This window comes from Hemitrygon akajei, chromosome 6 (genome assembly GCF_048418815.1).
Source record: "Hemitrygon akajei chromosome 6, sHemAka1.3, whole genome shotgun sequence".
Lineage (NCBI taxonomy): Eukaryota > Metazoa > Chordata > Chondrichthyes > Myliobatiformes > Dasyatidae > Hemitrygon > Hemitrygon akajei.
Window position 1 is genome coordinate 121884598 of NC_133129.1, and position 72089 is coordinate 121956686.

The 72089-nt window shown below is 40.1% G+C and overlaps 1 protein-coding gene across 1 annotated transcript; it reads right to left on the reverse strand.

The window, feature by feature from the left end:
* Nucleotides 1-412: 412 nt before the first annotated feature.
* Nucleotides 413-32752, reverse strand: cat (catalase). Its single transcript, XM_073049157.1, has 13 exons — nt 32614-32752; nt 27640-27811; nt 24812-24922; nt 15998-16128; nt 14982-15086; nt 13102-13227; nt 11306-11497; nt 10497-10649; nt 9617-9755; nt 6110-6240; nt 5186-5293; nt 2578-2664; nt 413-1338 (listed from the first exon to the last, which is right to left on the reverse strand). Exons 1-13 carry the CDS (start codon nt 32677-32679, stop codon nt 1270-1272), a joined length of 1590 nt encoding a protein of 529 aa, XP_072905258.1. The 5' UTR covers nt 32680-32752; the 3' UTR covers nt 413-1269.
* Between the last annotated feature and the right edge of the window lie 39337 nt (nt 32753-72089).

Sequence of the window (72089 nt, forward strand, 5' to 3'; positions counted from 1 at the left end):
AATATTTCTCTCTGCCAAGTAAAACAGGATAATCTAGCAATGAAACTCATTACTACATATGAAATTTAATTTATCCAAAGCACCAAGGAGACTGCATTTAAATTTCACATTGAAGAGGCTGCTTTGGATTGTCACAAATACATGAAAGGTGTTACACCAATTGTAGATTTTGCTGGACAATGCTATCCAAACAGTTCACTACTTCAACTGTCACTTAAGTATTTTTAAAAAATCACAGGGACGACTGTGCTTTGAAATCAGCTATAAAAATTAAGATTACATGTGGGAAGCATAATGACTGCTATTAGTCATGCCTTTACAATAACTGAACACTTAATTAGCACTGGTCAAAACAAATAACTCTTACGGTGCATGAGCAATCTGGGCCAGCACACCACAAAGAAAACAAAAATTCAACATTAATCAATCAATTTAATTAGAAATTAAACAAAGTCAAAAGGAATCCAATTCAATTTAGTCTGGAACATTTAACACAAAGAATGAAACTGAAAGATCTTATGAAAATTGTGAACACCAAAAAGGAAAATTTTAAAGCCAATGTCAAGCTGACTTTACATCAAGTGAGATTAGAATGAGTGTTGTACAAAGCACCTAGAGCAGAAAATTATTCACTTGAGACTTAAACTCAACAGCTGACAGATTCAGCTTTCAATATTTTTTATAGTATTGCAAGCTTGATTATTAAGCACTTAAACTTCCATCCAGTATTCCACTTTCCATATTATGATCTTAATTCAATGACTGAGTTACATTTGTGGAGTATAATCACTTGCAGTGTTGCACAGCCGAATAAAGGCACAGAAGCTACTGCATTAAAGTTATGCTTAGCAGAACCCATAACCATATACAAGGAGACAATCTTCAATAATTACTGCATGAATTTAGTAGAACAATAGAAGAGTCAACTCAATAATGACTACTTGTTACAAAATTTTAATCCAACTTTATCCCAAATCAAGAAGCATTTAACTAAGTGTACAGTTTATGATAAGTCTCATCTTTGGAACTGTACACCTTTAATCTGGGACTAGTAATTAACGGTATGCAAATAGAGAAAATTGGAGAACAACAAACAAGAACAAACTCAATAGATTTAGTTACAAATAATGTAGAAGCAGTCATACAATTTCTTTTGAAACAAAAGATTACGCAAGAAAAATCAATTATGAAATTTGGAAGAGAGTAAATTATCAGAATAATCATATTGAGAATGCAGAAAAAGTGGCTTTGCACTTTCAATTCAACTTATTACAGGTTAGACTTCTCAGAAGCAACGGCACGGTCAGGAGAATAACGAGTGTAGGTTTTGATCACCGGCTGTAAAAAGAACATATTCAGTATTTTTAATACAGACAAATTAGTTAGAAAAAATGTTGAACATTTAGACAAATTCAAGATAATAGTCATTTTATACATCATGGCTTGAGTATGATGTTTTAAAACCTGAAATGCTGGAATTGCAGAGCCTAGAGTGGGAAACAAATTTCAGCTTGTTAACTTCTAGGACATGGGCACTACTGGTGAAGCAGAAGTCAATGCCAATTGAATGGCTTCTGAGGAAATTTCAGAATTGAGAGCTGGCCAAACTGCAAGGACAATAGACTTGTTTGCCTGAAGGACGACAAATTAGCTTTATGGGAATCTAGCAGTTAAATAATACCAGCTTTTAAAATCCCAGAATCGGACTCAATAAATTAATTTAAGTGCATCTACTGTCTTGGCCAGCTACAAATCTACATCTAGATCAATCCAGGATTCTAGTAATTCCAATAACTTGTTCACAGTGCTACTCTTTCTTGCAATTCCAAATGTCTTACTAATTTTAATGTGTTCTCCAAAATTATGCTGGTTTGTCAATTTATTGGTCAATGCTGGGAAGACTGAAGCCATTCGGTGCTCAGTAAACATTTTGACACAACTTCCATTCTCCTTCAATCACATTCTTTTTGAAAACTAATGATTAAAACCCAAGAACCAAGCCTATACAGATTTCACCTCATTCCACTCTTCCAAGTTACCGCACAAATCATTCTACTTGTTTAAAACAACTCTAGGCTCGGATTAAGTGAGGGATTGCTAGGTGGTGCAACTTGTAGGGCCAGAGGGCTTATTCCACACTGTATCTCAATAAAATAAGCTCATCTTGGGAAATGTCTCATTTTCTGGCTTGTATCTACTTGACATGCTTTGGGCAATGTTTTATCTCAAAATTACAAATACCATATTATAATGCTGCAAGCATCTCAACTTGGCCACTGTATAACTGTACCCCAGTAAGACCAAACTCTGCCAAACCTAAACATGGAAGAAATTGTGAGGAAGGGTGAAGTTATCCATAATCATAACTAAAACAATGTTAATAGGATACTGAAAATAGGATCAATTCCACTTCAGCAGCATTTAAGAGCATTTCCTTAATATTTTCCCTGATAATCTCAATCTGCAATCTTTTGATAATAATCAAACTGGAAGATTGTGATCAACCATGACTAAGTTCAAGACAGGTACACCAGGTTAACATCAGGGTGTGTAAAGAGAATAGAAAACGTTAAGTACCTTCTTAGGACAGGCAGCATTGTGCTTATCCAACAATGATGAGACTTGTGCACCATAGTCAGCATGCACTCTGGTCAACAGATCCACCTACAAAGATAATGTCTATATCAGAAATACTGCAACATTAGTATTCCATTAACATTAGCCCCCCCCCCCCCCCCCCCCCACATCACCATGAATTTCTCAGCACATCGTTTCATGTTAAAGACTTCAGGATCAAGTCAGATTTCTACTGGAACAGCAGAAATTTTCTATGGGCAGCACAATGATATAGCGGTTAGCACAATGCTTTACAGTGCTATCTAAGAATCTGCTTTGAATGTCTGTAAGGAGTTTGTATGTTCTCCTTTTGAATGCTTGGGTTTCCTTTGGGTGCTGCTTTCCTCCCACATGGTTAGGAGGAGTGAGTTGTAGCCATGCTATGTTGGTGTCAGAAGCATAGCGATACTGATGGGCTGCCCAGTCCAATTCTTGTTGATTGATGCCAATGATGTATGTTTCAATATACATGTGATAAAGATTATCTTTGATCTGAACCAGTATATAGTTCGAACTCTGATTACAGGTTGCCACTTCATCCACTCAATAGGATGTCAGTTCTGGAGATTGACCTAGAAACAATATTTAAACTAACGCTGGTGGTCTGTCAGATGGTATTTCTCAGTTTTACCAATCAAATTAAAAGTCATGAAGGATACTGTGAAAATAACCATATAACAATCACAGCACGGAAACAGGCCATTCCGGCCCTCCTAGTCCGTGCCGAACTCTTAATCTCACCTAGTCCCACCTACCCGCACTCAGCCCATAACCCTCCACTCCTTTCCTGTCCATATACCAATCCAATTTTACCTTAAATGACACAACTGAACTGGCCTCTACTACTTCTACAGGAAGCTCATTCCACACAGCTATCACTCTGAGTAAAGAAATACCCTCTCGTGTTTCCCTTAAACTTTTGCCCCCTAACTCTCAAATCATGTCCTCTCGTTTAAATCTCCCCTACTCTCAATGGAAACAGCCTATTCATGTCAACTCTATCTATCCCTCTCAACATTTTAAATACCTCGATCAAATCCCCCCTCAACCTTCTACGCTCCAATGAATAGAGACCTAACTTGTTCAACCTTTCTCTGTAACTTAAGTGCTGAAACCCAGGTAACATCCTAGTAAATCGTCTCTGCACTCTCTCTAATTTATTGATATCTTTCCTATAATTCGGTGACCAGAACTGTACACAATATTCCAAATTTGGCCTTACCAATGCCTTGTACAATTTTAACATTACATCCCAACTTCTGTACTCAATGCTCTGATTTATAAAGGCCAGCATTCCAAAAGCCTTCTTCACCACCCTATCTACATGAGACTCCACCTTCAGGGAACTATGCACTGTTATTCCTAGATCTCTCTGTTCCACTGCATTCCTCAATGCCCTACCATTTACCCTGTATGTTCTATTTGGATTATTCCTGCCAAAATGTAGAACCTCACACTTCTCAGCATTAAACTCCATCTGCCAACGTTCAGCCCATTCTTCTAACCGGCATAAATCTCCCTGCAAGCTTTGAAAACCCACCTCATTATCCACAACACCTCCTACCTTAGTATCATCAGCATACTTACTAATCCAATTTACCACCCCATCATCCAGATCCAAAATGGTTGAGAAAATGTTTAAGCTATCCATGAAATTAAGATGCTAAGTTGTAGCAATTATTTTAGTGTTCACATCCATCTCTCATTTCATTCAACATTCAAATTGGAATACTGGATTTTTAAAGTACAAACTTTAAAACTGAAATAACAGATTTTAAAGACACCTCAAATTTTCTGAAGGCTCATTAACCTCAAACTTAAGTTACTTTTTCTACAGATGTTGCTTGACCTGCTGAGTTTTTCCAGCTGGAGACAGGACTGCAGGTCTGATTTGTTTTGATTTTGTAAATATTGCTACTCATTCAGTCACTCCATAGAACTACGGATAATCATCAGAAAGCGACAAATTAGGCTTAATGACTAACTACTATCATAACAAAAAACAAAAAAGTTTCATATAGATGATCAAGGATGGCTCTACCGCTAAAAATTAGGAACGCAACTTGGGACAACAACTTTGTTCTACCTCCACTTCTGAAAATGATATTGCGTTCTGCATGAACACACAACTTTGGTTGTTAATGCTACGGTAGCAATAGCTAACTTGAGCTTACAGTGCATCATTACTTTGTGCCACATCTTCTCCCCATGATGGTGGTATTCCATAACTGCAGCTTTTCTACAGTAACAGAACTGAATTGGTGCCAGCACTGTCTATCTATATTTTAACATGTGTGGCACCCCATTATCAATACACTGAGAGTGCAGCTACCTTTCCTAATAGACTACAGATAAATCAAGATGAAAAATGTTTCCTGAAAAGGCAAGAAATTGAGAACAAATTTTGGATTTAAACTTTTTAACTTAACATTGGTCCCCTTGGAAAAAAAATCTCTAGACTGCAGGACTTGACATCATTTAATTACTAATTAAACATATGCATTTCCTCTAAAATTGACACAAGCCAAGGAAAACTACGAGAAAGCACCTTGTCCAACCTTCAACTCACCATTCTCTTCTGAATGAAAAGCTGAGCATCCTTGAGATGGTCTGCAATGTTCTCACATAGTCTCCGGCGCTCCTCCATATTTAGAACATTCACATAAAATGTAGTTACCTAATGCAGTAAGAAAAACTTAAAATCAAAAAAGTTCTCATAAAAACACATTAAATCACCATTTCCAGTTCCGCAGGAGTGTCCTGGTTTAATTGGGAAAGATATCTCAGCACTAGTACTGAACAGTTTCCGATGCTGCTGACTTTGATAACTAGTTTGCCACCAAGCATTTTCAAACTGAGATGTACTTAAAGTGTAGTCATCAAGATACACATATGCCCAGTGCTAGGTTAAGAGTACAAAACAACAAATTTCACACTTAACTAGCAATGTACTTGGGTACTATCATGTGAATCTGTTTTGTCAGCCATCAATTTGTAATCTTCCTTGCCCACAATAGTTGCAGAATGCTCAGGCTACTGACAGTAATGACAATACAGATTTGATTTTGCCATTATCTATATGATAATGGATTATCAGGCCGTTTTAGCAACCTCATGGACTTGCAAATGCATAACAAAGCTTCACATTTCCAACAATAAGCCTCAATTTAAAAAATCTCAGAGAATGGAAGTCAATACCACAATGCAATTTCAGAAATGCTTACAAAGGAGTCAACAGTCATAAATATTTAAAATAAAGATATCTTCACTGACAGAAGTTGCCGGGTTAAAATACTAATAAATTATAGGCATTAAATAACTGAGTATTGCTAGATTCAGATTCCAAAAGGAGTAATAAGTAAGATGCCAACCTATTAGACTCATTGCACCCAGTCTATAGGTGGCTTTAGTGCAAGAGGTGCATTTCTGCTGTGTGAAGAGTTAAGAGCAGCAAAACATCTAACCACAGAAGTCCAAGTTCAATTGTAGTCACCTGGGAAAAATTATCATCATCCGAGCTGTTGTACCGAGCAACATCACTTATTGTAGCCAGAGAGTGCTCAATGGAACAAGGCTGAACTTCAGGGGCACTAAAACTATTTGGATAATAATTTGGGGCTCCACCTGCGAAAGAAGAACAGAATACAATTTATCATTCAAATTTTCTTTTGGGAAAAAAACAGCATTGCTTATGAACAAGCAGAAGAGCTTCTCAGATATCCATCACCACACCCACCCTGCAACAGAAGATGCCAAACTCAATCTAGCCCTATGATTGAAGAGCAAGTCCAGCCCTGACTCAAACAACAGTGGTGAGAGTCAAACATTCCCCTGTATTCCAGGCAGATAGGATGCAAGAAAGAAAACAGGACTAATCTCTGTCAATGATTTCTGCTGGAAAGTGCAAACACAGCATTTTATAGGGAAGTATCAGGGCCAGCTTTGTTGCTTCATATGGTTAAGAAAGCAATTCATAATTGAAACTTGCATGCTTCTAGCAATTCCAAAATATATTAAAAATACATTCAGTGAACATCAGGTCACTGAGGTTGGGGATTGGTTAACAGATTCATAATTGAAAAGTGGCAGAACATTTAAATTGCCTGATTGAAATTACAAAACCATCCTAAAAATAGTTCTCTTATTCTACAAGTTATTACAAGTTTATACCATGCTGATGACAACATTGTTCTTTGGAATTTGTACTCTGCCAGATATATGGGATAGATACACAGGTAAACTGCATTTTCAAGAATGTAGTTTAAGTAGTGAAGTCTATGACTTCTTCACCTCCCTCCTGTACCTGCTACATTAGACAAGCTTCAAGTTAATTAACATATGATAATAGACAATCTCAACTTGAACATTGCAAACATGCAGTTTGTGTTATGGTTGTTATGGTCTTGAACAAAATTTACTACTGATTTCCATTGTAATTATCTTTTGATATTGTATTTTTCTATTTTATATTTGCAAATGCCTGCAGCAATGCTTCATTTTTGGTAAACAGAATTTTGTTTGTTAAGTTCATGGGCAGTTAGTGATAGGCAATAAACACCAAGTGTCTGCAAGGATCAACCACATATGGTTGAAAGCCTGGTTGCAGACCAGAACACTTTTGCATCCAAACTGCGATAATGGACGTGTGTGGTTTTTTTTTTTTTAAAACAATAAACTGTGTTATAGTAATTATGGAAATGTTAAATTCTAGATTTAAAGCAAATTGTATTCCACAGCAACCCTGATGGAATATGAAATCTGGTCACTGTCTGGACATGAACTCAAATCCAGCTCTCTGGATTACTCATTCCACCACCAATCTGATGTAACTACTGCTTCTGGAAACCAGCTCCTGTGTTTTTTAAAAAAAATTATGATAGGAATATCCAAAAAATAAGGGACAATTATCTGAACTACAGAGAAGGAATTTTGCTCTCATGTTGAACCATAGAATGCTACAGCACAGTACAGGCCCTTCAGCCCTCCATGTTGTGCAAACCCATATAATCCTTAAAAAGTACTAAACCCACACTACCCCATAACCCTCCATTTTTCTTTCATCCATGTGCCTGTCCAAGAGGCTCTTAAATATCCCTAATGTTTTAGCCTGCACCACCATCCCTGGCAAGTCATTCCAGGCACTCACAACCCTCTGTGTAAAAAAAACTTACCCCTGATGTCTCCCCTAAACTCCCCTCCCTTAATTTTGTACATATGCCCTCTGGTGTTTGCTATTGGTGCCCTGGGAAACAGGTACTGACTATCCACCCTATCTATGCCTCTCAATCTTGTAGGCCTCTATCAAGTCCCCTCTCATTCTTCTATGCTTCAAAGAGAAAAGTCCCAGCTCTGCTAACCTTGCTTCATATGACTTGTTCTCCAAACCAGGCAACATCCTGGTAAATCTCCTCTGTACCCTCTCCATAGCTTCCACATCCTTCCTATAATGAGGTGACCAGAATTGAACACAATACTCTAAGTGTGGTCTCACCAGAGATTTCTAGAGTTGCAACATGACCTCTCTACTCTTGAACTCAATCCCCCTGTTAATAAAGCCTAGCATCCCATAGGCCTTCTTAACTACCCTATCAACCTGTGCAGCGACCTTGAGGGATGTATGGATTTGAACCCCAAGGTCCCTTTGTTCATCCACACTCTTAAGTAACTGACCATTAATCCTGTACTCAGTCTTCTGGTTTGTCCTTCCAAAATGCATCACCTCACTTGTCTGGATTGAACTCCATCTGCCATTTTTCTGCCCAACGCTGCAGCCTGTCTATATCCTCTTGTAACCTTCGACCACCTATAGCTCCATCCACAACTCCTCCAATCTTTGTGTCATCCGCAAACTTACTCACCCATCCTTCTACCTCTATATCCAGATCATTTAAAAAAAAAATCACAAATAGCAGGGGTTCCAGGACAGATCCCTGCGGCATTCCACTAGTCACCGACCTCCAGGGAGAATATTTTCCTTCCACAACTACCCTCTGCTTTCTTCCTTTAAGCCAATTTTTTATCCAAACAGCCAAAGTTCCACTTAACCCATGCCTCGTGACTTTCTTGATGAGTCTCTCATGAGGGACCTTGCCAAATGCTTTGCTAAAGTCCATGCAGACCACATCCACTACCGTACCCTCATCAATTTCTTTTGTTACCTCTCCAAAAAACTCAATCAGGCTCGCGAGGCACGATCTTCCCTTCACAAAGCCATGTTGACTATCCATGAGTAGACTGTACTTCTCCAAATGCTCACAGATCCTATCCTTAAGAATCCTTTCCAGCAGTTTGCAGGCCACCGACATAAGACTCACCGGTCTATAGTTCCCAGGTTTCTCACTATTACCTTTTTTAAACAAGGGAACTACATTTGCCATTCTCCAGTCCTCCGGCACTTCCCCTGCAGCCAAAGAGGATTCAAAGATCATAGCTAATGCTCTTGCAATCTCTTCTCTCAATTCTCACAACAACCTTGGGGTGTATCATATCCAGCCCTGGGGATTTATCAATCTTAATGCTTTTAAGAAGATCCAGCACTTCTTCCTTAATCTCCACATTGTCCAGTGCACAGGCCCACTCTACTTCGACCTCATCCTGATCAAGATCCTCTTCACTTGTGAATACTGAAGCAAAGTATTCATTTAGGACCTCCCCAACCTCCTCCGCTTCCAGGCATGTTGCCCTCTTTATCCTTTAGCGGTCCCACCTTCGTTCTCGTCATCCTCCTATTCTTCACATATGCATAGAACGCCTTGGGGTTCCCCTTAATCCTATATGCCAAGGCCTTCTCATGCCCCCTTCGAGCCCTCCTAAATCCTTCCTTTAGCTCCTTCCTGGCTACCCTATATTTCTCATAAGCCCCTCCTAGTACTAGTACAATCAACGTGGCTGCATAAGGCATGATTTATGATTAATGCTGCTGCCCTATAAGATCAATCACAAAACCAGAATCAAAGCACTATGAACATTAATCCAACAGGAGGATAATTCAAATACTTACCCTGGTTATCAGTGGAGCACATAGGTCCATCCCTCTGATAGTTTGTCACACGACACTTAAATGGGCAGTTGACAGGCAGCTGAAGATAGTTAGCACCCAAGCGGTGCCTGTGAGTATCAGGGTAAGAAAACAAGCGGCCCTAAACAAAATTAGGAGAAGATTACAGAAAGGTGCTACATGACCATTTAGGTTAACAGTGAATTAATGAAGCTAATTTTACAATTAAATCAGTTTAAACTTTGTTGAAAAAAGGGAAAATTCCCTGTAAGGAATGAATTTTGAACATTCTGGTCAAGCTATCTCAGCATGAGTATCCACCCACATTAACAGTTACATCAGCCTAAAAGGAGGTACCAAAACTCTAAACACAGGAGACCAGCAAGCACCATCAATTCTTTCCTTTCTTTCCCCATTTCTCCCAAAGCCCTTTCTTCCCAATAAACTACAGTTGAGATTATGTAAAGGAAACAAAGAAAACCTTGAACTATTTGTACCCCTTTGGATTCTAAAATCCTTTCTAACAATGTAATTCAGGATCTAGTGGAATATAGAAAAATGACAAGTAATGACTGGATGTTTTGAACTCAAACTAATGACATACTAATGATACAGCTTGCCCAGTCATTAGGGAAGATCTAAAGCCCAATCACATTTCACAAAAATGCAAAATTTTTATTTGATAAATAGTACTGTTAAATTATTTAAATATACTAATTCACAAGGTTCTTATTAAGAATTCTTTAAATACAAATCAGCCCTTTTCAGTTCAGAGAATTTCCCCATAGCACTTGTCACATTTCTTCTATGCCAGGAGAGACTGGAAGGGATAGGAAAATAAGTTTCACCCTCTGAATATGAAGCCAATGTTTTTCCAACATACCTGAAGCATCTTATCAGGACTAGGCTCAATGCCTGGGGGCATGTTACTGGGGTCAAAGGCTATTTGTTCCACATCTGCAAAATAGTTGACAGGGTTCTTGTTGAGGACAAGCTGTCCCACAGGGATCAGTGGGAACTCCTTGTGAGGCCAAACCTGGAACAAACTAGGAGTTACTTATAATCATAGAACAGCAAAATCAATTAGATGTCCATCCTCCCCCTCTCCAAGATCTTCCATCAGGATCCTGTGTGATGCAAAAGCATCAAACCCCTACTTGTATAAACATCTACTGGAGATTTAAAGGATAAAATTCCAGTTTCTTTCTCAAAGAGCAGTTTTTGATTTACTCAACAGTACAGGTTAGTAACATTCAGCAGAATTCAATCACAAGCCAACATTAGCTAGTACAAGGGCTACCTCTCCCCAGTCCAGAGCTACATCCATTTTTAAACTTGGAACTGGAATGCAAATTATTAACCACAACAATGATTTAAATCCTTGCTCTATGAAAGAGTCCACTTCAGCTCTACTTTATACAAGTTCCCAACAATAGATTCCATTGATTATGGAATCTCATCTCCCTTCCCTCTCATCCTTGCTCACAAATAATAGACAAACTTCAAAGTTCACACAAAATTTATAATTAAAGTAGTTAAGGATGTTCAATGTGTCCTGCAACTGAATGCACAGTCCTTAGAATGGGGTACTTGCCCAGTAAGATTAAATGCTCTTTTTAAAAGAAACAGACATCTTGCAAAGAAGACATTTTTTTAAAAAAGTTCTTACTATTTGCAAAATTGAGGACTGACCTTAGTTACATCAAAGGGATTCCATCGATGTACTCTTGCCTCTTGAAAGCTCATGACTTGGATATACAGAGTCCAGGATGGGTAATTCCCAGAAGAAATGGCATTGTAGAGATCGCGAAGAGAGTAGTCAGGGTCCTCAGCAGCCAGACATTTAGCTGCCTCCACAGAAAGATTCTGGATGCCTTGGTTTGTCTGTGAAAAACAAAGTGAATTAAGTCAAATGAGATATGGAACCTTAAATCATATACCTTTATTTCTCAGCTACAATTAGCTGCCCCAAAACAAACCAGTTAAAGTGTATATTCCCATTTAAGAGCTGCAGCTGTCATCATCCAAAGGAGACTCCATGGAACAGTTCTCAAACTGTGCTGGCACATTCACTCCTACCAGTTTAAATATTTAGGAACTCAACACTATATAATACCCACATGCCAAGCTTCTGATTTTGGGGATGCAAATCATGTTCTGTGCTAGAATGCCACATCCTCAGGGTTCCACTGCTAACTTGACTCCTTGTCACCATATTTGCTGTGATGATCCATTAGAGCAGTTGGTCAGAAAACTCACATCACATACTGAAACCCTTTACAAATGTTGAAAAAACAGCTGTTTATGGGAAAGATGAGAATTAGTTGATGTGGAAAAGAGGTCAAAAACCTGGGACTGAATCAAACATTTCTTTGCAATAATCGGAAGAAATTGATTATAGGTGCTCTTGTGGCTGCTGTACTTGGTACAGGTGTGGAAGTCCACATACTTGGAAATCACTCCAGTTGTCTTACAGTTCATATATGGGGATCCAAGTAGTGGATTTAGGGCACCACAGTAGTGTAGTGTGACACAATCACAGCATGGAGCATTCCAGAATTCATTTCCAGCGGTGTCTGTAAGGAGTCTGTATATTCTCCCTGGGTTTCCACTGGGTGCTCTAGCTTCCTTCCACAGTCCAAAGACACACTGGTTACTAGGTTAACTGGTTGTTGTAACTTGTCCTGTATGATTAGGAGAGTGTTAAATGGGTGGGGTTGCTGGGTGGTGTTGCTTGTTGGACCATAGGGGCCTGTTTCACACTATCTCTAAACAAACAAGTCAGAAGGGTGATGATGCACTAGTCACAGGACATGTTCCTAACATTGCCCTCATCCTCATAACCGCTATGTGGTGACTGCTTCAAGCTGTGCATGGAAAAAAAATTCGCAGGGTATCAAGAGTTGCTATGCACTGCAGTTCTATTTCACTGCATCCAGTCCCCAGAATGTACTGACCAAATGAAACTAAATGTAAAGAGCTTTGCAGTGTTTATTCAAAAGTACACTTAGTGCACAGGCAGACAAGAGAGGGGCAGAGTCAGATGATGTTATAAAGGTGCAAGTTGGCACTCTTAAGACAGTTACATGATCTGAAATTTTAAAAAAGGAGAACAATTCTGAAATTAGTCAAATTATGTTGGAGAAGCACTAAGCCACCAACGGCAGCTGCAGGGATGCATGTTGAACTACCAGGCACAAAATCGCATAAAACCAGGCATAAAAGTTTTATAATGTAATAGCGACAGGTACATATCAGTAAAATACAAGCTATGATTCTTTTAATCCTTTCTGTAAATTCTCTGTATTGCAGCCATTTCCTGTTCTTGGCAGCTGGATGTGAATGTTAGTGCTACAGCCCTATGTTATGAAGAGTTAATTTAAAAGGTGACTCTAGTTTGCAAACATACTTAAAGACTTAAATTTGACTACTTCTTGGCTCTCCATCTAAAATTACAGTCACAAGTCAATTAACAAACTTTACTGTACCTTGAAATGGAATTTGCAATAAACAGCCTCTTGCTTGTCATTGACCAGTTTAAATGTGTGCGACCCATACCCATTCATATGACGAAATCCATCAGGAATTCCACGATCACTATACAGAATACTGACCTAGGATAAGTAAGTTCTACAGTTAAAAAAGGTATACAGTGCATGCCACAGTATATTGTGCAAGTAGCTCAAGTCCAAGCTGACATTAATCCAAATGATTCTGTACACAGTGCAGACCATGGTCCAAGGACCAATATCATACAGGAAATGTTTAAAAAATAAACATATTACCATACAACTAAAACTCACTCTGATTACAGGCTTGATGAAATTAAAGCATATTAAGATTTCATTCAAGACAACCACTACTCTTTAATTGTTTCTGGGGATTAAATTCCACTTTCATCTGAAAGATGTTAATGCAAAAATTTAAAAAAAAACCTTAGCTTTGTTCACTACTGTCTCAGTGCATTCCCCAATAAAACACTCAACCTTACATGCAAATCCAACTCCTTAAGTGAGTTTTGTTCTTTGTTTCTTGCCAAGATTCTTGATTTCAATTCATTTTTTTGCCTGCTTTAAAAGTAACCAGTGTTCCATCATATATAGTTTTGCAGATTCTCGCTGTCTCAGAATCTTTTACAGTTCTCCAATCCCTTTAAGTATTAAGGTTAATTTGTGACACAGCAACACAAATTGTTAGACAAACTCAGGTCAGGAGGGAAATGTAAAGTCAGCGTCTTGGATCAAAACCCTTCATCAAAACTGGGAAGAAAGAAGGCATAAGTCTGAATAAGAAGGGGAAAGAGAGCATCACAAGCTGGCAAATGAAAGAATTCCAGTTGAAAGGGAAGAAGGGGTGGATGGGGGAGGGGTAGATGAAAGGGTATGGTGTGAGAAACTAAGGGATGACAGGTGGAAGAGGCAAAGAGCTGAAGGAGGAAATCTGATAGCAAAACAATAGAACACAGTATAAAAAGGAGTGGAGAACCAAAGGGCTGTGATGGGCTGGTCAGGAGATACATGGAGGGTAAGAGGAGAGTCGGCACAGTAATGAGGAAAAAGTAAGAGGGAGGGAGGGAAAGAATGGAAAAAAACCAGGGGAGTGGTTACCAGAAGTTAGGAGAAATTGATGTTGATGCCAGGTTTGTGATATAGTGTCTCCCACATCATTGTTACTTCTCAATAACATTTTGCTCCTTTAAGTTTCCCATTTTACGTTCAAAGCATTTATAAACTGAATTCACTTTAAAAAGTAAAAGACACCTGTGTATCACTTAAAGGCCAATGTAATACCAACAAGGCCGCCTTGATGAATGTAGTTTTAAGAACGATTTTTTAAATTACAGCCATCAAGATCATTGAACAAGAAAAATAAACTCATCCGTAAATAATTTTCGAGACCTGAAAAAAATTGGCTCAGTATCAGTTCTTATTCCAAGGAAGAGAGGTGTCTTCACAGAGATATACAAGTTGATAAGAGGTATAAATTGAGTGGACAGTCAGCACCATTTATCCAGGGCAGCAATGGCTATGAGAGGGCATAATTTTAAGATGGAGGATAGTGGGGCAATTGTCAGTAGGTTTTTAATTATGTAAACAGAACATAGAACACTGCCAAAATGGTAGTAGAGGTAGATACTTAAGGGACTCTTATAGATAGGCACACAGATGAAAGAAAAATAGAGGACTATGTGGGAGGGAAGGAGTAGATTGATTTTGTAGTAGGCTACAACATTGGCACAACTGTGGGCTGAAGGACCTGTACTGTGCTGTACTGTTCTATGTTCCATGCCTACATGGTAATTTAAACATAACAATGTCTCAGCCAACTCAAATACACCTCAAATCTAATAATAGATTCTCTTATTCACCTGATGAAGACTTTCTGGGCGAAGTGAGAAAAAGTCCCAGACCATATCAGCATCTTTGAGGTGAGTCTGGGGGTTCCTCTTCTGGGTATGAATGAATGATGGAAACTGACAAGATAGAAATACATAATATAATAAAATGTATATTTACACAAATTCTATCACTAACTTTTTCCATTACAGGGTTATGTCCATACATAAACATAGCATGCTAATCCAAATTAGTTAGCCAATTGTCAAAATACTTTTAAGTTCATCTCTATTCCCCTCCTCACCATAACATGATATTTCTAAAATTCAAGTCTTAACCCAAGTAATTTGCCTGCAACAAGGACAAATAGAACCATGGATTTTACAGTATTCTGTAATCTTTAATGATTAAAAGATCTAGAGATGCAATCAATATTTTTGAGAGCCACAGAATTTGCTGAATTGAATTAATTTTCCAGTCTCAGAAAGGTTCAGGTCCCCAGAATTAACTTTCTGTAATTTCTATGCAAATATTGCATAGCTCATACTGAAAGCTTTAGGATAATTTCAGTGATTATGCGCAGCTAAAAAGTGCTCTAATCACATGTCTATTGAAGCATTTGTATAGTACCTAGTACATGTCACAATCAGAAAAAAGATGAAAAACTTATCCAGGTAAGCTTGCAGCACTGCTTATTAATGAAAAGTGTAAGTGACAACCACACACAACTATGTTCTACAAATATGTATAGTCTTGTGGATTAAATTTTAAAACCTGTGCAAAATTAAACGTGTTCAATTCATAATTTTGCGAGGAACCTTTACATAAAAATGAAGACATCCAGAAATTTACTTTTCCCATACAAAATATTTGAAGGACCTGGAGGAACAGGTTTCTCCAGTCCACTGTCAGCCTCACAAATGTCTATCCACACTTGCTCCTACTCAGCCCATCTACTTCCTCTCTTTACAAGTTTAGTGAGTGTACTTTTTCAAATTTTCATTAATCTTTATTTTTAAAAATATTTTTATCAGCAGCTGTTACTAACCAAAAATGGGTCCCGGATGAAGAATATAGGTGTGTTGTTACCAGTTAAATCCCAAATTCCATCTTCAGTGTAAAACTTGCAAGCAAATCCTCGAGGGTCACGAACTGTGTCTGCAGAGCCAGATTCACCCCCTAGAATTCAATCAAAGTAGTGACAGTAGATTACTCTAGATAACCAGAGGGGGAAGGAAAGTCACTATGGCTCAAAGTACACAGCTTTATATGGTAGATAGAAGAAAAGCAAAAAGGTAGATGCTGAACACAGAAAATAAGAACAGTGCTGAAGATACTCAGGGCAGGCTGCATCTATGCAGTGACTAAATTAACTGAACAGGTCAATGATTATTTGTAGCATTAACATACACATTGAAGATAACAATCTCTACTTCTTGCAGATGAGTAGCTCCATACAATGGATACCAATTAAGGTCTCTGCCAATAACATTTTGATGCCAGCAGCAGAGTTTAGAGTTAATGAAACATCGTGGGATCTAGTTATTGTTTGTTAAATACCCAAAGTTAATTTAGTTCATTTGGCAAGAAATGCCTGAGAATGGGGCAGAAGAGAGAGGGAGGAGAAAGAACAGCTGTAGACAGCACTGGTGTATCTTATACTAACACTAAAAACTGTTCTAAAAGAGGTGCACAATTGATTCTATAGAGAAAAAAATCAATTTAAAGGATTAGTTAAAAAACTACATTGCAACAGTTCGTCCCCCAATATGTCAACTTTTGCCCAAGGAGAGATACCCAATTATCCAAATTCTTGCTGCATATATTACTGCATTGTGTGCATACCTTCAACTAAAAGGGAATACATTAAAGAAAACTACCTCTACCTTGTAAAAGAGAAGACAAACAGTTGCCAACTCCTTCAGGGTTGATACTGAACATTTCTTGAAGAGTGATAGTGACTGGTATTTAATACACTATGTTACAGTTCTACATTACATCTACAATTCTGCATCTCAGCACACTTACACTAAAGTGAAACATCAACTGCTGATGATGTTATCAAGACTCAAAAGGCAAATACAATATGTTGTCAAGAAAAACAAAATTGTAACAATCCTTTGAGTTAATTGGTCATTGAACTGTGGTACATACTGAAAAATAGGTAATCTATATCACAGTGGTCCCCAACCACCAGGCCGCGGACCAGTACCAGGCTGCAAAACATGTGCTACCGGGCCACGAGGAAATTATATGATTTGGCAATATGAAACTATACGAGTCAGCTGCACCTTTCCTCATTCCCTGTCAAGCCCACCGTTGAACTTGAACGCACGTGAGGTCATCAGTTGGTCATTAACCTACAACTACTCGAGTAAAAAACAAACATCATTTGAGAGTTTCTTTGGAAGAGGTGGTAGAGGACATAAAAGGCCTAACGATGAGGATAACGCAGAGACAGCTGAGGCCGAGACTGCAAAAAAAAAGCTTCCTTCAACAGAAAATACGACGAGTTGTACATAAAATATGGCTCTAATGCGACCGGTGACTCGCACACTCCAAGCCCCCTGTGTGAGATATGTGGAGACAAGCTGTCTAATGAGGCAATGAAGCCCTCAAAGCTGCTTCAGCACCTTGAGTCCAAGCACCCTGCACTTAAAGACAAACCCGTTGAGTTTTTTGAGCGGAAGAAACATGAGCAAGCGGGACAGAAGCAAGTGCTGAAAGCCACCACCTCCACAAATGCTGCTGCTCTGAGAGCGTCGTACTTAGTGGCTAGCCGTATTGCTAAGGCTAAGAAGCCTTTCACTGTTGGTGAAGAATTGATTCTGCCTGCTGCCAAGGACATGTGCCGTGAACTGTTGGGAAAAGCTGCAGCTAACAAGATGGCCCAGGTTTCTCTTTCAGCTACCACAGTTTCAAGGAGAATCGATGACATAGCAGAGGACATTGAGGCACAGCTGCTGGAACAGCTTAACGAGCCACCATGGTATGCTATCCAGGTCGACGAGTGGACAGGGGCATATTTGACATGTTCCCACATTAGCTGGGATTTTGGGAGAGACTGAGGCTGCACTGTCCTTCTCACAGCTGGTGCACAATCACCTATCTTCACTGTCGACAGAATTCGAGCATTACTTCCCAACCACAAATGACCCAAGACGACCCCATTTATGAATGCCGCTGGTGAATCATCCATGTCAGCGCCAGAAGATCAACTCCTTGAGCTTGCAAATGACAGTAGGCTGAAAATTATGTTTAACATAACATCTCTGCCGGCATTCTGGATCTAAATCAAGGCTGAATATCCTGAGATAGCCACAAAAGCACGGAAAATGTTGCTTCCATTTCCAACATCATACCTCTGCAAAGCGGGGTTTTCTGCAATGAATGCAATGAAAACTAAATTGCAGAATAGACTGGACATAAGGAACCCCCTTTCAAGTATCGTTGTCTCCCATCACCCCTCGATGGGACCGTCTTGCCCAGGGCTCCCGCTGATTCGGCAATATTGGTGTGTTGCAATGATTTTATATGTTCATGCGAGGAAAATATGCGCTGTGTGTTTAATATTAAATTCGTTAAACCCTTTTAAAAAAAAATTGAGTGTATTAGCCACTTATAAGTGACTTATAGTTGACTTATCACCTATATTCCGATTGTGATTAACACCCCCCACCCCCATCAGCCAGTCCTTAAGAATACTGTCAATATTAAACCAGTCCGCAGTGCAAAAAAGGTTGATGATCCCTGATCTATGATACACAAGCTTTACTTTCAAACTACTCAAGTGATTGGAACATTTCTTTGCATGATTCCTTACATGTATAAACCAGCTTGTCCACTTCAGAAGGCAGGTAGGTGTCAACCACTTTGCTCTAGGATTGAGGCATTTTGCTCTAGGATTCAAACCAGTTTAGGCATAGACAACTTGTCTCCTACATAAAGCAATATTGGCAATTCAAACTGAAAACCTTGTTGGGAACATTCATCTGATCAGGCAGCACCTAAGCAGACACTTTTTTTGTAGTAACTCTGCTGATACAGTCCAAGTAGTTTTGCACATCAAATACCTTTAATCATTTTGCTTTTAGTTTGGCAAGCCCAATCACACATTTATGAACACACTAGCTTCAACATTATGTGCCCTTTTAATTTCCAATTTTATCTTTTGAACCAAAGAAATTCAAGCTGAAGTGGCAGAACCAAGTTTATAGAACAGTAATATCATTATTCCATTAGTTTTTTTTAAATTTCAAAACCAGCTTTCACAAGAAAACTCATGTCAAAGAGCAATTGCATTCAGTGAAAAGGGAAAAATATTTGAAGATGTGACAAAAAGGCAGGAGGAAGGAATAAGAGTAGGGATAGGTGATGGTTAAAAATTTCAAAGTTCAAAGTATATTTATTGTCAAAGTATATGTACAATATATCACCATACACAACCCTGAGATTCACTTTCTTGTGGGCATACTGAATAAATCCAATAATTATAATAGAATCAATGAAAGACCACACCAACCTGGCAGACAACCAGTGGGCAAAAGACAACACTGTGCAAATATAAAATAATTATATCAGAAACATGAGATGAAGAGTCCTTGAAAGGTTATGGGAGCAGTTCAGTAATGGAACAAGTGAAGTTACCCCTTTTGGTTCAAGAGCCTGATGGTTGAGGGATAGTTTTCCTGAACTTTGTGGTGCAATATGATGGCAGAACATAGCATTAATGTAAGACTCTTGGCAGTGTGGAAGATCAGAGGGATCTTGGAGTCCAAGTCCATAGGACATTCAAAGCTGCTACGCAGGTTGACATACGTTAAGACATACGGTGTATTGGCCTTCATCAAATGTGGTATTGAGTTTAAAAGCCGAGAGGTAATGTTACAGCTATATAGGACCCTGGTCAGACCCCACGGAGTACTGTGCTCAGTTCTGGTCACCTCACTACAGAAAGGATGTGGAAACCATAGAAAGGGTGCAGAGATTTACAGGGATGTTGCCTGGATTGGGGAGCATGCCTTATGAGAATAGGTTGAGTGAACTTGGCCTTTTCTCCTTGGAGAGGCGGAGGATGAGAGGTGACCTAATAGATGCATATAAGATGATGAGAGGCATTGATCGTGTGGACAGTCAGAGGCTTTTCCCCCCAGGGCTGAAAAGGCTAAGATGAGAGGACACAGTTTTAAGGTGCTTGGAAGTACGTACAAGGAAATGTCAAGGGTTAGTTGTTTTTTTTTTTAAAAAACGCAGTGAGTGGTGAATGTGTGGAATGGGCTGCTGGCAACGGTGGAGGAGGCAGATGCAATAGGGTCTTTTAAGAAACTTCTGGATAGGTACATGGAGCTTAGAAAAAAGAGAGGGCTATGTGCAACCCCAGGTTATTTCTAAAGTACGTACATGTTTGGCACAGCATTGTGGGCTAAAGGGCCTGTATTGTGCTGTAGGTTTTCTATGTTTCTACGCAAGTCCTTTGGCTCCTGTACCACTTTCCTGATGACAGCATATCCTGGGTATTGGGGGTTCCTGAAGATGGTGTTGCCTTTCTGCATCAATGCTTCGAGTGGATGTGCTCAATCATAAGAAGGGCTTTAACTGTGATAGACGGGGCCATATCCCCTACTTTTTGTAGGACTTTCCATACAAGGACATTGGTGTTTCCATGCCAGGCTGTGATGCAGCTAGTTAATATACTCTCTACCACACTTCTATAAAAGTTTGTCAAAGTTTAGATGTCATGCTGAACATGTGCAAATATCTAACGAAGTAGTGGCACTGCCATGCTTTCTTCGTAATGGCACTTACATGCTGGACCCAGGATAGATCCTCTGAAATGATAACACCAAATAATTTAAAGTTACTAACCCTCTCCATCTCTGATCCCCTAATGAGGCCTGGTTCATGGACCTCTGGTTTCCTCCTCTTGAAGTCAATAATCAGCTTCTTCGTCTTGCAGACATTAAGTGGTTTCTGTGGTACCATTCAGCCAGATTATCAGTCTCCCTCCTATATGCTGATTCGTCAACGCCTTTGATTCAGCCTACAACAGGGGTGTAATCAGCAAACTAAAAAAAATATGGTACAGGAACTGTGCTTAGCCACACAGTTATAATTGTAAAATGGGTAGAGCAGGGGGCTAAGCACATAGCCTGGTGGTGCACTTGTGCTGATGGAGATTGCGTTGGAGATGTCATTGCTAATCCAAAATGACTGCAGAAAATGCATGAGTATTGAGACCAAGTCTTGAAACCTATAAATTAGTTTTGAAGAGACGATAGTATTGAATGCTGAGCTGTAGTCAACAAAGAGCATCCTGAGCATCCCAATACCCAGGATATGCTGTCCAAATATTCCAGGGTTGAGTGAAGAGCCAATGAAATAGCATCTGCTGTGGACCTATTGTGCCAGTAGGAAAATTAGAGTGGATCCAAGTCACTTCTCAGGCAGGAGTTCGTATGTTTCATCATCAACCTCTCAAAACACTTCATTCAATGCCTAGCATATAGTAGAGGTGTCAGAGGTAGTTTTTCACTTCTTTAATTACAGTATTCTGTACCTAGAATGCACTATCAAGGGCGGTGATAGAGGCTGATCCAAAAGAGACATTTAAGAGACTCTTTGATAGGCACATAGCAGTAAGAGAAAAGGAGAGTTACAGGTTATGAAGGAGGGAAGGGTTATATTAATTGTGAAGTAGATTTACATATATTTCGGGATGTAGCGAGGGATAACCCTTCCAGCCACACCACCTAGCAAGCCCCAACAACCCCATTTTTACCCCAACCTAATCTCAGGACGACATTGACTAATTAACCTACCCACTATATCATTTCACTGCAGAAGGAAAACAGAGCACTCAAAGAAAATGCCTGTACGCCACGGGGAGGACACAGACTCCTTACAGAGGATGCCAGAATTGAACCCGACGCCCTGAGCTGTAAATTGTGTCACACTAACATTATGGTTGTGGGCCAAATGGCCTGAACTGCGCAAAATGTTCAAAGTGCAAAGAACATGTCCACTTTTTTGTAACTCAAATTAGAACAGGTATCCAATTTTCAGATTTTAAAAAAAATGGTCTTCGAGATGAGATAAAACAACCAACAGATCATCATGTAAAAAATACAAAATTTTCTGTGCAAGTTTTCCCAGCAAGTTCTTTTAATGTTGGAAAAGGATAGACTTTCACAAAGACTAAAATATTACAAAGTCGAAAATTTTATAAAGCAACATTTTCTTAAGGTGGACAAAAAAATTAATCAGTTGACTAACATCCTTCAAAGAAATTCCTACAACAAATGCCATAAGACAAAGGAGCAGAATTACACCATTTAGTCCATGGAGTCTGCTCTGCAATTTAAATCATGACTGATTTATTTTTCCCTCTCAACTCTATTTGCCAGCCTTTTCCCTATAACCTTTGACACCCTCATCAATCAAGGACCTATCAACCTCCACTTTAAATATTCCTAATCACTTGGTCTCCACAGCTGTCTGCAGCAAAGAATTCCAAAAATTCACCCTCTGGTTTTAAAAAAATCCTCTTCTCTGAAGGAACATTCTTGCATTCTGGTGCTGTGCAGACTAGTCCTAGACTATGCCATTATTAGAAACATCATCTCCATGCTCACTACATCTCAGTCTTTCAATGTTTAGTAGGTTTCAATGAGAACTACCTCCACCCCGCAACCCCGCCACCACCCCCAGCCATTCTTCTAAACTCCAACAATTTAAGCCAAGAACTAGAGCCTTCAAATGCTCCTCATATTAACCCTTTCATCTGTGGGATCTTTCTTAAAACTCTTCTGGACTCTCTCCAGTGCCACCACATCCCATCTTACCCAAACCTGTTCACAGAACTCCTAATATAGTCAGACAAATTTATTATAAAATTGCCATAACAACCTTGCTTTTATATTCTAGTCATCTCAAAATGAATGCTAACATTATATTTGCCTTCCTTATTGCCAACTCAACCTGCAAGTTAACCTTAAAGGAACCCTGCACTAGGACTCCCAAGTCCCTTTGCACCTCTGATTTTCAAATTTGCTCTGTTTAAAGAAGTCTACCCCTTTATTCCTTCAACCAAAGTACATGGTCATCATACGCACTTCTCTACAATGTATTCCATCTGTCACTTCTTTGCCGATTCTCCTAATCTACCCAAGCCCTTCTACAGACTCTCTGCTTCCTCAATGCTACCTGCCCCTCCACCATCTTTGTATTGCTGGGAAACTTGGCCACAAAGTCATTAATGTTGTCATCCAGATCATTAACATACAACATGATAGTAGCAGACCCAACACTGACAGCTAACTACAAGCGTTTGTAAAAAGGTTCTCTTTATTTCCACTCTCTTCATGCCAATCTTTTCTGCTCTTGTTCAACAGCCTCATGTGTTAAAAGCCTTCAGAAGATCCAAATAAACTTCACCTACTGACAATCTTTTGTTGATCTTTGTCTTAGTGATTAAAGCAGACAAATGAGTGACAATCTTCACACAAATCCATGAAGTTGTGCCAAACCCTGAGGTCTCAAGTATTATCTGCAAAATGGAATCTTTATTTTGGTCAAATCAATTATAAAGCAAAGAGCATCAGTAAATCCTCAGTTCTTTTCTGCAGTGTTTCCTATTTAACATCATTCCTAAGCCCACATGCACACAAATGGGGCTAGCTTGCATGGGCATCTTGGTCACTATGGGCAAACTGGGCTGAAAGGCCTTCTTGGCGCTGTCTGACTCTACAACACATCATGCTGGGCTAAACCAGTTTTGCAGGGAACTCCCATGAGGAGTGCTTTCTTTGGGGTTTGGGTTAACTTCACAGGGATTCTGATGTAGACATGAGATCATTTCTCATTTCAAAGACACCATCTGACATTTTCTGCTTTTATTTCAGATTTCTAGCATTTGTAATTTATTTGATTTTCACTCAGACTGATATGATAGCTTAGCAGTTAGCACAACACCAACTGTAAGATTAGGCTTGAATTCCTGCCACTGTCTGTCAGGAGTTTGTACAGTATCCCCGACTGTGTGGGTTTCCTCCGAGTGCTCTAGGTTCCTCCCACATTCCAAAGGCAGATAGTTAGGGTGACTGAGTTGTGGGCATACTACATTGGCACCACAAGCATGGCAACATCTGTGGGTGGCCCAGCACAATCTTCACCAATTTGATGTGACACAAGCAATCCACTTCATTGCCTGTTTTGCTTTACATATAATAAAGCTTTAATAAATAACAGCTAGCAATCTAGAACACTAAACTGATGCAAGAAAGTATTGTTTCCTTTACTTCTCAGCTCAAGGAAAAAAAAGACTAGAACTTTCCACAATGAGCAAAATTATGTCCCTTAAACACAATTTTAGTGTTTTGATTCTAGATTCCACCCCACTAAGTATAGTGTCCATTGCCCAATTTCTTGAACTTTTCCAATACTGAAGGAACACTCAATTATTAGAATAAAATTGAACCAAGTCTAGAAGAGAATGGAGTCTTTCAAATACACTGATAATACTTGAAAATTCTACAGCGTGTACTTGAACTAAAGATCTCCTTCTTCATCTCTACCCCCACCCCAGGTTGCCCATAGGCTGAGGGCAACTTGCTTCCATTCCCATTGAGGACTGCAAGACACACTCATGTCAATTATTTGACAAGGAGTTGACATTGCATACTAGCTACTATACAAGCTTGATAGAGTAAGGTCTGGTGAAACAGCAAAGCAGTCAGAGAGAACTGGAGGACAAGATCACACACAAACATACACACACACTCACACTAAGCACACCCAAATACACACTACAGCAAGGCTTGCATGTGGTGGTGCAATGATCACATGAATTTCAGATCACTCTTACCAACAGTTGAGAAGCGGACAGATACGGATGTTCTTTTTCCAATATTCTGAAATACTTTGGCCTTACAGTATCTTGTGATGTCATGGGTCACCTCAAAAAAACCAAAGGCACCTGGAAGAAATTAAACTATGTTAATTCCTAAACCTTGAGTTTAGGATTCAATTAAAAGTTTGAACCTTCTTAAAATAATAACCTCAACAGTCAATCAACTTGCTCTTCATTATATATATTCATGATGAGTGATATTCAAATTTAAATGAATTACTCAAAACATGGCATTTTCTGGAAATTTTTTGTAACAATTATTGGACACCATTGTGTTTTTAAATGTATGAATACCTGTACAGGGTCTACAGTTCAAGGGTTGAATCGATATAGCTCCTTGAAGATTGAGGGAAAGGGAAAATCAGCAGCAAAAAAATTGGCAAGTGGAAATAGCAGAGAAGAGCCTTAACTTCAGAAAGTAGCAGATATTGCTACAGGTAAACACTGAAAGACTGCTTCCACGCATGGGCAAACAAAATGCTGGAAACACAGGTCAGATAGAGTCTGTAGAAAGTGAAAAGGTCAATATTGATTCTTCCACAACAACTTGCAGATAGGAAGCTAAAAGATGAAATACTTTACAATACAATTTACTTGAAGGAATATTGATCCTACCTTTTTGTATCCCTCACAGCTTGCCAACAGTTATTAGGGTTGAATTTCAATCAACAATTCAGAGTTCTTGCCATAAATCATTGGATATTTCACAGCAAGGCTACCTTCTAAATACTTCAGGTGCTTGCCAGTTTTTTACTTCTGCTTGAATAGGCTACAGGAGTAGACTATTGCTTTGCATTAAGCTACACATGCAGACAGATCCAAAAGGTATTACTTTATGGTGTAATAAGGCCAAATAATGAGCTTTCCAATCAAAAACAACTGAAATTCAGCCATGATGGGATCGAACCTTGACTATGTCCTGTAGCATGATGGATCAAGTAATCACACAAGAGATAACTGTAGCTTTCCTTGTGAATCAAACACTAGTAATGAGAAATATTCAGTTCCATAGTCTACTGCAGTGACAGAAGTGTAATAATGAAAGCTTTCTAATCTTAAAACTGCCACAGTGAACAGAAATCCTCCTGGCAAATATGAATGACCATTTCATATGGTAGATGTATGGATTAATGTAATAACAGGCTAGATACCAGAGATTCTCTATACTGAAACATTTTTCCCTTCATTTGCATGGATGAGTTAAATATCACATTAGGATGATATTAGACTTAGAACTTAATACCTCAATTGGATTACAGCAAAAGAATGAAAACTAGATTTTGTAATCTGGATACATTATTCCCTATGATTTTACACTTTCACATCACCAACCACCCCAACATATTGGTGGCTTTGACAAGGTCATATATATTGACCATCCCTAACCTCTATGTTGAGATGGCTGCTTCTTTTGATATCGTTTTGCTCCCTTCAAAATTCAACAGATAAATGTTTGCAATGATCTGTACAGTTAGTAATATTTTGCCATTCCACTACTAGAACCTTTTCGTAGTTAATCCTTTTTAAATTTCGCAAGTCACCAAGGAGAACTTGGAACTCAAAGCCAGTACCATTACCACACCCAATCACCCAATTAAGTCAATTAAATAATAATTGGAATCCATTTGAAATCATGCCAGTTACATTACCAAGTACACAAAAAGACTTGGCATGAACCACTACTTTGCCATTTTACTTTGAAATGCCATCTTCAGAAAACCCAAATCTTTAATACATCTACTTCTCTAATTAAAAAAGGTAATGAAGCAGCTTGTTTTAAAACCCATCCTGGAGTACATCATGTGCTGCAGCATTTTTTGAGAGACGATACGGTTAACTTCTCCGAATATAAACAATAGATGGAACCTGTTGATTTCCCCCCATTGGAAATAATTATCCACCAGCCTCTAATACATTTGCTGCTTAGTTACTACCATTTTGCACAAGTACAATTCCAGTTCATTTAGGCGATGTCAACTGTATGAGAACAGTAACTGCTTCCTGAAGAAACGTGATGGTGCGGTGGCTGATGCCAATAAAAATCAGTGCAAGTTATCCATCTTTTACATATGTAGCTGGCCCTCATCATCAGCTACTTTTCTCAAAATAATGGGGCAGAGAGAATACAAAAAAAGACAGCTTTTAAACCAACATATTAAGATTCTGCAGCTACCACTTAAGGTGATGTCACAATAAACAGACTCAAGTAACTCCAGGTGAAGTAGATGCAGAAACAAAACAAGGCAAATGGGCAGGGAGGATGATTATGATCTAGACAATATATGAGCTCTTGTAGTGTTTAGTGCACTGATAATTATTTTAGCTAGAAAACACAAGCCAAATTTTGAATCATGGTCTAACCAAATTGATGTGATCAGTTAATATACTGTGCATTTTCTGTTTATCCTATTAAGGACAAAATTGGAAACAATTTACTTTCACAGGAAAATCATTCAGTTAGAAGCTTGCTGAAAGAATAAGTGAAACTCAGAAACAAGGAAATTGAAGCAACTTACTGAATTCAAAACCACTAATCTTAATCACAAATTCCCAACCAACACAGTGCATGTTTACAAGAAAACAAGAATGATTTTTCTTTAAACTGGCTTGTCTATGAATATATGCTAGCCACACAGAAATTTATACAAGTAGCAACTCCCAAATACCTTTTTCACATTTTTAAGGATGCTCTACAGAAGACTGGAATCAATCGTTGCTTTGAATTATATTCACCAATTTACTAATTCCCACTTTTTCAGGTGGATAAAAATATATAAACTCACCTGCCCCCTTTGCATGTACAACACGCTCAGGGATCCTTTCCCGATCAAAGTGTGCCATTTCATCAAAAAACACAACATCCTGTACAAGCAATGGCCCTCTAGGTCCAGCAGTAATGACATTCAACTTGTCTCCAACAGGGTGACCTGCTCCGGTGGTCAAACCATCTACAGGCTAAAAGAATGAACATTGCAAATCTCAAATTATTGTGTGCTATGTATTAAATGACTAAAGTGGCATAGAAAAATAAAGCATGTAATCATGCAATTCTCTTCCTGCAGTCAAAATTCAGGAAAAAAATTACCAGACCTCCTACTTCAGACATATAGATGGAAAACTCTCAATATGGCCTATGCCATTCCACCTTTCTAATTTCACATTCTCATGTGGTCTAACAAGTGCTTTGACCATGCAGCCACTAAAAGTAAACATGGTTTTAAAAATCTTTTGATTAGACAGCATTTGTAGTATTCAAGCTTCATCTTTCCTGTTTATTTTTATGTTCAGTGTAGTGATCTTCAAGTGCTAGAATATATTAGGGCTCCTGTAATCCTATTATCTTTTCTAAATCTCCATCTTCTACTGCTTTCAACTGGCAACTGTTACACCTTCCTCAGACATCCAGTGTCTGTGGGCTACGTCTTTGTCATCAGAGAACAAGCAGAAAATGTGTATTTCAATCAGTGTTTTTCCCCACACACATTTCTGTGTTAATTTTTATTCCAGGACTCTATTCCTCGAGTCTTCACCATTTAAAATCAATGCTGAAAGTGCCTGTTTCAAAAAAATTAACTCCCTTTCTTCCATTAACTCTGATCAAAATATATTCCACTAAAGATGTTACAATTTTGCTTTCTACACAATCTTAACCCCCAACTAATAAAGGGTCTTAAACCAAAGGGGATAACTTCACTCAACTTCAGTTGCCCCAACATTGAAAAGTTCCTACTACCTATGGATTCACTTTCAAGGACTCTTCATCTCACATTCTTGACATTCATTGTTTATTTATTTATTATTTCTTTCTTTTTGTATTGCACAGCATGTTATCATTTGCAAACTGGTTCTCCACCCTGTTGATGCAGTCTTTCATTGATTCTATTATAGTCATTATTCTATTATGGATTTATTGAGTATATCTGCAAGAAAATGTATCTCCTCGTCTTTAATTTAGGTGCTTTTTTGTTAAATTCTCTTCGTTTGTAGCATATTGTTATTGTATGCTTAATCTTGCACTGTATTAATGCTCCCCACTGGGATTTGGGGTTTTTAATTTTGTAAAATGTTTTGAAAACTAATTTAAAAAAATAAGAAAATGTATCTCAGGGTTGCACATGGTGACAATAAATTTACTTTGAATTTAAAACCAATGGTGGGTCCAACGTGTCAATTATAGAAAGCACTGGAAAAGCATGTCAGGAGTTCTGTACACAGAAAAATACAGAAAGTCCATTTATACAAAAACATAGCTTCTTATTTTTACAAGAATGTTTATATTTATTCTTTTTCATCACTACAATCTCAAATTGAGACATTTTCTCCACAACTACACAAACTTTTTTGCACTAATACCTAGCATTATCTCATGCTTTGTATCTGGTTTCACTCAGGTCCCTCGATCTGAACTTTGTTAGCATGTTGGGGGGGGGGGGGGGGGGAACTATCAATATTCAAATCTTGATCACTTCATCTGCTGTTCAAAGACCAATTCCACAACCTATGGACTCACTTTCATAGACTCTACTATTCAAGTTCTCAATATTATTTAATATTGTTTTTGTGCTTGCACAGTAAGTTTTCTTTTGTACATTGGTTGTTTGCCCATCTGTGGAGTTTTCCTATCGATTCTATTGTGTTTTTTTGTACCTACACTGAATGCCCACAAGAAAATGAATCTCCAGGTAATACGTGGTGACACAGTTTAATAGTAAATTTACTTTGAACTTTTAATATTATGCACCTGATTTCATAAGAGCCAACCATTTATTGGTTAAAATTCCTGTTTAAGTAAAAAAAAGAAAATGGTCAAAGTAATGGCAAAATGGTCACTACATTGATAGCCAGATGTTTCAAACTCCTCCAGATTTGACTCTAGGTAGCCACTTGCATCACTGCACAACTACAAGAGACTCGATGAGAATGTGTAAATACATAAATGTGATTAATGTCAAGATTAGTGTAAATGGATACTTGATAATTGGCAAGAACTCAGTGGGTCAAAGGGCTTGCTCTATCACATTATGATGCTAAACAAGGAAAATAAACAAGATTCCAGCTCTAACTATATGCCACTAATTGAAAGAAAACTAAACAGACAAAAATGGGGGAGAAAGACAATTTGGCTGTAATTACAAGTTTTAACTTCCTCCTTGAAAAGCAAACTCAAGTTTTTTTTTAAATATACAAAAGCCCTTAACTTAGAAGGAGTTCCTTAAAGTTGTTATAGCTGGGGTGTTAGTAGGGATAAGCGCCAACTACCTATTAAATGCTTCCAATGGTGTGTGCCTCAAATAATCTCTGACAACCAAGTCCAGCTCCTGGCCATCACACGTGGCTTAGCTACTCAGGTGCGTTACTGGCATCTTAAAACCAGTCACTTCAGGCAGATGGGGTTCGTCAGTCATGGTTGGCAGCTCATTGAGGGGAAGGAAAACTGATCACAAACCGTCACTGCCTTGCAGCTATTACCACTCTAGAGGGAGGCTTTGGGAGTAAACCCTAAGGAAAAATCCAGAGCCGGAGTCCCCAAGGCAGTCCTACATCAAGTTCAATGCCGAATGGCAACTCCTGTGACACCACTGATGCCAAACTGTATCTGTCTTTGCTGTTCCTTTGGATTAATCAACTACGTGGATAGAGAAAACCTGCTAAATGGGCAACCACTTGCTCTTTATATTATACTGCCCTGGCTTGCATATCACAAACTGTCACCCGCAGCTTATGCAGGTCAAAGATGACCTGGGACTCCGGTCAGGTCAGCTGGAGTTTACAAGATTCCCTGTCAAGGTAGAGCAGTGTGTATCAGCAAGACAGGATGCATGGTGGAAACCTGCAAATAGGAGCAGAGGAGGTGCATCTTTTTGGGCAACCTGGAAAAATAGGTGGTAGCAGAACATTACATTCACAGTGGCCATAGGATTGACTTTGATGGCACAAAACTACTGTGGCATGCCAATGGCTTTTGGGACTGCCAGGTAAACAAAACCATTGAAATAAAATAAGAGGAAAATAATTTTTAAAAAGATGAAGGACTTGCTCTAAGTAGAACTGGAATTTGATAGTAAACAAAGTGGGAGGAGGAAAATCTTGCTGGATGAGGACTGACCAATTAGAAGGGACGGACTACTGGGGTATAAATACCACCAGACTAGACATGCCTGGGCATCATTCCCGATAAAGATGGTGGAGTTTGTCAATGAAACGTCAGTTTTAATCGCTACCTGTACCTGGCTGGAAGCCCGAGTTTATTCATCATATACACTGGGAAAGCACTAGATCCTGTAACATTAATATTTCCCTTTTAAAGCCTATAGTTAAATAGCAAATCATCCACAGACTAATAATACTGTATAATATGGCTAAAGAACAATTTGAATTTGAGAAGGCAGGGAGCTAATGCAAATTTCCTACATCAAATTCTGTTTTGCAATCTTTTACCTTCTGAATAAAACTGGGCAGAAGTTCAAGACTCCTGAGCAAAAACAGAAGTCCTGATCTTCTGTTCAGCTGATTGACCATTTGTGGAAACAAATGTCATTATTAATAACTTGCCATTAAGATTCCATAGATGTTCCCAGCACTTGCATTGCAATTCCTTCCTGCTGAAATCAACATTCCCATAAGGTTCATTCATTATAAAATAAAAAACTATAAACAAATGCAAGATTTTAAATAGAGTTTTTTATTCATTCCTAGTACATTAAGATTCCAATGTAATAAAACTGTTTATTTGTCTAAAAGTTTTGAGTATTTGCAAATGACGCATTTTGACCCATTCCAGCTTTGATGGGAGTAAATAAACAAAATGCTTCTCAATTTGATAAAGGAATTATTGCTTTTACAAATGGAGCTGGTAAGGCCACGCCTGGTACATGGCTTTAGAATAAAGGGGCACCCATTTAAGACTGAAATGAGGAAGAACTTCTTGCCTCCAGATCAGTGTCTTTGAAATGGTCACAGAGAGCTGTAGGGGTAGAGTTCCTCCTGTACATTGATCCCCTAGATAAATCCCCAATCAGCAAGGTTATCAAGAGTTACAGAGAAAGAGCAAGAAGACAGGCTTGAAAAATATCAAGTCAGGCATGATCTTTTTAAATAGCAGAGCAGGCTTGATGGGCTGAATTTCCCATTTCTACTTACGCTTTCACGATGTACAGTTATGCACCTTCTTATCAAGTACAGATTCGCTAGAGGAGGTGTTGCAAAGATTCACCATACTTGTCGTCAGATGAGGACAAATTAAAAACACCAAAGCTGTTATTCAGAGTTGAGATAAACAAGAGGTGACTGCGTTAAAATATACAAGGTAATTAGAGAGCTTGTACATGCTGCCTATCCCAAGAGGTCGCGGTCTCAAAGAAAGTAGTTTACCATTTAAGACCAAAGTGGAACAGGACGTTTTACTTGGAATTCTCTCGCATATAGACTGAATAGCTTATTTTGGAAAATTAAAAAGGAATCAGGGGCTAAAGAGAACAGGCCGGAAAAGTAACGGTGGCAGAACATTAACTACAGTTTATTTGATGCCTCAAAGTCAGAACAACCGACTGTCGTCCCTTATGCAGCATGTTCTCCTCAGATTTTGTTCTTAAACCTGGCCTCCGGTTATACGCCGCCTCGGCTATACAGAGGAGAAATGATCTCCATCCCGAGCAAAGAAAGACCTTTGCCTCCAGGTAAATAACCCAAAAGCTCAAAGTGACTTCAATCGCCCGAATCACGCGGGCCCCATCTTCTGAGGCCACCGCCACACTCACCACCTCAGCCCTCGAGCTTTTCCAGCACCTCAGCTGTTCGCTAGCTTGATCCCGGGAACCCTCCATCTTGTCACCGTCCAACAGTCGAAGGCGCGTCGCCCCCTTCGCCCCCTAATATAAGGCGCAAGCGGCACACACAGTCCCGCCCCCCTCCGGCCGAACCCCATTGGAAGGCACAAGTGGCAGTCAAACCCGCCCCGCCCATTGGTTGGAACTGCTTCCTTCCCGGTGCTGGATGCCAAATCTGAGCCGTTTGCCGGAGTTTTAACTCTGGTGCAAAGTTCTTTAGGGTTTAGAACCGACTGCAGCAGCGTGAGGATCATGTCTCATCGGCCATAGGTGATTTAAAAAAAAACCTGCAAAGGTGCTGGAAATCTACAATAAAAATAGAAAGTTTGGAAGGCAGCATCTATGGAGAGGGAAACAGGGTAATGTTACTGGTCTGAGAAAGTTCTGACCAAGAGTCTAAGATCTGAAAAGTTAACTAGTTCTCTTTGCACTAATGAAGTCTGACCTGCAAAGCATTTCCAGCAATTTCTGTGTTTATTTCACTTCAAAATCCAAGTCCTGTTTTCTCTCCAAATCCTTGATCCCTTTGACATTATGAAACACATCTCCTTCCTTTTTGAAAATAACGGTTATTTGGTAGTTATGGTTATGAGAAAGAATTCACTATCCTTTAATTGAAGTAACTTATGATGACGTCCCTGATTCTGGACTTCACAATCATCTGTAACATCTTCCCTATATCTAATCTGGCCAGATTAATCTTATAAGTATTTCTTAAGTTCCTATGAAAGACATTCTCAACTTTCTATATGACAGTGAACAATGACCTATCCAACCTAATCTTTCCTCATAAATTAGTCCCCTTAAGTCAGGAATAAATCCAGTAAATCTTCATTGTAAACTGTCTGTAGCAATAACATACTCCCCAAAAGGAGACCAAACGTTAACACAAAACTCCAAATGGGACCCAAAACCCTGTATAGCTGCTCTGGGACATCCTTGCCCCTGTACCCGCAATTTCCTGCCACATTCCAAAGTTCTGGTAGGTCACTATATGGTTTTCCACTGAGGCTAGGGAAGTAAAAAACCAGAGGACATGGGTTTCATGACTGAAGGGGGAAAAGTTTAAAGGGAACATTGGGAGGGGGCTTCTTCACACAGAGAGTGATGGGAGTGTGGAATGAGCTGCCAGATGAACTGGTAAATGCGGGCTCACTTTTAACATTTAAGAAAAACTTGAACAGGTACATGGATGAGAGGTGTATGGAGGGATATGGGCCGGGTGCAGGTCAGTGGGTCTAGGCAGAAAAATGGTTGGGCACAGCCAAGAAGGGCCAAAAGGCCTGTTTCTGTGCTGTAATGTTCTGTGGTATAAACTGTCCTGTGATTAGGCTAGGATTAAGTTGAGGGATTGCTGAGCGGCGTGATTCAAAGGGCTGGAAGGGCCTATACTGCGCTGTATCACAACACAATGCAATACATCTCTGCTCAACTGTTTGCTGCACCTGAGCACTTGCTTTCAGCAGCAGCACTCAGCCAATTCATCTAAATCCTCTTAGAACATCCTTGCATCCTCTTCACACTGCATCATCTCCACCCCGCTCTTCAACACGTTATGTGATGTTGCACCCCTCATTTATATTGTGAACAGCTGGAGCACCAGCACTTATCCCTGCACTTTCTAGCTACTCACTACCTACCAAAGACAGGAGATTTGTGGATATTAAGGGAATCAAGATATAGTAAATGGAGAAGAGTGATCTCTATTTCTTATAAGACCACAAGATATAGGAGCAGAATTAGGCTACTTGGCCAACAAGTCTGCTTCATCATGACTAATCCGTTTTCCCTCTCAGACCCAATTCCTCCCCCTCCCCATATGCCTTCACAGCATGACTAATCAAGAATCTATCAACCTCTGTTTTAAATCTACCCAGTGACCTGGCCTCTAGAACTGCCTGTGGCAACGAATTCCACAGATTCAGGGGAGTGCCCTGGACAAAGAAAATGTTTCTCAGGTGGCTTTTAAAACCCCCGTAAACTTTTTGTGCATTCCAATCAGACCACCTGCTGAATTTGCAAGTGTAGACCTGGCATTAATTTATGAAAAGGATATCAAGTTTACCTTTTGCATAGATTTCTTTCAGGGTGCAACTAGTTGAATAAAAATAAGTTTTTGGATTTTCATAAGGATTTCAATATTGTTCTACCCAGGAGATTGCCGAACAATGTTAGAGTACAAAGAACTGGAAGTGATATACTCACATGCTTCAGACTTGGCAGTCTATGAAAGTTTTTTTTTGAAATACACAATTATAGAACTCAAGAGGGTAGGTATGGGAGGACGTTTCCCTGTCTGAAAGTATAGTATCTGGGGTGGGGGGAGGTGGTTGAGTTTCAAATTCTCAAAATAAGGAGTATGCCATTCTGGACTGGAAAATAATGTCTTCTTTCAACAATATATGAGTCTTCAAAACCCTCTACCGTGGAGGTCTTTGGAGGCAGAATGATTGATTTCATTCAAAGCTGAGCTTCAGACATGTCTGCATAGGAGAAGATGGCAACTGGGAATAGGATCATATTGCCTTATCTTCACCCCCTTGAGCTAGAAGATAAACTATGAATTTGTTGAAGAGCATGCTTGAAGGGTTGACTGGTCCACACGTACCTTCATTCCTTACATTCTTTCTATGTCCTGTACAGCACAGAAACAGACTTCAGTAAACTCCTAACTAATCTCTTCTGCTGCACAAAAATCCATATCTCTCCATTCTCTGCATATTCATGTACCTATCTAATAGACTCTTAATTACCTCTATCATATTCACCCCCGCAGTGGATTCCTACCACACACCACTCTAAAAAATCTTGCCCTGCATATCTCCTTTGAACCAACCACTCCTCCCCCCAACCTTGAATGTATACCCTCTAACATGAGACATTTTGATCCTGGGGCAAAGATACTCGCCATCTCCTCTATATATTTTTCTCGTAATTTATAAACTTTGAGCAGGTCTCCCCATAGTCTCCACACTACTCCAGAGAAAACAACCCAAATTTGTTGAACCTCTCCTCATTGCACATGCCCTTTAAACCGGGGACATCCTGGTAAGCCTCTCCTGCACCCTCTCCAAAGCCTCCACAGCCTTCCTACAATGAGGTGACCAGAATTGAATGCAGTACTCCAGATACAGCCTGATGAGTTTTATAAAGCTGCAACAGAACTTCACAACTCTTGAACTCAGTGCCTTGACTAATAAAGACAAGCATGGCATGCACCTTCTTTACCACCCTAACAACCTGTACAGCCACTTCCAGGGAGCTATGGACTTGCAACCTAAGATCCCTCTGTACATCAATACTGTTAAGGGTCTTGCTCAACAGTGTACTGTACCTTTACATTTGACCTCCCAAAATGTAACACCTTATATAAACTCCATCTGCTTTTTCTCCACCCACGTCTTCAATGTTTAAGTGCCAGCCATTTTACTTACCAACAGAGTTCTCTTCCGTAATCCTGACTGCAGTTTACATACCACCAAAGGCCAATGTTAAGCAGGCACTCAAGGTATTTAATGCCCTGATCAGCAAACAAGAAACAACCTATTAAATCATTGTTGGGGACTTCAGTCGGGCTTATTTGAAGAAATCAGCCCAATCATCGTCAACATATTACCTGCAACACAAGAAGTCCCAATACTACAATAAGGAATGTCTACATTTCCATCCCTTGACCACATTTTGGGAAATCTGATCATCTGGCGGTCTTCCTCCTACCTGTTGATCATCTTACCTACTAAAGAGTAAAATGATCTCAGAAGGCATAGGAGCGGCTATGGGATTGTTAAGAGTGGGTGGTGTAGAGCGTATTCAAGGACTAATCAGAGGATCTGAACGAATAGCCATGGTTACCACAGACTTTATAAAAACAGTTGTGGATGAGTGTGTCCCCATAAAATCATTCAGAGCCTTCCCCAAAGAGAAGCCCTGGATGAACCATGAGATCACAGTCTGATGAGAGCCAGATCAGTAGCATTCAGGTCTGGAAACCAACTAAAGCACAAGAGGTCCAGGTATAACTTCCAGAAAGCAATCTCACATGTGAAGTTACAATTTTGAACTAAACTGAAAGGATGCTCGACAACTGTGGCAAGGCTTGAATGCTATCACCTCTTATAAAGTTAAATTAAGTGATATAGACAACAACAGGGCTTTGCTTCCAGATGTGCTCAATGCCTTCTATGCTCTTTGACTGACAAACCATGGAGGAAACATCACAAACTCCCACAGCCCCAGATAACACGAGGGGGAACTTCTTTACTCAGAGATTGGTAGCTGTGTGGAACGAGCTTCCAGTAGAAGTGGTAGAGGCAGGTTCGATATTGTCATTTAAAAAAAATTGGATAGGTATATGGACATGAAAGGAATGGCGGCTTTTGGGCTGAGTGTAGGTCGGTGGGGCTAGATGAGAGTAAGCATTCAGCACGGACTAGAAGGGCCGAGATGACCTGTTTCTGTGCTGTAATTGTTATATGGTTATATATGATTCTGTGATTTCAGTCTCTGAGGCTGATGTGTGACCAGTCTTCAGAAGGGTGAACCCACAGAAAGCATCTGGGCCAGATAGGGTACCTGGCCAAGTACTGGAGATCTGTGTTGATCAGCTGGCTGGAGTGTTCACTGAGACAGCTTTGGCTGTCTGAGGTACCCACCTGCTTCAAGCAGGCTTCAATTATGCTGGTGCCAAAGAAGAAGGTGGTAACCTGGCTCAATGTCTATCATCTAGTAGCACTTACATCCACAGTGACGGAATGTTTTGAGAGGTTTGTGATGAAACATATCAACTCTTTCCTGAGAAGTGACTTGAAGCCACTTCAATTTGCCTACTTGTTCAACAGATCCGCAGTAGATGCTATCTCATTGGCCCTTCACTCAGTGCTTGAATATCTAGACAGCAAAGATGCATATATCAGGATGCTCTTTATCGATTACAGATCGGCATTCAATATTATCACTCCCTCAAAACTAATCAATAAGCTCCAAGGCCTAGATCTCAATACCTCCTTGTGTAGTTGCATCATCGATTTGCTCACTGCCGACTTGGTCAGTTCAGATTGGTCATAACATCTCCTCCACAATCTCCATCAGCACAGGTGCACCACAAGGCTTTGTGCTTAGCCCCCTGCTCCACTCGCCTGGTACTTATGACTGTGAGGCTAAGCACAACTCCAATGCCATATTTAAGTTTGCTGACAACAACGCTGTCATAGGTCGAATCAAAGTTGGTGACGAGTCAGCATAGAGGAGGGAAAATGAAAATCTGACTGAGTGATGCCACAACCTCTCACTCAATATCAGCAAGACCAAAAAGCTGACTATTGAGTTCAGGTGGGGGAAACCAGTCCTCATCAGGGGATCAGAGGTGGAGAGGGTTAGCAACTTTAAATTAGTTGGTGTTATCATTTCAGAGGATCTGTCCTGGATGTAACAACGAACAAAACAAAACCATTACAAACAAAACACTGCAGTACCTCTACTTCCTGAGAAGTTTGTGTAGATTCCACGTGTCATCCAAAACTTTAGCACATTTCTGTAGATGTGTTGTGGAGAGTATTAAGGCCTGGTATGGAAATACCAATGCCCTTGAACAGAAAAGCCTACAAAAAGTAGTGGATACGGCACAGCCCATCACAAGGTAAAGCTCTCTCCACCAATGAGCACATCTACATGGAGCGCTGTCACGGGAAAGCAGCATCCATCTTTAGGAACCCCCGCCATCCAGGCCGTGCTCTCTTCTCATTGCTGCCATCAGGAAGGAGGTACAGGAGCCTCAGGACCCACACCACCAGGTTCAGGAACAGTTATTACCCCCTCAGCTATTGGGCTCTTGTACCAGAGGGGATAACTTCAGTCACCTCAACACTGAACTGTTCCCATAACCAATGGACTCATTTTCAAGGACTCTTCGTCTCATGTTCTCGATTTTTATTGCCTACTTGTTCTTTTTGTATATTCACAGTCTGTTGTCTTTTGCACATTGGTTGTTTGTCCATCTTGTTGTGTGTGATCTTTCATTTATTCTGTTTTGTTTCTTTGTATTTACTGTGAATGCCTGTAAGAAAATGAATCTCAGGATTGTATGTGGTGACATATACTTTGATAATAAATTTACTTTGTACTTTGATCATGCAAAAGTCTTAGGCACATACAGAATGTATACAGCTAGGGTGGCTAAGACTTTTGCAGAGTACTGTATTTATCAACGTGGAATGGAGAGCAAGTTAGTAAATCTGACGGGAGCACACAATGTCGGAATGATGAGGGTAGAGCATCGCGGGAGGGGTGTGGGGTAGTTGAGAGAGAAGGAATGTCGGGGGGGGGGGTGGTGTGGATGCAGACACACACAGCTCTGAGACACCAGGCAAGGTCATTTGATCATTACAGACTGTCCCTGATGCTTCCTGCTCCCTTCCCCTTTTCCCAACCATGAGTCTCCTCTTCCCGTCCCCTTCCCACTCTCTGTCCACAATAGAGACCCATATCAGAACCAGGTTTATTATTACTCACATATATCATGAAATTTGTTTTTTTTGTGGCAGCAGCACCATGCAATACATAAAATTACTCCAGAGACATATCTGTGCCTAAGACTTTTGCACAGTACTATATATGCCACTTTATTCTTTTGCAATCTTCTACACCATCCAGAACACCATCAATCTTTGATCTGTGAGCTTACGAACCCACCTTTCCACATTTTCCTGTAGGCCATTTACATACGTTTCAAAGGGTAGAGGTCCCAGTACAGATCACTATTTACAGACCTCTAGCTAGAATATGCACCATAGAGCACCACACTCTGTCCTTCATGGGCAAGCCAAATTCTGAATTAATGAGCAAACACCAGGAAATCTACAGATGCTGGAAATTCAAACAACACACACACAAAGTGCTGGTGGAACACAGCAGGTCAGGTAGCATGTGGCCTGACGAAGGGTCTCGGCCCGAAACGTCGACAGTGCTTCTCCCTATAGATGCTGCCTGGCCTGCTGTGTTCCACCAGCATTTTGTGTGTGTTGTTCTGAATTAATGAATGTTCTTTTCTTGCTTGTAGATAATCCTCAAGGGCTTTGTTTGATTTTAGCTTCCTAAACCTTCCTATGCTTCCTTTATCTTGACTAAATTCACCACTCTCTTTCATCCTTGCGCTTTCTTCTTACTGGAGTTTACCTGCCTTGTACTCTGGATCTTTAAACACCCTCCATGTCAGATGTGAACTTGCCAAAAAAACAGCTGTTCCCAATTAACTTCCTAATTCCTGCTGAACATTCTAGGAATTTGCCCTACTCCAACATAATACTCTCCCCTAGGTCCACCCATTCATCTGCACTATCTTTCTATTTCTGCCCTAATTAGCACATGACACTGTGAGTACAATAACACAAATAACTTTTCAATAACTTTTCAAAGGCCTAATTTTCAGCCTCTTTCCTAACTCCCAAGACTCACTGAGCAAGGCCTCCTACCAACTATGTCACTGGTGCCAATGTGCATCATGATCTCCAGCTGCTCACCCTCCCTCCCCCCAAGAATGTTCTGCAGCTGCTTCAAGATGGCCTCCAACTTTGGCACTTAGGAGGTAACATGCCATCATGGCATCTCTTTTGTAGCCACAGAGTCTCCTGTCTGTTCCTCCCCCTCCCCCCAAGCCTGCAAGCCTGACTATCAAATCCGCCATCACTTTTGCTAGGCCTGACTTTACCATCTTCTACTGAGTCCCTGAGCCACTCACAGTACCACGAACGTGGCTGCTGCTGCTGTGCCTTGATAGGTCATCTCTTCCCAGTATTATCCAAAGGGAAATACTTGTTGCTGAAAGGAATGGCCACAGGAAAATCTCCATTGAAACCTGCTTGCTCTGGTGGTCACTGGCAATGTCTCTGATCTCCCACATCCTGCAGGAGGAGTGTGCTAATGGCCCTGACCGCCTTCCTAGCTACTCTAATAACCATTTACAATATTGACTATTCTGATATATAGGCTTCAGAGGAAAGCCTTACTTGCACCTACCTGTTTCTGCTGCTCAGCCTCAAAGCCTCACCACTGTCAGCTTAAACATAACCACTTAAAACAAAACTCACTCTGGGTATATCCTGCTTCCCTCTTATAGAGTAGGCCAAACACAGGCAAACGAGGCTAGCTCAGGCAGGCATCGTGGTCAGCAAAGACAAACTGGACCAAAAGGCTTTCTTCTACGCTGTGTAACTCAGTCTGATAAAAAAAATATTTTAAATGCTGCTGTCTCTTGCCCTCTGTTGGGCTACTGGGACTGAAAGCACCTTGGCTTAATTTCTTCCTTTAATGCAATGTCCAATCCTCCAGTTCCAACGATCAATCTGGTTAACATCACATCATTGTAAATGTAATCCTACCTTTCGCATGGTGATCGGACCTCTGTATGTAATTTCAGATGCTGTCCCACCAGCGCCCTCTGTATCTGCAGTAAGATTCTTTACTTTGGTGTTGAAGTATTTCTGCAGTGAAGGCCAATGTATCTAGCTGCTTGTTGTACTACATATTAGCATACTATTATTTGTGTGCTAGGACACTCAGCTCCCTCTGAATATAATGCCATTCAATCTTCCACAAATCTTTCACTTTTTATTATCAGAAGTGGTGGCCTCACGTTATAGTAATACTGCATAGATATTCATAGGCAATTATAGTATATGTGCCGTGAACTCTCCCACTCACATTGCCTGACTGCCTACCTGAAGCTTTCTGTATCGTCACAACTCCCACTGCCACTCCGCACTGTAAGCACCCAGTCACCTCATTCCCTACTACCTGCTTTATAAGTGTATAGTGGTTTAATATTTTAATCTTCATTTTAGATACACCGTTATTATTTTCAGTGACTGAATGATATTTTTGAACTGATTTAAGATTTCTCAAGAACTCTGCCAGCTTATAATTTTTCAAACTTAAGGGTTCCTCAGCACAATATGGCTCAATGTTTCTAAGTTGCTTTGAAGCACAATTGCAGTTGTTAGTTGCTTAGGTTTGTTCATCCAGAATTAGAAGGTTTTAATTAAATATTGATACGAGCGATATTTTCACCATCAACCTCTACTATACGAAGGGCAAATAATAATGTAAAGAACAAAGAAAGAATGAAAGGTCCATGAACCCATGAAAATTACCTCATTATTCCTTCATGGCTACAGCTTCAGCTTCAGTACTGTAACTCCAAGCAAACTCATATCCAAACTCCTACAGCTGGGACTCAATGCCTCCCTTTGCAACTGAATCCTTGACTTCCTGGCCAGCAGACCTCAGTAAGGATACACCTCTGCCGTGATTACTCTCAACACTAGTGTCCCATGAGGATGGATCTTCAGGTCCCTACACTACTCCCTGTACACTTACAACTACATGGCCAGGTTCTGGTCTAACTCCGTCTACAAGTTTGCAGATGACAGTAGTGGACTGTATCTCAAATAGTGAAGAGTCAAAGTACAGGAATGAGAAAGAGCCTAGTGTGGTGTGGCGTTATGATTACAACCTTCCTCTCAACGTCAGCAAGACAAAAGAGCTGGTTATTGACTTCAGGAGGGATGGTACTCATTCTACTGTTTATATCAGCAGTATCAGCAGGTTGAGAGGATTGATATTTTTCAAATTCCTATGAGTGAACATCACCTATAGTGTAGGTTTTCGTAAATAAAATAGCAGAGGCATTTTATGTTTAAGGGGAACAACTCCTTCATTGTTAGCCAAACACAGAACATAAAGCACAGTAAAAAACTTCACGTCATTACATCATCATGTCAGGCCAGCCTCTTAAAATGAACCCAACTCAATGTTGGTGGCTGTATGTTTCCACCCCTTACATTGCCCTACAATAGGCTGTTCTGGCCCAGCCACATTGATGACATGCCCAAGAAAGCTCACCGGTGCCTCTACTTCCTCAGGAGGCTAAATAAATCTGGAGTGTCCCCTTCGACCCTCACCAATTTTTATCAGTGCACCGTGGAAAGTGTCCTATCCAGATACATCACAACTTTGTGTGTCAACTGCTCTTCCCATCACTACAAGAAACAGCAGAGAGTTGAGGACTCTGTACAGGAAACAAGCCTGCCATCCATGGACTGTCTACACTTCTCGCTGTCCTGGTAAAGCAGCCACCATAAAGATCCCACCCACCCCAATATTTTCACTTGTCTTCCCCTCCACCCCATCAGGTAGAAGGTATGAAAGCATGTTACATCAAGCTCAAGGACAGTTTATATCCAGGCTATTAAGTCTTTCCCTGGTATGATAAGATTGGCTCTTGACCTCACTGTCTACATCATTGTGATCTTGCATCTTATCTGCACTGCACTTTCTCTGCAGCACTTCATTCTGTTTTCTGTTATTGTTTCTAATTCAATGCACCATAGTAATGACACACACAAAATGCTGGTGGAACACAGCAGGCTAGGCAGCATCTATAGGGAGAAGCGATGTCGACATTTCGGGCCGAGACCCTTCGTCAGGACTAACTGAAAGGAAAGATAGTAAGAGATTTGAAAGTAGAGGGGGGAGGGGGAAATGCGAAATGATAGGAGAAGACCGGAGGGGTGGGATGAAGCTAAGAGCTGGAAAGGTGATTGGCGAAAGTGATACAGAGCTGGAGAAGGGAAAGGATCATGGGGCGGGAGGCCTCAGGAGAAAGAAAGGGGTGGGGGAGCACCAGAGGGAGATGGAGAACAGGCAAACAACTAAATATGTCAGGGATGGGGTAAGAAGGGGAGGAGGGGCATTAACGGAAGTTAGAGAAGTCAATGTTCATGCCATCAGGTTGGAGGCTTAACAGGTTGGAGATGCGTTTTGTGAATTTTGTAAGGGTGATTTTCATGGGGTTGCCTGCAGTTTGTTTAGTAAAGGTAAAATTCACTCTTGAAGAATTACACATTCAGCACCTCATTACTGCAGAGAGCTGCGGAAGTTAAGTCAATGGGTGATTAAAGCAGAGGTTAATAGGTTCTTGATTAGTGAGGGTGTCAAAGGAAACTACAGAGGGAAATAAATCAGTCATGATCAAATGGCGTTGAAGACCCTCATTCTATGAATTCTGTAATAGAATTCTACTTCTGTCTTGCAGTCCTGTCTCTAAGTATTTTGTTTTAATTGGATTACAACTGAATGTTACTGTCTTTTTGCCTGCAATTTTAAATAAATACTGCTTGAAATGAATTTGAACATTCAGTAAAACATGCTTTAATAAAATTAGTATTGTTACACTTGTTGGAAATTTGAAAATAAAGCAGAAAATGTTGGACAAGTCTAGAAGTTAGGGCAACATCTAAAGGGAGAGAAAATTCTGATGAAAAGCTATCAACATGAAATGAAAGACTTAATTTCTCACCTCACAATGCTGTTTGACCTGCTGTGTGATGGTATTGGGTTTGCTATCCTTGAAGTTCTGAACTCAAACGAAGACCTTAAGCCCTATCTGATATAGATAGCTATGGGTACTGTCACTAAAGGGAGGTTAAACTGTAGCCATCTACTCTTCAAGAGCTTCCCTGTTTATCCACCATAACAAGTTTAGCTGCCACTATCTGGGTGGCAGGTCCCTTCTCACCACGAAGGAGAAGACACTTCTATCTAGTGAAGTAGTATAAATACAGTTCATTTATTTTTAGTGATACGTGTCAAAATTTAGCTTAAATTCTTAAAACCCATTTAAAACTCAAAGAGGATTTCTATCTTATAAAATATTTCTAAAACACAAAGGATTTACAAATCACAGGTAAAATTCCTATAAGCAGAAAAGTTATAGCAACAAGTTGCAGATGACCAAATCATCCGTCATTGAAGGCACCTGTATAACCATTACATCTTTCTGCCATTCTCTTGCTGTCTCTTGACCATTTCGAATGAGCCTGACTGCTCTCTAATATTAATACTGTTTTTTTTCACACACGGTCAAAAAGGCAACAGAGATCCCAAATACCTCCTATTAATGCTGTAAGGGGTGATTCTCTGAGTACACAAATCTCCCAACCATTGATAGAGTAGATATTTAATATGCTAGATGATAGTATTAATCTAGTCTGCAAACTTTCTTTAACTAAATAATTTAGCCAATGTTGTCTGGTTTAATGCAGGCCAATTAATATAACCCCATTGTCTTACACTACATCTCTTGGACAGTCAGCCCCATGCTGTGGGCCAGCAGTCTGTGCTCCATAGATAGTGCTGTTTGCTTGCAAAGTTGTCTTTTTAACTTCAGACTGGTTATTGCTCACAATTTACATTAATAACAGAAGACTGACTCCTGTTTACAACAAGAAACTGAACACAGAATACTGGTTGGAAGTTCACTTACTTGAAAACAACTCTTTGATCTCTACAAGTGTCCGCTGCTGTGTTAGAAAGCTGAGCTTGGCAAAAAGGCCCTCTGGGCTCAAGATGGTGAATATCCATCACAGCTGAGTATTCCTAGTTCTCTGTGATAGGCAATTTACCTATTGGCACAATAGGTCAACGGCAGACACAATCTCAATGGCTCTCCACATGACTTTAGACCACTTGACAACACAAACACCTATGTCAGGATGCTGTTCATCAACTATAGCTCAGCATTTAATACCATCATTCCCACAATCCTATTGAGAAGTTGCAGAAACTGGGCTTCTGTACCTCCCTCTACAACTGGACCCTTGGTTTCCTAACCAGAAGACCACAATCTGTGCAGATTGGTGATAATATCTCCTCCTTGCTGACGATCAGCACTGGTGCACCTCAGGGGGTACGTGCTTAGCCTACTGCTCTACTCTCTATATACACATGACTGTGTGGCTAGGCAGAGCTCAAATACCATCTATAAATTTGCTGACGATACAACTATTGTTGGTAGAATCTCAAGTAGCACCAAGAGGGCGTACAGGAGTGAGATATGCCAAGTAGTGGAGTGGTGACGCAGCAACAACCTGGCACTCAACGTCAGTAAGACGAAAGAGCTGATTGTGAACTTCAGCGAGGGTAAGACGAAGGAACACATACCAATCCTCATAGAGGGATCAGAAGTGGAGAGAGTGTGCAGCTGCAAGTTCCTGGGTGTCAAGATCTCTGAGGATATAACCTGGTCCCAACATTGATGTACAAACTTTGTAGTTATAAAGAAGGCAAGATAGCGGCTATACTTTATCAGGAGTTTGAAGAGATTTGGGATGTCAACAAATACATTCAAAAACATCTATAGTTGTACCATGGAGAGCATTCTGACAGGCTGCATCACTGTCTGGTATGGAGGGGCTACTGCAAAGGGCCGAAAGAAGCTGCAGAGGGTTGTAAATCTAGTCAGCTCCATCTTGGGTACTAGCCTACAAAGTACCCAGGACATCTTTAGGGAGCAGTGTCTCAGAAAGGCAGCGTCCATTATTATGGACCTCCAGCACCCAGGGCATGCCCTTTTCACATTGTTACCATCAGGTAGGAGGTACAGAAGCCTGAAGGCACACACTCAGTGATTCAGGAACAGCTTCTTCCCCTCTGCCATCTGATTCCTAAGTGGACATTGAACCCTTGGACACTACCTCACTTTTTTTAATATACAGTATTTCTGTTTTTTGCCCTTATTTAATCTATTCAATATACATATACTGTAATTGATTTACTTATTTATTATTATCAATGTTTTTATTTTATTTATTATTCTCTTCCAGATTATGTATTGCATTGAACTGCTGCTGCTAAGTTAACAAATTTCACATCACATGCCGATGATAATAAAGCTGATTTCGATTCTGATTCTGATTCTGATTTTAGATAATCACAGCCTAATTTCTATTCCTGATTGACATTTTGCTTTAATAAGGAGAATAGAAATGTAGAATATTAATAAATGATGAGAGACTCCAAAATGTTATTGTCAGAGGAAATCAGGTTCACCTCTGTGCTTCAAATAAATCAAATCTACTTCTGACAGTTGGGGCTGTTGTTCTTCTATATTACATTTCTGCTAGTTGTGTGATTAATAATCATGACACAACATTAAATGAGGAGTTAGAAAAGGAATAATTAAAACTTCAATATTTTAACTACTGTATCTTTAAAGATTTTGTTAAAGATATCTTTAACAATATCTTTAACTGATCTTTAATCTGTTCTGAAAGAATTTCTGAATTTAAAAATCTTACAATGTTTGCTCCATTTTTTTCCCTTTCTCTTTATATTAAGTTATTCTTTCTATCATTCTCTCTGTACTGAATTTGACACTAAGAAAGAGTGAGGAAAAAAATGTAACTACAAACCAGTTAGCCTGACATCAGTGGTTAGCAAAATTCTAGACTCCAATAATATGCTATCCAAACCTTTGGAAAACACGATGGTCCAGTAAATAATTCACTAGGTAATATTGCCAAGCTCCCTTCCATCTTGCCAAGACCCAGGTCCTTGTGCTACCTTCCAACCCACCAAGGTCCCCAGTCCAGTAATTCTTTCCACTCCAGTTTACACATTACCTTTCCTGACACTCCAGTCCTGGTCCCCATATGCCCTCTAAATGCCATGGGTCTCCATTTCCCTTGTTCTCTTTCCAAGTTCAGCTTCATGTTTATTTTTGTCTTAGGTATACATGCATATGGTATATAAGGCCACGACAATGATCTTTTTGCAGCACAAGTGACACCTGGTGCAAGAGTGAGAGAGAGAGGAAGTATATGAGGTAGCATTATGGTTTCATGGGTCAGTTCAAGAAGCTGATGCCACTGGGAAGTAGGCTGTTGTTGAACACACGCGTGTGGGTTTTGAGGCTGCTGTGCCTCCTGCCTGAAACATCGCCTAGAGAGCAGTGTTGAGATAAAAGACCTGTCATGATCTTATTGAATGGTGGAGCAGACATAATACACCAGATAGTCTACTTTTGCTGCTATTTTTAATTTAATTCACCCTATTTACTTTTCATTCTTTCTCTCGCTGTCTCTCATATAGCTTTGCTGACGCACACTTCACAAAATATCTAATTGCCCAGTGTCATTTGGCAGATTGCCTTATGATCATCAGGGATTTGTCCTTCTAGCCTTCAGGTCAAGAATCAATGTTTGTAGCAGAACAGGTTAATTTTTAACTTTTGCATTGGTTTTCAGCCAATTAGAGATCAATTTTTGGGATGAATTATGTTACCCCAGAAAAAAATATGTGATTGTGTCCAACATCCTCTGATCTTTCAAAAACAGCTCAATAAATGTTTTTGTTTTGGTTAAGAAATACAGAATAGTGAGAGGCTGTTGTAAAACATAAAAGGTTTGTACAAAACTACACTCCTGTGTATGTTACTTGTGGTGAACTAGATATACCTGTCTGACTGCTCCTGTGGCTCCTCCCAAGACCCTGCTGACTACCCCTGTGGCTCCTCCCACAGACCCCTGTATAAAGGCGACTGTGGCCTGCTGCTCTCCCTCATTTTCCCCAGGATGTAGTGTTGTCCTTCAGTCAATAAAAGCCGATATCTCACTTCCTAAGTCTCGGCGTGAGTTATTGATGGTGCATCATTACTAAAAAGGGCTTCGTTGGTTTGTTACGAGTAGGAATGCTTCTTTGTCTGTTAAATGTTTCTCTCGCCGTTGTTTCGCTTTAGAATGGCTGATATGGTATTTGTATTCATTTGTTAATCAATGGGGAATGTTATTGTGTTTTGGGAGGCTGGGAACTTGGGGGAGGGGTTGCACGGGCTTGGGGTGTGAAGGGAGTCGGGAGGGAGAGCCGAGGAAGGTGGACGTGCACTCAGAAGACCACCGGGGAGTCCGAGGTGGAAGACGTTGAAGTCGGAGGCAAGCGACGAGGGGTCGAATCGTTCGCTGGTTGAGCTCCAACGAGTGCACTACCCTGACTGAACTTTGATAAGTTGGCGCCTTTTGTTTTTTTCCTTGTATATATATATTGTATTGCCTAATACTCTTTTAATTTTAGTAAACTCTTTAAATTGTATTTTATAACGGTATTTGTTGTGGGTTTGATACTGCCGGCGGGAGCGAGGCATAAGCTCGATTCTCACAGCACCTGCGTGTACGGGAGGAGGGTTGGTGTGTGGCTGGATCTCCTTTTCCCCTAGACATATATCAGCCTTTTTTGGGTAAGTGTTACACTTCAATAGGATGAAAGCCTTAACTACAGGAAAAGAAACTCGGTGCTATTGAAAATTGACGAACATGGAATCTCATTCCTTTAGATTTTAATTATAGTCAGACATTTTGATAAATCAAATAATTTAAATATTTTGGAGATGTGGCCATGCTGTCTTCTCAATGCTGCAATTGGAAAGGAGATACAGGAGTCTTAGGTCAGGAATCTTAATTCCAGGGCAGGTTTAGGAATAGTTATTACCCTTCCACTAGATTAGGCTGCTGAACCAACTTCACTCATCTCAACACTGAACTGATTCCACAACTATGAACTCACTTTCAAGATTCAAGATTCAAAAACTTTATTGTCATTCTAACTGTACATCAGCTCTGCAGAGCAGAATGAGACAGCGTTTCCCAGGAGCAGTGCAATCATAACATAACAAACGCAACACTAAATAATAAACGTAACAATAAATAGTAAAACACAACAGCCACATGTCAGTTAAAAACAAGTTATAAGTGTCCAGTGCAAGTTAAAAGTGTCCAAAGCAGAGTCAGGTAGAGCAGCTATTTAGCAGTCTGACTGCCTGTGGGAGGAAGCTGTTTAGTAACCTTGTGGTTTTAGTTTTAATAGACAATAGACAATAGGTGCAGAAGTAGACCATTCGGCCCCTCGAGCCTGCACCACCATTTTGAGATCATGGCTGATCAACTACTATCTACTACATTTTGATGCTGCTGTAACATTTGCCTGATGGCAGAAGAACAAACAGTTCATGGAGAGGGTGTGAGGGGTCCTTAATAATGTACCGTCTCTTCTGGAGGCATTGACTCTGAAAGAGGTCTTGGACAGAAGGTCGGGAGACCCCAATAACCTTCTCTGCTCCCCTAACCACCCTCTGCAAGGCTCTACAACACATATGCTCAGTATTTTTTCTAATTTATTTGTTCGATTTTTTTCGTTTTTTTGTATTTGCAGAGTCTTCTTTTGCACACTGCATTAGTCTTTGTGTGATCTTTTTCATTGATTCCACTCTGTTTCATTGTGCTGCTGTGAATGACTGCAAGAAAATTAATCTCAGGGTAGTATATTATGATGTATAGGTACTTTGACAATAAATTTTCTTCGAACTTTTACTCAAGAGACTATAAATACTGGAATCTGGAGCAAAATCAATCTGCTGGAGGAACCAAGCTGGCGTGGTTCAGGGTTTCAGCTGAAGACATTGACAATTCCTTACTTTTCACAGATAATTGTTTGACATGCTGAGCTCTTCAAAGAGATGGTTATTCATTTCAAAAATTTTACAGTTTTTATGTTCTTTCTATATCCTACAATCCAGTATTTCTTTCTGTATTTGATTTTGTATTCTCTACATGATTTATCCTCTTATTAAGTACTTTTGCCTAGAATCTCAATCACCTCTTTCTTGCAGCTTTGTGCAATTGAAAAGCAATTTATTCTCTGCAGAGAAAATTGTGTTCAGATCATGTTGTCTTACTCCAGACACTTGCTGATGTGTGTCACGCTTCGGCTCTGACACAATTTTTGTAAAATGATGTCATTCACTGCGTATCGCTCAATTTGAGACATTGTATGGGAACTTGGACATTTTAACAACTAGATTTTCACAAGCCGTACATTGGTAAATTTGTTCATCATTGTCCCATGTGCGGATATACAGTGAAAATCTTTGTTTTTCATGCCATTCATACGGATCATTTCATCACATCAATTACAGTGAAAGCGTGTGAATCAGAGTCAGGTTTAATATCACCAGCGTATGTCGTGAAGTTTATTAATTTAATGGCAACAGTTCAATGTAATACATGATAATATAGAGGAAAAAACAAAGTAAATCAGTTTCAGAAAGTATGTATATGTTATTAAATAGTTCAATTAAAAATAGTGCAAGAACAAAAATAATAAAAGTGAGGTAGTGTTCACAGGTAGTGGTGTGCCACAGGGATCAGTGCTGGGTCCAATGTTATTTGTCATCTATATCAATGATCTGGATGATAATGTGGTAAACTGGATCAGCAAATTTGCTGATGATACAAAGATTGGAGGTGATAGTGAGGAAGGTTTTCAAAGCTTCCAGAGGGATCTGGACCAGCTGGAAAAATGGGCTGAAAAATGGCAGATGGAGTTTAATACAGACAAGTGTGAGGTATTGCACTTTAGAAGGACAAACCAAGGTAGAACATACAAGTTAAACAGTGTCCTAAATGGTAGGACACTGAGGAGTGCAGTAGAACAGAGGGATCTAGGAATACAGGTACAAAATTCCCTAAAAGTGGCATCACACGTAGATAGGGTGGTAAAGAGAGCTTTTGGTACATTGGCCTTTATAAATCAAAGTATTGAGTATAAGAGTTGGAATGATATGGTGAGGTTGTATAAGGCATTGGTGAGGCCGAATTTGAAGTATCGTGTACAGTTCTAGTCACCGAATTACAGGAAGGATATTAATAAGGTTGAAAGAGTGCAGAGAAGGTTTACAAGGATGTTGCCGGGACTTGAGAAACTGAGTTACAGAGAAAGGTTGAATAGGTTAGGACTTTATTCCATGGAGCGTAGAAGAATGAGGGGGAGATTTGATAGAGGTATATAAAATTATGATGGGTATAGATAGAGTGAATGCAAGCAGGCTTTTTCCACCGAGGCTAGGGGAGAAAAAAACCAGAGGACATGGGTTAAGGGTGAAGGGGGAAAAGTTTAAAAGGAACATTAGGGGGGGCTTCTTCACACACAGAGTGGTGGGAGTGTGGAATGAGCTGCCAGATGAACTGGTAAATGCAGGCTCACTTTTGACATTTAAGAAAAACTTGGACAGGTACATAGATGAGAGGTGTATGGAGGGATATGGGCCGGGTGCAGGTCAGTGGGACTAGGCAGAAAAATGATTCGGCACAGCCAAGAAGGGCCAAAGGGCCTGTTTCTGTGCTGTAATGTTCTATGGTTCTATGGTTCTATAGTTCATGAGTTCAATGTGCATTTAGGAGTTGAATGGCAGAGGGGAAGAAACTGTTTTGAATTGCTGAGTGTTTGCCTTCAAGCATCTGTGCCTCCTTCCTGACAGTAACAATAAGAAGAGGGCACGTCCTGGGTGATGGGGGTCCTTAATGATGGATGCTACCTTTCTAAGACACCACTCCTTGAAGATGTGTTGGATACTAAGGAGGCTACTACCCAAGATGGGGCTGGCTAATTTTACAACTTCCTGTAGCTTCTTTTGATCCTGCGCAGTAGCTCCCCCCCATATCAGACAGTGATGTCGCCTGTCAGAATGCTCTCCAAGGATCACCTGTAGAAGGTTTTGAGAGTCTTCTGTGACAAACAAATCTCCTCAAACTCCTAATGAAATATAGCTGCTGTCTTGCCTTCTTTATCGCTGCATTGATAGATTGGGACCTGGTTAGATCCTCAGGGATCTTAACACCCAAAAACTTGAAATTTCTTACTCCCTCCAGCCTGACATTGGTCTCCGAGACAGAGATCATAGGGTCACTGGGTGCAGCAAGGATCTTCACAGCTGCAGTTATATTCTCTCTTTCAAAGTGGGCATAAAAGGCATTGAGCTTATCTGGTAGGGAAGCATCACTGCCATTCATGCTATTGGGTTTCGCTTTGTAGGAATGTCCTGCAAACCTTGCCAGAGTTGATGTGCATCCAATATCACCTCCAATCTCACTTGGAATTGTTTCTTCACTCTTGAAATAGCCACCTACAAGTCATAACACGAGGAAATCTGCAGATGCTGGAAATTCAAACAACACACACAAAATGCTGGTGGAACACAGCAGGCCAGGCAGCATCTATAAGGAGAAGCACTGTCGACGTTTCGGGCCGAGACCCTTCATCAGGACTAACTGAAAGGAGAGATACTAAGAGATTTGAAAGTAGTGGGGGGAGGGGAAATGCGAAATGATAGGAGAAGACCGGAGGGGGTGGGATGAAGCTAAGAGCTGGAAAGGCGATTGGCGAAAGTGATACAGAGCTGGAGAAGGGAAAGGATCATGGGACGGGAGGCTTCGGGAGAAGGGGGGGAGGAGCACCAGAGGGAGATGGAGAACAGGCAGAGTGATGGGCAGAGAGAGAGAAAAAAAAACTAAATATGTCAGGGATGGGGCAAGAAGGGGAGGAGGGACATTAACGGAAATTAGAGAAGTCAATGTTCTCGACGGGAGAAACAACAGGATGCAGAGTCAATTAAATGTGAATACCTGGGATCCTCAGAAGGTCCAAATTGAGAAACTCCAAACTCAGGTTGGAGGAACAACACCTTATATACTGGCTGGGTAGGCTCCAACCTGATGGCATGAACATTGACTTCTCTAATTTCTGTTAATGCCCCTCCTCCCCTTCTTACCCCATCCCTGACATATTTAGTTTTTTTTTCTCTCTCTACTGCTGGTGCTGTAGTCTTCAATCTCTGCTATATTCAGCGAGTAGAAGTACAGCCAGGTGATCAGACTTTCTGAACTGGGGCGTGAAATAGCATGGTAGGCATTCTTGATCTCAGTGTAAAAGTGGTTGAGTGTGTTGTTTCCTCTGGCTCTACAAATGATTTGTGATGGTCTTTATTTAGGGACTTTTTCAAGCTGGCCTGGTTAAAATCCCCCAAAATGTTGGTGAAGGTGTCAGGGTGTGCTGTTTCATGCATGTTGATCCCATTGCTCAGATCTTCCAGAGCCTGTATGACATTGGCCTGAGATGGAATGTACACCACTACCAAAAAGATCACCAAAATCTCCTATGGTGGATAAAATGGACGGCACTTAATTTCAAGTATTCCAGAATTGGGACATCACTGATACATTTGTGCACCAAGAGGAGTTGATCATGAAGCATACACCACCACTGCTTTTAAGACCTTAATAAAGATGATTGTGAGGTCAAGTCCCCAGCTTATTATACTGGGGGTCTGTTCAATTGTTTTCCAATAGCAGAATAGAAACTGTCATGGAGCTTGGTGGGATGTGCTTTTTCAAACACACCCTCCCCGTTTCCTCCACCCCCACCCCATCTTTGAATTTAATCTTCAACCAGAAGCCAATCCCAATTTGTTATGCTTTGTAACTCCAAAAACATAAAGCTGATTGAAAGAAAAACACGGATCTGGTGAGAAACGTGTCTACTTAGTTTTTACTTTAGCGAGGTGCACACTTATGATGTGGTGGTGTAATGATATATACCACTCACTTACTTTTACACATAACCCGTAATGAATTATTTAAACAAATAAAGAATATTCAATTAAAACAATGTATTTACAATATTGCTTAAACATTAAATACACAACACTCCTCTCTGCTTAGCTATCTAACTCAATATAGAATGCATCTCAACACACACACACACACAAACACATATGTACATATATTCTAGTGGGATAACATCTTTCATGACAAGGTTGTGGGGTGGGGGGGGGGGTCACTCTGCTTGGCAGGTGAGACTTGTGGCCTTCACCGTGGTGGTTGTAGGAGTTGACTTAGGGACTGTGGTAATTGGATCTGACAGCTCTCTGCATTTGTGCTGCTGTTGTTAGTGGAAAACCTTTCTGTGAATTAAAAATGGACACCAGTGGTTGATGATCTGCAGTGAAGGCAAACTCTTACCCATACAAATACTGGTTGAAACATTTTACACCTCAAACCAGACTCAAAGCCACTCTGTCAATCTGTGTGTAATTTTTTTTCTCTCTGCACTGGTAAGGGAACATTAAATAACCTCTGCCCAGGATAGAAGATATCTTTGCAAATCTTTCAGGAGAGAAGCACTTCAGCAAAGTGGATTTAGCTGAGGGTTACCTATGGATCAGAGATGGAGGAGGAGTCCAAAGTGTTTCTCACCATAAACAATCATAAAAGGTTTTATTGCTATTAAAGGCTTATTTTTGCATGATCATCTGCACCTGCACTCTGGCAGAAAGCTATGGACCAGGTGCTGTAAGGGTGCCCTTACCTGAAAGGCCATGGGGCATTCACTTCCATCACTCATAATGTGACATGACTGCAACTCGACAATAAGGTGAGGCATCACAGGCAAGCCTCACTGGACGATGTGGATCATAATGTGTGCATACAGTGTCTGATGTCACCATTTCCTTTGCCTTTTGAAAAGCCAGCTCACACTGCTTTGTCCATGGCCATTTCTTCCTGATTTGTAGTAATGAGTTCAAGGGGTGCAGGTTTGGCAGAAACTTGTTTTAGTAATTGACAAATCCTAAAAAAGGACCAGAACTGTGGCATGTCCTGTGGCCTTGGAGCATCCACCGCTGTTTGAATTATCTCAGCACACTTGTGTCATTCTTATGCGTCAACAGTGTGACCACGATAAGTGATGCTTGGTTAAAGAATTCATACTGGCATTATGGTCTCAGCCCATTGTCATCTAATCTTTTTAACACTGTCTTGAGATACCAGTAACAACGATGTCATCCAGCTAACACTGAGTGCATGGGCACCCTTGCAGCACCTGGTCCATAGCTTTCTGACAGAGTGCAGCTGCAGATGCTACTCCAAAAATAAGCCCTTAATATCAATAAAACCCATTATGATTGTTTATGGTGAGAAACACTTTGGAGTCCTCCTCCATCTCTGATCCATAGGAGACCTCGGCTAAATCCACTTTGCTGAATTGTGTCTCTCCAGAAAGATTTGCAAAGATATCTTCTATCCTGGGCAGAGGTTATCGATCTACTTTCAGTAACAGGCTGATGGTGGCTTTAAAATCACTACGTATCCTGACAGACCCATCCTTCTTGGCTATGGGCTGTGTAAAGCGTGGTTGTGGCATTTTCATTTAACACTCTTTTATCCTTAATATGTTTGAGTTTTCCAATGCCATCCTTGAACACTACTGTGGCATCATCCAGTACCTTTCTTAGTTCAATTTCAGTTGACTCTACAGCAAGGGATGTGGCATTAAAAATTGTGAATGGATTTCCAATCAAATTGTAGTTGTTTCAGCTAATCACATTTCCACAATGCTGGCCCTCCTGTTTTTACCACATACAAGCCCAATGTGGCTTGTTGGTTGTTGTATTTCACTGTTACGAATGTCATTCCCACAGGAATTACCTTTTCTCCAGTTTAAGTTCTTAGTTGGATATTTGCAGACTGCAGTTCAGTATCTTTGAAATACCATTCAAATTCATTTAGTGGAATGATTGACTTAGCCCAGCTATTGTGCAATTCCATTTTAATTAAGTTGCTGTTCCCTTCTGCTGTAAGCCATATTGCTTGTCTCATGTTAGCTTCCTCATTGTAAATCTCAAAGCTACCAGTCCTGTGTCACTCTCATCATTATCAGAATTTTCATCAACAGCATGCAGACTAGTGCTCTTAAAACCATAGAACCATAGAACATTACAGCACAGAAACAGGCCTTTTGGCCCTTCTTGGCTGTGCCGAATCATTTTTCTGCCTAGTCCCACTGACCTGCACCTGGCCCACATCCCTCTATACACCTCTCATCCATGTACCTGTCCAAGTTTTTCTTAAATGTTAAAAATGAGCCTGCATTTACCAGTTCATCTGGCAGCTCATTCCACACTCCCACCACTCTCTGTGTGAAGAAGCCCCCCCCCCCAATGTTCCCTTTAAACTTTTCCCCCTTCACCCTTAACCCATGTCCTCTGTTTTTTTTTGTCCCCTAACTTCAGTGGAAAAAGTCTGCTTGCATTCACTCTATCTATACCCATCATAATTTTATATACCTCTATCAAATCACCCCTCATTCTCCTACGCTCCAGGAAATAAAGTCCTAACCTATTCAACCTTTCTCTGTAACTCAGTTTCTCAAGTCCCGGCAACATCCTTGTAAACCTTCTCTGCACTCTTTCAACCTTATTAATATCCTTCCTGTAATTCGGAGACCAATTCAGAGACTTTTTATCTTTTTCTCTTCCCTGTGCAATCCAATTATTTTTGTCTGCCTGACATTCTCTTTTTATGTGTACTACTTCGTTGGATTTTCTGCAAGTTTGATTTTAGACCTGCATTGGTCACTTTCATTCCTGACTGTAACTCAATCGCGTCTTTGGCTGCTGTTTCCATTGATTAAGTGATTTCAACTACTCTCTTAAATGTGAGTTATGCTTCAGTAAGGAGCTATTTTTGAATACTTTCTCGTAAGGTTTCACAAACAAAACAATCTAATGGCCTAATGAATGGGCTAATTCTGCCCCGATCTTATGGTGTTATGGCTTTTTAAGAGCAGCTCGTCAACTGTTCTGGATTGGGTGTTGTGCAATGAACCAGAAATGATTAGAGAGCTGAAGGTAAAAGAACCCTTAAGGGCAAGTCGTCATCGTATGGTCGAATTCTCACTGAAATTCGAGAAGGAGAAGCTAAAGTCAGATGTGTCAATATTGAACTGGAGTAAAGGGAATTACAGAGGCATGAGAGAGGAGCTGGCCAGAACTGATTGGAAAAGAACACTGGCAGGAATGATGGCAGAGCAGCAATGGCTGGAATTTCTGGAAGCAGTTTGGAAGGCACAATATATATACATCCCTAAACAGAAGAAGTATTCTAAAGGAAAGATGACACAACCGTGGCTAACAAGAGAAGTAAAAGCCAACAGAAAAGCCAAGGAGAGGGTATATAATAGAGCAAAATTAGTGGTAAGTTAGAGGATTGAGAAGCTTTTAAAAGCTAACAGGAGGCAACTAAAAAAGTCATTAAAAAGGAAAAGATGGAATACGAATGTAAGCTAGCCAATAACATTAAAGAGGATACCAAGTTTCTTCAGATACATAATGTGTAAAAGAGAGGTGAGAGTGGATATCGATGCTCAAGAGTCAGTAATGGGAGACAACGAAATGGCGGGCAAACTGAATAAGTATTTTGCTTCAGTCTTCACTGTGGAAGACACTAGCAGTATGGTGGAAGTTCCAGGTATCAGGGGCATGAAGTTACCATAACTAGAGAGAAGGTCCTTGGGAAACTGAAAGATCTGAAGGTAGGTAAGTCACCTGGACCAAATGGTGTACACCCCAGAGTTCTAAAATAAGTGGCTGAAGAGATAGTTGAGGCATTAGTAATGATCTTTTAAGAATCACTAGATTCTGGAATGGTTCCAGGAGACTAGAAAATTGCAAATGTCGCTCAACTCTTCAAGAAGGGAGAGAGGAGGTTTCTGGTGACATCATCATTGAGAATGGCAGAAGTCACTGGCTCCTCTGGAAAAACGCGTTAACCCATCAAATATAATATTTTTGGAAAAATATTTGAACTGAAAAGAGGGGCAAGAATGGGGAGAAGAAATAGAAATTAAAAAAGCGACACTGCGGAGCCTGCGTCCGAGAGGAGTGCAGCGGGCGGCTCTCTGACCCGACCGCGTGCGAGCGAGGCGGCCGCCGGGCCTCACTCAGACGAAGCGGCGAATATCTTCGAAACCCTGAAAGAAATAAGGGAGGTCCAGAAAGATATAAAGCAGCAGCTCTGTGATATTAAGGCAGAGCTTGCCAGCGTTAATCAAAAAATAGCGGTGGCAGAGACTCGCATTGAGAAGGTGGAAGATCGGGTTCAAAACGTGGAATGGATACTGAGCAAGACAATAAAAATCATACATCACCAAGAAGGTAAACTGCTTGACCTGGAGGGAAGATCACGGCGGAAAAATATCAGAATCTACAACGTTCCCAAAGGAGCGGAGGGCCCGTCTATGACGGAGTTTGTTGGAAAGTTACTGCGGGACGCGCTGGAGCTTCCCCCGGCTATGAAGCTGGAAGTCGAAAGAGCACACCACGCATTAGTCCCAAAACCTACCCAGGATAGAAAGCCACGCTCAATTACAATTAAATTCCTTCGGTACAGCACCAAGGCGGAGATTCCATGAAGGGCCTGGGGTAAGAAGAGAGTGTTTTTAGAGGATAAATTAATATATTTCGACCAAGATTACCCCCTCACACTGTCCTCCAGAAACGCAAAGAATACTCCAAAGTAAAGCGAGTGTTAAAGCAAAATAAGATTAGATTTCAAACTCCGTACCTTGCTAAACTTCGAGTGTTTTATGACAACGGGATGCAGTTGTACCAGACAGGGGAAGAGGCAACTACAGACATGAAGGCCAGAGGGTTGCCCGTCAGCATGACCAAAACGAAGGAAAGCCTGGCTGAGGAATTGTTCCGCTCGGCTTGGGAAATAGTGCGAGAAACGAGAAGGCAGGAGATGGGAGGAGGCCGAGAGAAACATATCAGGAAGAGACCAGGAGTTTCCCAAAGACAGTCCTCACCCCCTTCAGAAGAGCCATAAGGTTTGGCTAACTTTAAAAATGTTGAGAAGCTAAACAGAAGCAAAAGTACACGGTGATATACCTAACTCGAGAAATACTTATTATAATGTGGATTTTATATTACTTAGTTGTTATTCTTTATTCGCTCACTTACTCCTTTTTCCCCACCAAAATGAGAATATATATATGTGTGTGTGTGTGTGTGTGTGTGTGTGTGTGCATATATGTGTATGCATGTAATGTGTGTGTGTATATATATATATATGCGTATGTGTGTGTGTGTATATGTATGCATATATATATATTTGTGTGTGTGTGCATATATATATATATAGGAGTACACAGGGAAATCTTTTCTGTGTAATGGATTTGTTCACTGACTTTTATGAATACTGCAATGGGGGCCCTCAACTCACAAATAGGAGGGGTTATCCCCCACAGCTAGACATTTCCTCTAACTCAATGCGGGGTCATTTACTAAAGACCTCAGCCTTGGAATCATACGTTCGTTGCCATTTTTGTTATTATTTGAGTTTCTTGGTTCTTATTTGTTCAGGGAGTAGATTGATTAAGTTTTATTCTAATTTCAATGATACATTGACAGATAAATACAGATGGCTAAGGACAAGGTAAAATTCATTTCTTTTAATGTAAATGGGCTGTTAAATCCAATCAAACGTAAGAGAATTTTATCCAAAATGAAAAAAGAACAAGCCCATGTAGTATATTTACAGGAAACTCATTTAAGTGATAATGAGCATAAAAAACTAAAGAGAATGGGCTTCACTAATCTGTTTTTTTCCTCATATAAATCAGGACATAAGAGAGGAGTTGCTCTATTCTTATCTCAAGTAAGCTAAATTTTGAAAAAGTATTCAAAATGGGAGATAAAGAGGGCAGATATATTCTGGTATGGGGGAATATAGATGGCAATTCAGTTACTCTATTGAATATATACGCACCCCCAGGAAGTAATATTGGTTTCTTTTAGAAAATTACTGATATTATGGTAACGGAAACAGAAGGTCTCCTGATATGTGGGGGAGACTTAAATTTACAATTGCAACCAAACTTAGACTCTTCCAATAGAAAAACCCATGAAACAAAATCTTCACATAAGAAGGTTAATACACTTTTTGAGGATGTTGGTTTAATTGATATATGGAGGGACCTTTTCCCTGACAGAAGGGATTACACTCATTATTCTGCTCCTCATTCTGTATATACAAGAACAGATTATTTCATAACATTTGGAAAAGACAAAGACAAAATAAACACCTGTGGAATTGGGACAATAGATGTAAGTGACCATGCACCTATATATTTATCTGTTGATTTTGACCTACAACCAAAGAATACTAGTTGGAAACTAAATTCAAGTCTACTCAATGATCCATACTTTAAGGAACAGATTAAAAAAGAAATTGGTCTCTACTTAGAATTTAATGATAATGGAGAGGTTTCACCTCCCATTTTATGGGATACTCTGAAGGCGGTCTTAAGAGGGAAAATTATAGCAATATCTTCATATAAGAAAAAAATAAGGAATAAAACATTAGAGGAATTACAAAATAGGCTGAAGGAACTAGAGAAAAAACACAAATTGAATTTGGCACAGGATACATTAGGGGAAATTAAAAGAATTAGGAATGAAATAAATAATTTGGCTACGCAAGAAATCAGGAAAAACTTAATGTTTCTGAAACAGAGACATTATGAAAGTGGATCGAAATCTATGAAAATACTGGCGTGGAAACTGAAAAAAAAATAGCAGAAAATACAATTCATAGAATTAGGGACCCAAGAACGCAAATGATAAAAAATAAGCTACCCGGTAAGTGAAATTCAAGAAGCTTTTGAAGTGTTTTACAAAACGCTATATTCCTAAGTTCCAGGGGGAAGCATAACCCAAATTGACACCTTTTTGAATTCTCTAGAGTTACCCACTTTAAGCGAAGAACAAAATAGAAGGATGACTGCTGACATAACTGAAGCTGAATTAAAAGCTGCAATTAGTAGGCTTAAATTAAGCAAGTCACCAGGATCAGATGGGTATACGGCAGAGTGGTACAAAGAATTTAAAAATCAGTTAATTTCTGTTTTACTCCCCACACTGAACTGGGCTCTAAAAAAGGCACAAATGCCACCCAGTTGGAAGGAAGCGATAATCTCAGCTATTTCGAAAGAAGGCAAGGATAAAATGGAATGCAGGTCATTTAGACCAATATCCGTTCTTAATGTAGATTATAGGTTATTAACCTCCATCATGGTCAAACGATTAGAGGAGTTTCTACCCATACTGATACGTAATGATCAGACAGGTTTTATATGACAATGCCAGACTCAAGACAATATATGAAGGACACTTCACATTATGGATCATATACAAAAAAATAAAATTGAAGCAATAGTGATAAGCGTGGATGCTGAAAATGCATTTGATTCTGTTAATTGGAATTTTCTTTACAGAGTTTTACATAGATTTGGTTTCCAAGACACAATTATTAAAACTATACAGACACTATATGACAATCCTACTGCTAGGATTAAAATCAATGGATATTTATCAAATAGTCTTACCCTAGAAAGGGGCACGAGACAGGGTTGTGCATGGTCACCACTACTCTTCGTGCTGTATCTGGAACCATTAGCTAAGTACATCAGACAAAATGAAGATATCAGGGGAATTACTATTAAAGGGACAGAGCATAAATTGGCTTGTTATGAAGATGACATTTTGATCTATCTAGGGCAACCAACATACTCTTTCCCTAAATTGATGCAATCCTTTGAACAATATGGTCAATTATCAGGATACAAGATCAACATAGATAAAACCCAATTACTTTCATATTACTACAGCCCACCAAGAGAAATTGTAAGTCGATACCCCTGGGCATGGCACACAGAGTCTTTCAAATATTTGGGCATCATTATGCCAAAAGATTTGGCAAGATTATCAGAATGTAATTATCAGCCTCTATATAAAAAATTAAGGAAGATGTGGCAAGATGGAGCCTGATTCCTTTTTTCAGTCTCAGTTCAAGGATTGAGTCTATTAAAATGAATATACTGCCCGGACTGTTCTATCTCTTTCAGACCCTACCAATAGAGATTAATCAAAATCAATTCAATGAATAGAACAAGATGCTATCAAGGTATATTTGGCAGGGTAAATGGCCTAGAGTTTGTCTCAAAACTTTGCAATTAGCAAAGGAAAAGGGGGGATGGGGCTTGCCTTCTCTTAGAGATTATTATTTTGCAGCACAGTTGAGAGCTGTGATATGTTGGTGCAACCCATCATATGATGCTCAATGGAAAAACATTGAGGAGCGGGTACTTCCCATCCCCATACAAGCAATTTTGGCTGATAACAACCTGCAAAGGTACATAAATACTATTGATAACCTATGGGTGAAATTGACTCTTAAAATATGGAAAACTACTATAAAAGAATATAATCTAGAGGGAGATATTGCAATTCTTAAATGGTGTGCATATAACTCTGATTTTACACCAAATAAATTGGATGCTTGATTTAAGGACTGGACAGCTAAAGGAATAACAGTTCTTTGCAACATAATGAAAGAAGGAACACTGTTCAGTTTTGAAATGCCTAAAGAGAAACACTTATTAGAAAAATAAGATTTTTATCGGTATTTACAGATGAGACAATATGTTAATAAGATACTTAAAAATGTAACCAAGGCAAATACATGCTTGATAGAGCTCTTTAGAAAAGCATATAATTCAGATAATGGTAGTAGAATCATTTCAAGCATGTATAAGGGGTTGTCAAATCTTAAAACACATTCGACTTCATACATTAAAAATCAAAATGGGAGAAGGAAGGAGGGATAATTATATCTGAGGAAGAATGTACAACAATATGGAGATATCAATGGAAGTGTACCAATTCACAGAAATGGAGGGAGTTTAGATGGAAAAACGTGATAAGATATTTTATTACACCCTCTCAGAAATCTCATTATTATAGTAACCTCCCTGTTTGCTGGAGAAATTGTGGAAATCAAAATGCAAATCATTATCATATTTTTTGGGACTGCCCTGTTATCAAAAACTATTGGAGGGGGATACACAATGCCCTACAAGACATCTTTAAATGCGAAATACCCTTAGAGAGTAAGACCATATATTTTGGATATATACCTTAAGAATGGTTCAAAAGAGATAAATATTTAATGAATGTACTGTTGGTGGCTGGTAGAAAGACTCTTACTAGGAAATGGTTATCACAGGAGAGCCCAACTTTAAATACATGGATGGAAATTACAATGGACATTTACAAAATGGAGAAGGTAACAGCATCTGTTAACCATAAGCTGGAACAATTTGATTTATACTGGGAAAAATGGTTTAACTACATAATGCCTCATAGGCCCGATTTTATTCTCACAAATCAATGAATCTGTTGTAAAAGAAAACCCTACTTGTACATAGTTCTTTCCTTTTGCTTGTTTTTTCTTTCCACTCTTTTCTATAAGTGTATACCCCAGATAAATACTTTGTGGAGATTTTGTGATATATATGATTATATGATATATATGTACAATGTCTGAAATACATCTTATGGAAATGTTTGTTTGATAAACTTCAATAAAAAAATAAATTACAAATAAAAGGGAGAGAGGCAGAAGAAAGGAAACTATAGGCCAGTTAGTCTGACCTCAGTGGTTGGGAAGATGTTCGAGTCAATTACTAAGGATGAGGGCTCAGGGTACTTGGAGGCACATGATAACATAGGCCCTAGTCAGCATGGTTTCCTCAAGGGAAAATCTTGCCTGACAAATCTGTTGGAATTCTTTGCAGGTTGAGTCTATGGTGAGGAAGGCAAATACAATGTTAGCATTTATTTCAAGAGGACTAGAATATAAAAACAAGGATGTAATGCTGAAACTTTATAAAACACTGCCGAGGCCTCACTTGGAGCAGGTTTGGGCCCCTTATCTTAGAAAGGATGTGCTGGAGACGATTCAAAGAATATTCATGAAAATGATTCCAGGATTGAATGGCTTGTCATATGAAGAGTATTTGATTGCTCTCAGCCTGTATTCACTAGAATTCAGAAGAATGAGGGGTGACCTTATTGAAACCTAAGAAATGTTGAAAGGCCTTTATAGAGTTAGTATGGAGAGGATGTTTTCTATGGTGGGAGAGTCTAAGACCAGAGGACACAGGCTCAGAATAGAAAGGGTCCTTTTAGAATGGAGATAAGGAGAAATTTCTTTAGGCAGAGAGTGGTGAACCTGTGGCCGCAGACAGCTGTGGAGGCCAAGTCTTTGTGTATATTTAAGGCAGAAGTTGATAGATTCTTGATTGGTCAGGATATGGGGAGAAGGCAGGAGATTGGGGCTGAGAGGAAATTTGCATCAGCCATGATGAAATGGCAGACCAGACGATGAGCCAAATGACCCTAATTCTGCTCCTGTAACTTATAGACTAATCTCTTAGTGCATCATTAAGCCTATCACTGAACTGGCAATGCTTGGACAATTTCTTCAATTCACCCATTTAAGCTGAAATAAACTCCTATTCCTTTTGATCCTTCTTATGAAATCTAAAGCATTCTGCAGTCAACAATGGTTTTGGTTCTAAATGATACTGAATTACTTTCACAATATCAGCAAAGCTCATTTCAGCTAATTTAGTTGGATCAGTCAAACTTCTAAGCAGACTGTATGCTCTTCAACCAATTGAACACAGCAAAGCTAACACTCATTCCTCATTTCCCAGTTATCTTTCTGATGGAGCCCGCCATTTCTGCTTTTCAATTTATGATCATTATCCCCGGGTACTCATTGTTTATAAACCCATGAATTTTGCCATTTTCTTCTATCTTTGTAAATGTGATTGTCTCTGTCTCCCTTTTCCCAAGAGAAACATGTTATTTTTTAACTGAAACACCTTGCTGCGCTTTTTAAAAACTTTAAAGTCTTGGTGCACTTCAACAGTCATCTTGGGTTCATTTAAAATTTTCTCATCACCATTGTTATGTTTTGTAATTCCAAAACATAAAACTAATTGAAGGGAAAACACAGAACTGGGGATAAATGTGTCTACCATGTTTTTACTTTAGTGAGGCATACACCCATGATGTGGTGGCATATTGACGTATGCCATTCATGTACTTTTACATATAACCTGTATTGCATTATTTAACCAAACAAAGAATACTTAACCATACAATATATTTACAATAGTACTGTAATAATTAATACACAACATAACTCTACCCATCCTCAGCTACCTCTCCCTCCACTGCAACCTCAGCCTCAATTCCAGTCTCTTTCCTCTCCAGTTCAACCCAAGGCACAAGGGCACAGCACCCCATTCCTCACTGACCATATCTGAAGCCCCAGATGGTTCAGACTCTTCCCTCAGTTCTCCTGACAGCAGTGTCGGCCCTGTCAGTGCACGCTCCTCCCATGCTCAACCACAGCACAGATTCTTGTCAGCCCAGACGCCTCCCATTCCCAACCACAGCCCATGCCATAATCAGTCCAGACTTCACTCCTACCCACTAAAACCATCGACCTCATTGGTCAACAAATACTCGCTCTCTCTCCCTCCCTCCCTCTGTCATTGAAACCTAGCTTCAAATCTTTAAAGATGCAAATCACATGTTCATTATCAAATTTTTGAATTGAAATGGAAATAAATAGCTAACATGCAAAATTACAGGAGCTGCTGATACGTTGAAATTACAAGGAACATAGCTAGGCTGATTAAAGGCTGTGAATATAATTAAATCTGATCTTGGACGCAGGCTACATGAGAATTTAATTAACAAAGTCCATAAGACCATAAGATATAGATAGATAGATAGATAGATAGATACTTTATTCATCCCCATGGGGAAATTCAACATTTTTTTCCAATGTCCCATACACTTGTTGTAGCAAAAACTCATTACATACAATACTTAACTCAGTAATAATATGATATGCATCTAAATCACTAACTCAAAAAGCATTAATAATAGCTTTAAAAAAAAAAGTTCTTAAGTCCTGGCAGTTGAATTGTAAAGCCTAATGGCATTGGGGAGTATTGACCTCTTCATCCTGTCTGAGGAGCATTGCATCGACAGTAACCTGTCGCTGAAACTGCTTCTCTGTCTCTGGATGGTGCTATGTAGAGGATGTTCAGGGTTTTCCATAATTGACCGTAGCCTACTCAGCGCCCTTCGCTCAGCTACCGATGTTAAACTCTCCAGTACTTTGCCCACGACAGAGCCCGCCTTCCTTACCAGCTTATTAAGACGTGAGGTGTCCTTCTTCTTAATGCTTCCTCCCCAACACGCCACCACAAAGAAGAGGGCGCTCTCAACAACTGACCTATAGAACATCTTCAGCATCTCACTGCAGACATTGAATGACGCCAACCTTCTAAGGAAGAGCAGAATTATGCCTTTTGGCCCATCAAGTCTTTCCTGTCTTTCAGTTGTGGCTGATCCTTTCTTCCCCTCCTCAATCCCACCCCCCAGCCTTCACCCCATAACCTTTGAGGCCGTGTCCAATCAAGAACCTATCGATTTCTGCCTTAAATGCAGCTAATGACCTGGCCTCCACAGCTGCCACAAATTCCACAAATTCACCAACCTCTGGCAAAAGAAAATTCTCCACACCTCTGTTTTAAATGGATACACCTCTATCCTGAGGCTTTGCTCTCTTGAGCTAGACTCTCCTACCATGGGAAACATCCTTTTCACATCTACTCTTTCTAGGCCTTTCAACGTTCGAAAGGTTTCAATGAGATCCCCCCCTCTAAGCTTCAGCGAGTACAGATTCAGAGCCATCAAACGTTCCTCGTATGATAACCCTTTCATTCCCGGAATCATCCTTGTGAACCTCCTCTGACCCTTCTCCAATGCCAGCACATCTTTTCTTAGATGAGGAGCCCAAAACTGTTCACAATACTCAAGGTGAGGCCTCACCAGTGCCTTTTAAAGCCTCAGCATCACATCCCTCCTCTTGTATTCGAGACCTCTTGAAATGAATGCTAACATTGCATTTGCCTTCCTCACTACTGGCTCTACCTGCAAGTTAACCTTTAGGGTGTTCTGCACAAGGAATCCCAAGTCCCTTTGCATCTCAGATTTTTGGATCTTCTCCCCATTTAGAAAATAGTCTGCCCATTATTTCTACTACCAAAGTGTATGACAATGCATTATCCAACATAGCATTTCATTTACCACTCTCTTGCCCATTCTCATAATCTATCTAAGTCTTTCTGCAGCTTACCTGTTTTCTCAACACTACCTGCCCCTCCACCAATCTTCGTATCATCCTCAAACCTGGCAACAAAGCCATCAATCCCGTCATCTAAATCATTGATATACAGCTTAAAATCAAGTGGTCCCGACACCGACCCCTGTGGAACACTACTGATCACTGGAAGCCAATCAGACAAGGATCCTGTGGTGAACTACATATACCTGTCTGGACACACCCCCCCCCGCTGACTGCTCCTGTGCCTCCTCCCACTGACCATGGCTCCTCCCACGGACCCTGGTATAAAGGCGATTGGAGACACAGACCCTTCCTCAGTCTCCAGGATGTTGTGTGGTGGTCACTTGCTGCTTGTTCTTTCTTCTAGCCAATAAAAGCCTATATCTCGCCTCACGTCTCCGAGAGTTATTGATGGTGCATCAGATCCTTTTATTCCCACTCGCTGCCTCCTAGCAATCAGTCAATGCTCTAACCATGTTTGTAACTTTCCTGTAACACCATGGACTCTTAACTTGGTAAGCAGCCTCGTGTGTGGCACCTTGTCAAAGGCCTTCTGAAAGTCCAAATATACAACATCCACCACATCCCTTTTATCTATCATTCTTGTAATCTTCTCAAAGAATTTCAACATGTTTGTCAAGCAAAATGTTCCCTTATCCTGTGTCACGAAGTACTCCATAACCTCATCCTTAACAATTGACTCCAACATCTTCCCAACCACTGAGGTCAGGCTAACTGGTCTATAACTTCCTTTCTGCTGCCTTCCTCCTTTCTTAAAGAGAGGAGTGACATTTGCAATTTTCCAGTCCTCTGGCACCATGCCAGAGTCCGATGATTTTTGGAAGATCATTGCTAATGCCTCTACAATCTCTAACGCTACCTCTTTCAGAACCCTAGGCTGCAGTCCATCTGGCCCAGGTGGCTTACATACCCTTAGGATTTTCAGCTTTTTGAGCACTTTTTGCCTTGTAATAGTAACTGCACTCACTTCTCTTTCCTTACACCCTTCCAACATCTGGCATTACCGCTAGTGTCTTCCACAGTGAAGATCGTGCAAAATACTCTCTGTTAAACAAGTTTTATTTTCACAAATAATGAATGGATAAAATAGATAGGTAACATTATCATATAAATAAACAGTCTTGCAAGGGAAATTACGATGATATCAAAAGAGACTTCAATAAAGGAAGCTAAAAATAGGAGCTTTGAATAATTATGAAATGAAATTTAATACTCTAGAATGGAAATAGAATCTTGAAAAGGTGCTCAGGTAGTTATAAGAAACAACATGAAAATGGTAGAAGGGTTAAATAAATACTTTATCTACATATTTACGTATCAAGGAGATAATTCAAACAGATATAACATCGGAAGAATTAAATTAGAAATGTTATAACCCAGTTTCAATAAAGAAAATTTAAGAAAAACTGGGAATTATCAATGATTGTAAAGCAAAATAGATAATTCAATAGACACAAAATTAAAATAATTCAGGTGGAAACAAGCCCCTAAAGGAAATGGAATAAAAAACGCACATCATTAAAAATTTGCACATCACCCAAAATAGGGATGTGGGTTGCTGATTGCTGAGGTTAGGAATAGTTAATTCTGACAAGGTGTACAAGTTACAAGAAGCATCAGTAAAATTACATACTGAACATGTAATTAGTAAATGATTTTCAATGCAGATGGTGTAAAATATTATGTTTTGGTAATGAATGCATGGAGGTCACTTAGCAAAACATGCTGATGGAGAATGTATTAGAAGTCTTCAACACAGTAAATTACTTCAGTTGCATTGAGACAGAAATGCATTCTCATGTGTGATGAAGAACAAAACTCAAAGCTATCATTATAAGGTAGTCACCAAGAAATCAGACAGAATTCATGAAAAGTTTTTATTCAAAGAGCTATGAGAACATTAAGTGCCTTACAAACAGGAAGTAGTTAAAGTGAACAGAACTACTGCATTTGGGGTAAATTAGATTTACACATTCTTGATAAAGAATAATGCAATTGTTTTATAAAATACAGAAGAAGGCTCAAATGACCGTTAACATTGGCATAGACTGTTTAAAGTGAACGGGTTTTTACTGTGCCAATTTTTAATGTAAAAATAGATTGAAGATTTTAAGGAAGTTAACTGCAAACAAATAGAGAGTATGAATTATTGTAGTGAAATTAGATTAAAATCCCAGAAGCTTTGCTGACTACTTTATTAAAGTGCTTCCGTCACTCTTACATGAACACCAATGCCCTTGAACCGAAAATCCTACAAAAAGTAGTGGATATGGTTTAGTCCATCATGGTTAAAGCCCTCCCCACCGTTGAGCACGCCTACACGAAATGCTGTCGCAGGAAAGCAGCATTCTTTATCAGGAATCCTCACCACCCAGGACACGCTCTCTTCATATTGCTGCCTTCAAAAAGAATCAGAATCAGGTTTCACATCACTGCAATATGCTGTGAAATTTGTTGTTATGTGGCAACAGCACATTGCAATACATAATGATAAAAACTGTAAATTATGTATCTTAATAAGTTAAACAAGTAGTGCAAGAGGAGAAAAACATAGTGAGGTGGTGTTCATGGGTTCAAAGTGCAATCAGAGTTCTAATGGCAGGGGGAGAAAGCTATTCCTGAATCATTGAGTGTGTGCCTTCCAGCTCCTGTACTCTTCCTTAATGGTAGCAATGAGAAGAGGGTGAATCCTGGGTGATGGAGGTCCTTAATAATGGATGTCAGCTTTTTGAGGCATTTCTTCTTGAAAGTGTCCTAGATGCTGGGGTGGGGGGTGGGGGGGGGGCTAGTGCCCAATATAGAGCTGACTGAGTTAAAAACCTTTCTGCAGCTTATTTTGATTCTGTGCAGTGGACACCCCCCCCACCCCCCCAGACCAGATGGCGTTGCAGCTCATCAGAATGCTCTCCGTGGTACGCCTGTAGAAATTTGCAAGTGCTTTTGGTGACAAACCAAATCTCCTCAAACTCCTAATGAAATATAGTCGCTGTTGTGCATTCTTCGTAATGGCATCAATATGTTGGGCCCAGGATAGATCCTTAGAGATGGTGACACCAGGAACTTGATATTGCTCGCACAAAGTTATGGAGGAACTCATCAGGCCAGGCAGTATCTGTGGAAGAGAGTAAACAGTCAACTTCAGAGGCCGAGACCCTTCTTCAGGAACAGGAGAAAAGATGAGAAGTCAGAGTAAGAAGGTGGAAGGAGAGGAGGAAGAAGTACAAGGTGGTGGGTGATAGTTGAAACCAGGAGAGGGGAAAGGGTAAAGTAAAGAACTGGCAACTTGATTGGTGAAAGAGATAAAGGGCTAGAGAAGGGGGAATCTGACTGGAGAGGGTAGAAGACATGCTTGTCTTGTCAACTCCTGATCCCTCAATAAGGACGAGTATGTATTTCCTTCACTTACCCTTTCTGAAGCCCACAATCAATTCTTTGGTCTTACTGATGTTGAGTGCAAAGTTTTTGCTGCGACAACACTCAACAAGCTGATCTGTCTCACTCCTGTACACCTTCTTGTCACAATTTGAAATTCTGCCAACACCATCAGCAAATTTACAGATGGCACTTGAGCTGTGCCTAGAAACAGGGTGGAGAGAGCAGGACAGAGGGCTAAGCACAGATCCCTGAGGTGCACCTGTGTTGATATGTCAGCGTAGAGGAGATGTCATTTCCGATCTATCACAGACTGTGGTCTTCTGGTGAGGAAGTCAAAGATCCATCTGCAGAGGGAGGTACAGAGGCCCAGGCTTAGAACTGTAAGAAAGCTTTTTTTAAATGCTGAGCTGTCATCAATAAACAGCAGCCTGACATAGGTACTAGTATTGTCCAGGTGATCCAAGGCTGAGTGAAGAACCAATGAGATTGCATCTGCTGTAGACTTATTGTGACGATATGCAACTTGCAGTGGGTGCGGGTGCTTGCTTAGGCAGGAGTTGATTCTAGACATAACTGATCTCTCAAAGCATTTCATCACCGTAGATGTGAGCGCTGCTGGATGATAGTCATTAAGGCAGCTCACCCTGCTCTTCTTGGGCACTGGTATGATTGTCACCTTTTTGAAGCAGGTGGGCACTTCCAACTGTAGCAATGAAAGATTGAAAATGTCTTTGAACACTTGGTTGATGCAGGTTTCTAAAGCCCTACCAGGTACACCATCAGGGCCTATGGTGTTATGAAGGTTCACCCTCTTGAAAGAAATTCTGATGTCGGCCTCCAGTTCAGAGATCACAAGATCACCAATTGCTTCAGTGATCCTCATAGCTGTATTTTTTTCTCCCTTTCAAAGCGTGCATAAAAGGCATTGAGCTCATCTGGGAGTGAAGCCTCAATATGATTCATGATGTTGGGTTTCGCTTTGTAGGAAGTAATGGCTTGTAAACACTGCCAGAGTTAACATGCATCCGATTCCCACTAACCTCAATCGGCATTGTTCTCTTGCTCTTGAGATAGTCCTTGGTAAGTCATATCCGTCCTTCTTATCGTCAGACTTGAATACCACAGATCTAGCCCTCAGCAGATTAAGAGTCTCCTGGTTCATCCACAGCTTTTGATTTGGGTATGTGTGATATGTTCTCATAGCCACACACTCACCCACACAGGTTTTGATGAAGTCGGGGACAACTGTGGAATACTCATTCAGACTCACAGGTGAACTGTGAGGTCTGCCAACTGAAAGCAGTCCTGTAAGCACTCCTCTGCTTCCCTTGTCCACACCTCCTTGATCTTCTCTACTGGCTGCAGTCTTCAGTCTCTGCCTGTACTCAGGGAGGTGATCAGATTTTCCAAAGTGTGAGAGTGGGGTGGCACAGTAGGCATTCTTCATGGTAGCATAACAGT

Bases quoted from the DNA above. Each gene is read 5' to 3' on its own strand.
- cat (XM_073049157.1), bottom strand. From the start codon at position 32,679: ATGGAGGGTTCCCGGGATCAAGCTAGCGAACAGCTGAGGTGCTGGAAA. The intron at 24,923-27,639 runs GTGAGTTTATAT...AATTTCTTCCAG, and splicing joins TGTACATGCAAAGGGGGCAG to GTGCCTTTGGTTTTTTTGAG. The intron at 16,129-24,811 runs GTAAGAGTGATC...ATTGAATTCTAG, and splicing joins TGTCCGCTTCTCAACTGTTG to GGGGTGAATCTGGCTCTGCA.